The sequence below is a fragment of the Scomber scombrus genome, chromosome 14 (assembly GCF_963691925.1).
Source record: "Scomber scombrus chromosome 14, fScoSco1.1, whole genome shotgun sequence".
Classification (NCBI taxonomy): domain Eukaryota; kingdom Metazoa; phylum Chordata; class Actinopteri; order Scombriformes; family Scombridae; genus Scomber; species Scomber scombrus.
In genome coordinates, this window is record NC_084983.1 from 1,006,949 (window position 1) to 1,067,982 (window position 61,034).

The window sequence follows — 61,034 nt, forward strand, 5'->3', positions numbered from 1 at the left end:
GGGAATCCTCTTTCGTGGTGGACACACGGATTCCCCGGTTCATTCTAATAACAGCCTATAAAACTATTGATTATATTATTATTCATGTGGTAAAATGCTAAAAGAGGACAGTATTTCCCTTTTTAATAACGTAAAGGTAAAGTCCAGCAGTAATAAATATAATAACTACCTCATTACACCAAAATGACAGTTATAACATACACAACCTGTTTTTTAGAAAACAAAAAATCATATTTAATGCACTATAATAAATTCAGTTAAATGACTTTTAAAAATAACGATTAAATAAAATATTTATAGATTTAAAAAACAGTCCGCTTCATTACGTTGTTGAACCGGGGAATCCGTGTGTCCACCACGAAAGAGGATTCCCATTGATTTTACATTGGTATTGTTTCCTTGATGGGGACACGTTAATTTGACAAATTACATGTCCCCATTACGAAATTCAGTGTTAAGAAGTCGTGCCCCCGTCACATATTTCTGAGAGATCAGGCTCAACTGGACTTGTCTAAAAAGTCTTCATGTTAAATCCCCCAAAAAGTTTTTGTTAAAGTTATTTTACACAAGATAAAAAAATCTTTTCTTTATTTTATGGCTTACATTACAACAACAGCTCTTTACTACAGTTACTTTGAGATGTTATAAAATGATTGTAAATGAAGGAGAGCATCATAGTGTACCTCCCTCTACATAGAGGCTGGATACTGGAGGAAGGTGCTGTTCTTGTTCACAAAGCAAGAGCCTTCACAGTGAACGGATGTCTATTGTCTTCAGTATAGCAGAAGAGAAAATAAACGGAGGTAAATTCCAGGGGTTGAGGACAAATAGTAACATCCTATTTATAACAGAAATGATAAGAAGTGTGGTCTTCATTTGTAGAAACAGAAACTAACAGAGTTTGTATGTTTTGTTTGTACTTATCACATAAGATTTAGAAAATAATTTGACATTTATATATAAAGATATAAGCTCTAGATTGAATTCAACCAATAGATTCATTTGCCAGTATAAAGAATTTTCTAGTTTATTTACTTTCCCGTTGGAAATGAAGAATTGAAGGAAGCTGTAATCTGTGTGTGTGTATTTGTGTTGATATTTGTTGGACTGTGCAGCTGTGTGTCACAGTCCATACTGTCATTGTGTGTGTGTGTGTGTGTGTGTGTGTGTGTGTGTGTGCGTGTTTGTGTGGCTTCCTTTCATAACCAGTGTCATAGTTCACACAGCTTGTGTTGGTAGGAGAACAGACAAATGGAGACATTGTCCAGCTGATCTGTGAACCAATCCCAGTGTCATGAACTGCTGCTGCCAGAATGATCAGCTTCTCACAGTGTGTCTGTGTCTCTGAGAGCAGTGCTTCATGTCAGAGACGTTTGGTCTTTTTTTATTACAGTTCCCCTCTTTGGCCTCTCTTTTATCTTTAGTCACCTCGCTTTAAGCCTTTTGATGACGCTGTGATTGATTGTGAGCTACAGTCCTGCTCCAGGCTACGTGGTGGTACATAATACATATAGAACCCTCAATGCAGGCATTAGAGCACCATGCCCTCCAATTTAGCACTGAGTGAGTGTGTGTCTGTGCTGAAATGTTTAGCAGTCGCTGATAGTGGGGCACAGACTCTAGGATGACCATGGTGCTGGTAGAGCTTGGTTTGGAGAATTTGTTTTGTTTTATAAATGCCCCTAATATCAAACCCAGATGTCAGTCAGGATGTGCACGTTAAGGTTTCTAACTATTTACTGCAACAATATGCATTTTAGATTGACAGTGTGGATCTGCTCATGCTATGGAACACATCTGATATAAAGTGTCACTGAGCTTACATGGAAGATTAGATAACTTGTGATAAACACTACAGTGCAGTTTGGTTGAGAACCTTTAAAAGATCAATGGCCTGATTTACTAAGACCCCAAATAGTGGGTACTAAATTATGTGCACAGTGCAATAGTTTGCGTGTTTAGTTTGTGTGCGTTTTGCAGGTGATCTACTAAGAAAAAGTGTAAATGAAAACAGGTGCAACAGGTGCAGACAGCAGTATTTAAATGAGGGTTTTGTGTCTTTATGGAGAGTTTGGAATGAAATGTGATCAGGTTCTAGTGGAAGAGGTTAACTAATATATTGAGTTATAACAAAAACTAATATTACCAGAAAAAACAACATATGGGAGAGTATTAGTGACGAAGTCAATGCTGTTAGTAAAACCACAAATATTCCACTCTAAAAATATTAACAGGTGTAAAAACTGTGTCCTGTGTGTATTCTGTCATTGTGCCTCCGTCTCCTCCTCTCTACAGTAACAGAAGTCATCTGAGCACAGTGCAGCAGGTTAATACCTGTCCTTCAAAGGATACAGGAACATATTCATTATGGTAAACATATTAAATGGACAGAGTGTATTATCTTACACTGTTGTAAGATGCAAACCTCAGCGTGCTGCGTTAGTAGATCCGCTTGCACATTTTTTGCGGGTGATGTCAAGTCTGCACACGTTTCTACACACACAGACCTTTAGTAAATAAGGCCCCAAGAGTGTCACCTCTGTCAAGAGTGTAAACATACACATATTTCTCGACTAATAGAATGTCAGGATGTTCACAATAGGGTGGCTCCAGTGAAAGCAGTTAGACTGAAACATAGATCTGAAACATGGATAAACACTGACATAGTAAAGGCCATCCTAACCCTAACAATGTGGTTATTATTGTAGTCATGATGTCCAATGTAGTAATCATTTTAATCAAAAATACAACGTGTGCCTTGAACGGTTTTTGAAGGCACAAAGACTCGTGTGATGCATTGTAACAAATTAAGGCTTGAATTCTCTCCACTCATTCTTACCTGAGTGGATTGTATTGCAAAACTGTGATCATGACTGTGAATCTGCAGTCACATAATCAACCCCCTCTGTTCCCCTTTATGGTATTAAACCCTTACCCATAAATCTGATCCCATAGTAGAATTCAGTGGAAAGAGATTTCCAAGAAGTCAGGAAAAAAAGAGAGTGAGAGAGAAAAACTGGAGCTGGAATAAAAGGCTGATAAACAAAGAGCAACAGAGGGAAGTAAAACATTGAAAGAATGACAGAGAAAAAAAGCAGAGTGGAGGGATAGGGGGCGTTGTACTTGGCAAACTTAACTTGTTTACAGCAGAAATACACACACACACACACACACACACACACACACACACACACACACACACACACACACACACACACACACACACACACACACACACACGTGTAATGCTATACTTTATTAAGTATAGTCAAACCTAAAACACCCCTTTAAAGAAGTGAGGACTGGTCAAAATGTCCTAATTTTTCAACTATACTATACTACCTAATACTAATACTAATAATAAAAATAATAATAATATCTACCTTTAATTATGATTTTTTACAGATAGATTCAAATGCATTTTTGAGATGCTGGAAGTACTCAAAAACTCACAAAACTTTGCGCAAGCATCAGAAGTGGTGAAACTGGGCAACTCATTTGGATCTTGGGCTTGGGTGTCGCAAGTTGGTTCAATAGTGCCCCCTAAGAATTTTCAAAGTTAAAGCCCCCACCTTTAATTTTGACGTAGATGAACAAAATGTGGTAGGTAGATGTAACACCAGGTGTAACACAAAAAAGCCTCTTGGAGCCCTACCATAAGTCCAACATTTACTGTGTGTGTGCAAACTTGACATCACCAGCCAACAAATGTGCAAGCTGATCTAGTAACACGGTGCACTGAGGCTTGCATCTTTCAAATGTGTAAGATAATACATGCTGTCCATTTAGTACATTTACCATAATGATGTAATATGAGGTGTTTTAACCCCAGTGTGCAAAATTAATGGAGGAGAAAATGTTAATATGTTATTTAGCACACACATTGTGATTTACCAAACCTGAAGGTATTTTTGTTGATGGTAACTGTAATGGTAAATGGTAAATGGACTGTACTTATATAGTGCTTTTCTAGTCGTTACGACCACTCAAAGCGCTTTTACATTACATGTCATTCATCCATTCACACACATTCATACACTGATGGCAGGAGGTACCACACAGGGTGCCAACCTGCTCATCAGGAGGAGACTAACCATTCATACACATTCACACACCGTTGGTTTAAGTGTCTTGCCCAAGGACACATCGACATGTGGAGGAGGAGCCGGGAATCGAACCGCCAATCGGAGGACGACCGCTCTACCTCCTGAGCCACAGCCGTGTGTCTGTAAACCGTAGAGAGGAGGAGAAGGAGGCACAATGACAGAATACACAGAGAACAAGTTTTTTCCACCTGTGTTATTATTTTTTTCTGGAAATAGTTTTTTGCTATAATTCAATATGTTTGTTAACCTCTTCCACTAGAACCTCTAATTCCATGGGATCACATTTCATTTTGCACTGGCGGGATTTCTGCTCATCCAAAATTCTCTTCAAACGCTAACCAAACGTTCACTCTGTTGCACTGCATGCACAATTTAGTACCCTTTATTTGGGATCTTAGCAAATTCATTCCAAATCTCATTGTAAAAGTACACACACACACACACACACACACACACACACACACACACACGCACACGCACACACACACACACAAGCTTTTGCAGGAAGTGAATTGGTTCCTCCATTTCCTGTTGTTTTGGTTGCTGTTGGTCACAGTCTGCCTCTCTAGCAGGCCAAAGGAAAGATTCAGAGAAAGACAAAATAGCAGGAGAGTGGTGCAACTAAACATTTGGAAGAAGCCTAATATGCACTGGGTACATGTGAACAAAAACAGAAATGCACACACACACACACACACACACACACACACACACACACACACACACACACACACACACACACACACACACACACACACACACACACACACACACACACACACACACACACAAACATTCTCCCATTGAACTCTAGTGAACCTAGACTCTCCTTGGACACCCCCCCCCTCCCCTATTTTTTTCTCCTCTTTCACATGCTGTAGACCACAAAAACACACTCACATTGGCTCCACCCACCTCCATGACTGTTTCCAAACACTCGAGGCTGTCACAGAACAAAGTCGGAGGAGGAATTTTGGAATTATGTAGTCACACATTACTCCGGTCATACCTGATCTTTTACTCGACAACACTGTTTGGCAGTGGGACATCTGAAGTGTGTGCTGGAACCGCGTGAGTGGAGTCATAGTGTGGATAGACTGATGCAAAATAGAGAACCTTCTGCAAAAAGTGATGGATTTCTGCTGCTTTAAATCAGGATGTTCCTTGGATATGTGATCTGAAGAAATGAATCTACATTTTGTGAGATCCAGCAGCACATCATGGACAACCCAGTGTATTCCTCAGCTTGATGACAGCTCAAAACATCACTTACGCTAAGATTGAGGATCTATCATTGGACTTGTTTGGAATTTATTTACTTTAAGAAGTGTATGTCTGTACAAAGTCTGTTTGGGATATGTGTTGTCTAAGAGAGGATAACTGAAGATGTTCATTTCCAAGTTTTTGCATTAAGAGAAAACATTTGGGGTTTGTGTGTATTTGGATGAAATCTCTGACCTGACAGACATTTGAAGATAATCATTTGGTGCTCTCAGGCCTGCTGCTGCTGCTGCGTCCCATCAGGCACTATTTGAGTGTGTGACAGAAGTTTGTTTGTGTATGGGGAGTGGTGACCTGAATCACTGCTTTTCACACATGGAAACAAAATGAAGGAAGGGAAGCTGGATGCAAATACAACAAGTTGTCACAAGGACAGACTGATGAGAAAAGAAAAAAGGCAGATAAAAAGAAGACAGAGAATGGCGGTGCAGAGTGAGAGTTTATCAGCCCAGGACTCAGAGACTGAAACAAACTGGGAGCCTGACCAGGAGCAGCCAGCCCAGTGGCAGCAGTGGGACTGGGACTCAGAGCAGGTCCCCGCTGTAAGTCACATTATCTGCATAGTGGACCACAAAACAGCAATGGGAATCTGATTTATAAATCAGAAGTGTGGCTAAAAAGACAAGATTATTTGATGAAAGTTGGTTTAAAACTTGAGAGAGTGGAGTTAAATGTGGCCAAATGTTTGGTTTAGTGACTATTGGAAAAAATGACAGCTCTTTACTTCAACTTATATCCATTGGTATACACATCTCAGAGCAGCCTGGACTCAGCTGAGATTGTATCAACAACCTGTAGTCTAAAATGTTTGTGAATCATACTCAGCTCTGTTTCACATTTAGAATAGAATGTGCAGTTTTGTATATGTCAGCCTGCAGCTATGACAACCTGTTTGGCTCTCTATGTGCCCCCTGGTCCTCTCCTCACAGATAAGTACAGTTATCTGTCAGACAGAGCAGGTTTGGACTTGGCTTTGACCAGACTTGTTGAGAAAATGCATTTTCAGACATTGTTGAAAAGTCACAAAGGAGAACAGTAAAAAAGTAAAGAGGTCTTTTAGAATGTGAGTGAAATGTGAAGATTTCTTGACTTCATAGTTACAGTTAACCTGTTAAGACTGTATATAGCCAGTCCCCTAGAACTGACTTTCATATGCCACTGAATTACAATTACAACAGCAAATAGGTTTCACAAGAAATGTAATGCTGGCATGTTAACATTTACATACATACAAAGCAGCACTACATTAAGTATACCTGAGGCTGATGGGAATACCACTGATTTAGCAGGACATAAATAAAAGTATTGGATACTTTGAAATGATGGATAATGGCACTACAGGAAAATTAAAAGGATCATACAAGTTCACCAAGGTTATAAACCAAACAACTGTTGAAACATTTCACTCTGAAATGACCATCTGGAGGAGAGAAGTCCAAAGTCAGCTAAATATGTCCTCTGGGACCATCAGTGTCTGCACAAAAGACAGTCCACCTAACAGTTACTGAGATATTTCTGTCTGGACCAGAGTTGTGGGCTGATGAATATTATCCTCCTCAGACTTAAAAAATACATGTTGGTTACATCATTTCTGTTCTTTTGAAAGAAACATTTATATTTGCAAAGTCTCTCTGGCTAGCATGAAAAATTAGTGATTGTTAATGTGTGTTTTGTAAGCAGTGTCCATTATGTCCATACCTATGATTATTGTCATTGTGTGTCCACTGCAGGTTTTGAGTCCCACCTACAAGCAGCGCAACGAGGACTTCAGGAAGCTTTTCAAGCAGCTGCCAGATACTGAGCGCCTAATTGTGGGTGAGTCACACACACTGATACACACACACTCATCTTTAGTGTGAACATGTTTTAATGGCTGAACAAACATGAAACGTAATGCATTTATCTTTCCACATGATCTATTTTGGAAATAACATTGTCTCTCTCACTGTGGACCTGTGACAGCACAATTTTATACTATTTCCAAACAAAGTTGTCATTCTTGACCTTTGACCTTTAACTTCTTCCAGACTATTCCTGTGCCCTGCAGCGGGACATCCTCCTGCAGGGACGTCTCTACCTCTCAGAGAACTGGATTTGTTTCTATAGCAACATCTTCCGATGGGAAACCCTGGTGAGGACAGCGATCTAACTGCAAAATGACCATACTGCACTGTAGTGGTTAGGGGTGCTGACTAGTTGACTTTGTGACTGAGTTTATTTATCCCACACTTGAGCACTTTAAATGTTATCATCAACCTTTGTCTGGTCTGCTTGTCTGTTTCAAGCTAATGGTTCGATTAAAGGACATCTGCTCCATGACCAAGGAAAAGACGGCCCGCCTCATCCCCAACGCCATCCAGCTGTGCACTGATAATGAGAAAGTAAATAAATCACATATACAGACAAACCTTTCATATACAGTACACTACTGTACAATGTATTTACTTTTAATATTATTATACAGAACCACAAACTGCTTTTGATGATGACAACAATGCAGTCTATCTCTCCAACTGGAAGATAAAAAACTCTTTTTGACTCATGAATCCATCCAACTGTGTTCATCTCTTAGCATTTCTTCACCTCATTTGGGGCGAGGGACCGGACGTACATGATGATGTTCAGACTGTGGCAGAACGCTCTCCTAGAAAAGGTGAGACTGACTGCACTGACATTGTATAACCATTGAGCTGATGATCATTATATTGACTTTAACAGAATTGTGTTAGATGTGCCATTATCTGGCTTGCTGCTCAACTGATACTCAAATGAAATAAGCTATTAGATATGAGAAATATATTAACTGTTTTTTTAAGGTCTTTTAAGTGAGAGACTTTATGGAACACCATAGTTTTTAAAAATTTAAATATACATAAAAAACTAATTTTCCCCTCCGAATCACCACCTCAAACAGACTAACACTTGACAACCTCAACTGTAGAACCAGATGTGTACATTCCAGTTCCACCACAAGAATCAAGCTGAACCCTTACAAAGGTTGTATAACTAGTTTGCATAACAAACAATAAACCCACCTTGTTTGTGAGCAGGCTTACAATGTATTTTAATTAAATGAGTCAGTTGAGGTTCATCTCTCTAAGTAAATAATAATATATAAATGTAATATTCCTAATGCCATTTACCTCTTTCAACATTTGCTCATAGCATGCGTCACCTGTCAGGAAATGCAGGTCGTTCTCATCCTCATCCTCTACAATACGTTGGACAATGACATATAAGAATTCTTCTTCTATACATTATTCTTATGTCATTGTCTGACAGGTGACACACACTATGGGCCTGATTTACTAAGATCCCAAATAGTGGGTACTAAATTATGTGCACATAAGTAAAACCACAAATATTCCACTCTAAAAATATTAACACAGGTGTAAAAACTGTGTCCTGTGTGTATTCTGTCATTGTGCCTCCGTCTCCTCCTCTCTACAGTAACAGAAGTCATCTGAGCACAGTGCAGCAGGTTAATACCTGTCCTTCAAAGGATACAGGAACATATTCATTATGGTAAACATACTAGATGGACAGAGTGTATTATCTTACACTGTTGTAAGATGCAAACCTCAGTGCGCTGCGTTAGTAGATCAGCTTGCACATTCTTTGCGGGTGATGTCAAGTTTGCACACGTTTATACACACGCAGACCTTTAGTAAATCAGACCCTATGTGCATTAACTGAAGGTGCTCATCAATTAGTCAGGTTGATCTTTCTAGTCCTGTCATTGGATGATTGAGGCAGCTCTTGTGTGTATATATGGAAGTGTTGTGATGCCGCCCATGATATGCCTGATGAAGGTTGGATAGACTGAAATGTTGTGACTCAATAAAACAAACAACAGTGAGTGAGACAGTGTGTGGGAGTGTTTTTCATTTTTTGAATGGAGAGTTTCAAAAAAGTATTTTTTGAAATAAGGAGACTCTACTGGGGGCTATAGAAATAGCACACAGATATAGGGGGGAAGGGGATATATGGTTTGATATAATCTTAAACATATGATTTACCCTGTCTGACTGATGACATCTGTTTCACTCTTACATTTAGCAGGATATCAATCTCCTTGCTTGCTGACCGGTTTCCATGGCAACCACTTGTTTACTCCAATGAGGGTTAGGCTAACGATTTACTTTGGTAGCTTTTCTAGCTTACAAACATAACACAATACACTGACCAAAAAAAACAAAACCTTCTTACAATTTACCAGATATATTAATATTACCAATGAGGATTGTTTGATATTTCTTCTTGTTTTCATGTTAACTTTTTTTATTTTGTCCTTGTAATGTTGGTAACAGTGGATGTGTCCGAAATCACTTCCTTATTTACTCATTCACTACTTCCAATAATAGACACTAAATAGTGAGCAGCAACTCCACATTTCAGATACCAACTAATCATTTAATCACTCTGCTTTTCTTTCTCCACTGACTTAGCCATTGTGTCCAAAAGAGCTGTGGCACTTTGTCCATCAGTGTTACGGTAATGAACTTGGCCTGACCAGTGATGATGAGGACTACGTCCCTCCTGATGAGGACTTTAACACCATGGGGTGAGTTTCCCACTCAAGATGAATTCATCATGTGTTCCATTTCACAACACACTTTCCTTACTTACGGAGGGAAAATGTCTTTAATGTGCACATTGTTTTTGTTCGTGTACCATTTTAGTGTCTCTATGTCTGGCATGATGGCTTTCTTCCTTACTTTCACCTCAACACTTATACAATATAATCAATGAAGTTATCGTCAACTTTATATATCAACATTTAAATGGTGATATAAATGAAAAGTGATGGTAGTAAGTTAAAGAACAAAAGTGCTGCTTAATAATACAAGTGAATTATTTCTTCTTTTAAATTCTTAATAAAGTTCAAACTACAAGCTCATAATGAAATAAAGCTTTATAACTTTACCTAATGAAAATGAATAATAGAGTCAAAGGTTATGTGGGTTTGTACTGTGTGTGTGTGTGTGTGTGTTGGGGGGGGGGGGGGCTATTAAAACATTATATAAGGAGAGATTTCAACATTAAAGAGTCAAAGTGATGCAGAGGTAGGTTGGGTATTTATCAGGGATCAAAATATTCAGTGTCCATCTTACATGAAAATCAGTGATGGAAAAAACAGAAATGTTTAAAATTGCAGCCAGGACTCCCAGTATCATGACCACCACCTCCATCACACCCATGCACATGCATGTGTGTAGCCCAGTGTGGGCAGTGTGCAGCAAGCTGGTAACCTTGACCTACAGCTGCTGTCCGTCTCCATGGTGCAGGTACTGTGAAGAGTTGCCCGTTGAGGACAGCAACGAGCACAACAATGACACCAGCAACACTCTTGCCAAGAACACTGAGGCCAAGCCGGACATCAGCCCTGTGCTGCCCCACAAAGCCTTCCCGAACAACGCTCTGCCAGAGGTAACCAGCACCGACTCTCCAGTCCCTGTGAGTAGGCTGAACAACGACTGAACTGCAGGAGTTAGCACACATTGTCATGTTACGAAGTCCTATAGTTCAAACCACATGCTGCCATGAAGAACTGATACTGAACACATACATTACACATACAGCTCAACAATGATAAGCTAACATAAACCTACAGTAACCAGGGATGCGCAGAGGATGTGAGAAGGACAGGGGCCCAAATTCATGAAATGAAGTAATTAAATAAATATATTAGTGGAATGACTACATTTGAGGGACTGTTAAAGGGATACTAAAATGTATGTATTTAACACTGCTACAATCCCTCGTATCATGTCATAATACTGAGGCTTGATAAACATCATGCACACAAGCCAGGCTTCTTAAAAACAACACATAAGCTTTACATGTATTAGACACTGGTTGTTTTTTTTATTGATTCATGATTTCATTTTTCACAGCTGACATTCCTTCATCACCCCCCCCTCCCTCCCTCCCTCTCTCCCTCTCTCCCTCCCTCCCTCCCTCCCTCCAAAATATACTGAAGAAATACTTTAAAAGAAAAGGGCCTGAACTTAATTATTTGCCTCAATATATAATACCACTGACTAAACAGTTAACATTCAACACTCATGTAAATGTAAATACATTCATTGTACTTACAGTATGTTGAACCTGTAGAGTAAGCATAATGCATAAAATGCAAACAAAGGAAATATGTATGCTTACTTTAACGCTTGACATTCATAACACAAGCACAGTTCATTATTATATATATCTATCAATGAAAGGACGACACATATACAGAATCTACTTTATATACAGGTAAACTTGTTATGTATCCTGTATATACTGTATATACAGGGTTGTTGACTGGTTTGGTACTGAGTTATATCTTTCTGTCTCATTGGAGTAGAAATCAGCAATAAGAAATGATAATGGGAAAAGCTTGTTGTCTTCTGGAGACAAACTCCAATCCCCAGGGGGTCCCTTCCCACCTTACACACCAAAACAAATACAGTCTTGTAAAACAGGTATTTTATCAGAAGGTGTCATGTGAGCTTCTCACAGTGCACAAGGGATCCTGTAAATTGTAACGTGTTCTTCATAATCTGCACCATGGTGACTGCTAAGGTGAGCAATTACAAGAACTTTTATTTTCCACTGAAACACTTTTGCTGCTGCGCTAACAGACACATTGTTAATACTACATGAACATCTATTGAAAGCTCTTGTCTGTGACTTACTAAACTCCTGTTATATAATGGGAAATTTATGTAATCCAAAATCCATATGGAACGATGTAATGCCTTAATCTGACAGTTCAACTTTTGTCCCAATAACTGGTAAAAGATTAAATATGTTGGCTTCAAAGTGAAACTCATTTAAACATGTGGACCAGTTTACTTGTCATGATGACTAGTTCTATGTCTGAGAAGAAAAGAAATAAAGGAAAATGGAGGAAAAAAAGAAAGAAGAAGAAAATAGTAAATATATTATATGCACATTTTTCTAATATAAATAAGGTTTTGTCAACTGTAAAAAATGCCCATCTGTGTTTGAATATTTGTGCACGACAAACTGAATACAATTGTACATGTCTGTGCAGAACTGGTTTTGTAAGAACTGATTATGGTTTGTGCATGTTAGACTTCTGACAGATCTGCTTTGCACTGTTTTTGTGTGAAAAATGAGCATGTTTATGCACACATTTCTGTTTCTGACAAACAAGAAATCCAACACATCAGAGTAAGACATTGTCACAATCAGTAAGCAGTGATGTTTTATTCTTAACTGTTCAGTTAAACAAGTGCTGGTGGAGCGGGGATGAACAGCAGGGGCTGCTGGTGAATGTCATGGTTAATATGCAAGTGGGATTCTCTTTATGCATCCATGGTATCAACAGATAAAATGGACAAATGTGCAAATCAAGATCTTTACAACATGGTTTCTACTTGAGACATCCCGCTGTGTGAATTTGTGCAAAGACATATACAAATGTAAAGTGAGTTTGTGCACACAAAGTCAAGTTTAGGGTTACAAATATTTTTTCACTTATAAAAATCTTACATGTAAATAATATGTGCGTCATTTTTTCTCCATGTTTGTGTTACAAATTTGAAACAAGAAGGGTTTGAGGGACAGGTTCACAAGTTTTCAAAATTGTTTTTAAAGAGTCAGGTGATCATATGAACAGTAAAGAGGTTTTCCTCTCTGTAATCATTCCTCCTGTTCATACTGACTATTAAAAGATCTCCTTCAAATGTGCTTTCAATGGAAGTGATGGAGGACTAAATGTGTGTCCATACAGTCATTTAAAAGTAGATGATCCGTAATGATTTGACTCATTTGGACGGTTGAAGCTTCATATTAGCTTCAGATCAATTTTAAATCCATGTTTACACAGAAGGAGGACTGTGTATTAATGGTCCTTGATTACAGCAGAAAAAGCAAGTTTCAATGGTCATTTGGACTCCTGGCTGATGTTTTAAGACTTGTGAACCCATCCTTTATTGATAAGATGCAATGGTCTGCATTATGGGGAATGCAGCACCTGGTGTTTTTGGAGCTTGAGTCATACCACGGACTAAAAGTCAGGATATCTCTACTCTGCTGCTTATCATTAACCCAACTCTGTTGCTTGTTTCCCAACTTCATGGGAGTGGAATACTGAATCTCTGGAGCAATGGAGATCCTTGTTTTGACTATCCAGTGTTTTTTCTTCCTGCTCCATCAGTATGACCTGCCCCCTGTAGAGGATGTATCCAGCCTTCTCCCTGACACAGACCTCCTGACCGTCCCCATGCCTGAGAGCCACAGCAGCCACAACCTTTCACCTTCACTGGACCTCAACGACAACGAGGATCTGCCCACCGAGCTCAGTGACTCATCGGAGACACATGACGAAGGTGTGTGTGGTCCTCTCAATAGAACCTAAAGTGTACATGATGATTGCTGTTGTTTTTTGGTTTTGTTTATCTGTTCAGTTTTGACCCCTCAACACATACTCACACACAGAAATACTCTTTTGTGCAGGAGAGGTGGAGGCTTTCCACCAGGACCTGTGTGGCAGGCAATACATTAATGGGGTGTACAAGTTCAGTGTGGACAAGATGTATGACTTACTCTTCACTGAGTCTGAGTTCATGAGGGACTTTCGGGAGCAGAGGCGGTTTTCAGGTAAACTCATTATAATACATTTGACTCCTTTTTAAATGTATTTATAGCAACAAATCACAGCATAACCAGGAGCTGGTCTAAGGCAAGCCTGGCCGGCCCTAACTATAAGCTTTATCAAGAAGGAAAGTTTGAAGCCTACTCTTAAACATAGAGAGGGTGTCTGTCTACTGGACCCTGATTAGAAGATGGGGGAGAGGAGCCTGATAACTGAAAGCTCTGCCTCACATTCTACTTTTAGAGATACTAGGAACCACAAGTAGGCCTGCGTACTGGGAGTGCCATGCTCTAGTGGGGTAATAGGTACTATGAGCTCTTTAAGATATGATGGAACCTGACCATTAAGAGCTTTGAAAGTAATGAGAAGGATTTTAAATTCTATTCTTGATTTTACAGGAAGCCAATGCAGTGAAGCTAAAATAGGAGTAATATGATCTCTCTTTCTAGTTTTTGTCAGAACGTGTGCAGCTGCATTCTGGACCAGTTGGAGAGTCTTTAGAGACTTGTTGGGACAGCCTGATAATAATGAATTTCAATGTTCCAGACTACAAGTAACAAATGAGTGAGGCTAGTTTTTATGCATTTCTTTGAAACTTTTCCTTACAGTAATACTGGAGGCCAGAGTAATGCCATCCAGAGTAGTTATATCATTAGATAATGTGTTTCTGTTTGGGGCCAAGCACAATAACTTCAGTTATTTGTAATTTAAGTAGAAGGAACATTACCGCACATTATCCAGGCCTTTATGTCCTTAAGGCATCTGATAGATATAATTGTGTATCATCTCAAAAATAACATTTTGTTTCCAAATAATGAAAGGAAGCCTATTTAAGGTAAATGATATTGGACCAAGCACTGAACCTTGTAGAATCCTGTGTAATGCTCAATGGTGTTAAATGCAGCAGTAAAATCTTACAAGTAGAGATAAGTCCTTTGATTGGTGCAATTAGGAGGTCATTTGTAACTTTCAGCAGTGCTGTCTCTGTCTCTGTGCTCTAAATCATAACTGAAAATCCTCAAATAAACTATTGTTATGTAGAAAGTCACTCAGCTGATTGTTGACTGCTTTCTCAAGGATTTTGGAGATAAGAAGGAGGTTAGATATAAGTGTTTGTTTGGTTAAAACACCCAGAGCAGGCTTTTTAAGACATGGTTTAATTACAGCTACCATAAAGGACTGTGGTACATATCCTGTTACTAAAGACTGATTGATCATATCTAGTAATGATGTACTGACTGAGGGGAGTTTGGAAGGGGTCTAATATGTGAGGAGTAAAAGTAATGAAGTAAAAGAGACTTAAAAAGGTGGGTTATGAAGAAGAACTAATAAAATAGAATAAAACAGAATAGTCCAAGTTGTAAAACAGGCTAAAATATAAAATAAAAGACGATTCATAAATAAATAAAATTCAATTGAATGCCAAATTAAAAAGGTAGGTTTTAAGTTTGCTTTTACAAATATAAACACTCTCTGCTGCCTTCAGGTCTTCAGTAAGGCTGTTCCAGAGATGAGGACCATAGTAATAAAAATGCCTCTCTGTGGGTTTTTAAAAATTGTGTTTAGTCTCATGCAATATGTATTTTGAAGCATTTGAGGTGCAAAAGATGTGAATGAATGAACTCCACAGACTACCTTTAAGTTTCTTTTCATGTTTTGTCTTGTAGATGTGGTGTATCAACCATGGAAGAAAGAGCAGGATGGAAACCAGACCAGAGAGATCATGTACACCATTGCTCTGAATAATCCTCTGGCACCCAAGTCAGCCACAGTCACTGAAACACAGGTCGGTGGATATTTCATGCCATTAGATCATTTCTTACTTATTTCTTGAAATCTGTGTATTTGAATATGTAAAGGAGCCCACTATTCCTTAAAGTTCTCACTTGAATCATTTTTAGCATAAATTGTATGTGTCTGCATGTTGTTGTGTTCAGACTCTGTATAAGGCCAGCCAGGAGAATGAGTGCTACATTATCGATGCAGAGGTGATCGCCCATGACGTGCCCTACCACGACTATTTCTACACTCTCAACCGCTACATGCTCACCAGAGTGGCCAAGAGCAAATGTCGCCTGAGGTAAGGGGGTAATATCTCACTCCCTTTATAACTAGAATAAAGAGTACTAAAAAGAAGTGTACCTCTATATGTGAACTGTGTGAAAACGAAACCCAAGCTCTTAAATCTTCAGACTCTATGGGCCTGATTTACTAAAGGTCTGTGTGTGTAGAAACGTGTGCAGACTTGACATCACCCGCAAAAAATGTGCAAGCTGATCTACTAACACAGCGCACTGAGGTTTGCGTCTCACAACAGTGTATATATATATATATATATATATATATATATATATATGTATATATATATATATGTATACACTGTTGTATATATATATATATATATATATATATATATATATATATGTAATATGAGGCGTTTTAACCCCAGTGTGAAAAATACAGGGAGGAGAAAATGCACCCAAACGGGACGCGCAATCTATTGCACTGTGCACGCAATTTAGTACCCACTATTTGGGGTCTTAGTAAATCAGGCCCTAAGCCTTCTCAGTGAGCACTTGGCAACAAAGATGGAATGAAAACAGCAAGAGTGAGGTTGATCAGTTCAAACATATATTCAGAAAAAGAAGGAAACACTGAATGAATTCAACGTAACTCTGTCACAGGAGCATACTGATTTGAAACAAATTCCTGTGTTGGTCTCTTTCATTCCAAACATTCTGCATCCTCCCTCTCTGAGTACTTCACAAAACAGCATCACATGAACCATCACAATAGTCACTGCAAAGTCACAAGGCTTTCACTAAAGACCAGATCTAGATTGAATGAAACAGACATGGATTTATTAAACCTTTAAAATACCTTTAAATGAGAAATGAAAACTTTATGTTGATCTTCAGCTGGTCTCTCAGAAACATGGAATTGGTGACATTTACAAAATGTGTCATTGATGTGCAAGTGTACATTCAATACAGCCAAATAGTATTTGAAGGGGACTTATTATATTTTTCATTATGTTCAGTCATATAATGTTACAATGTTTCATGTCAAAAGTCAGTGTGTGGAATAATGAGGTCCAACAGTATTTTCTGCTCTCAGCTCAAACTGACATTGGTTCATGACTGATTTCTTTACATGGACATCTGCTGCATGCAAGTTCTCTGCTCTGCTCGCTAACGTTATGGCATTTTTCTATTGTTTTGGGGTAGTCTGGAACAGCAAAGTAAAATAAATTGTTTACACGTTGGAGGTGTGCTGGTCATCTGCAGCTCTTCATCAAACATCATCATCATCACTGTGGCTGTTTCTGCTTGTAATCTCCACGTTGTTATTTCAACTAGTATTTAGTTATGCTTAAAAAAAGCTCTACTAATTCAGTGAGGAACACATTCCTTCCCGTCATTATTTAAAAGCTTTTATTTGAAGCAATAAAGCAGGAAATGTTGGGTTTGCATTAGCGGTATCTTATTAGGACTGCATAAAGGCACCAGCATAACATAAATACGTTTTTTGAACTGTGAATCATATAAATCTACTGTAGTGGAATCTCAATTACAAAACATAGAGCTGGAAATGAGCATAACAGGTCCCCTTTAAATGTATCATGAACGTCACTGAGTGGTTTATTTGTGTATGTGTTCTACAGGGTGTCAACAGAGCTTCGCTACAGGAAGCAGCCATGGGGGATTGTGAAGGGCTTCATTGAGAGGAACTTTTGGAGTGGCTTGGACGAGTACTTCAGACACTTAGGTTAGCACTAAAACACAAAAACGTGCGTGACACAGTGTAACCATGAAGAACTGTGCTAACCCTTCTTCAAAGATGGCCATAAAAATCCACTATCCACTTTGCATTATTCTGAATTAACTTAACTGGACTATATTACACATTCCAGTATTTTTCAACCTGGGTCCTATTTTCACAAGTGTCTGACTCAGAGAGCAGCCTATTAGGAGATTTATGTACTATTAAAGTTTATTTGGACAGTTATTCCAGGCTCTGCTGCTTGCCCCAATATATACAGTGTTTTGGCATGACCCATAGTCAGGATGGTGACAATTACGAGAATAACACAAAGGTTGATCCTTAAAGTTTTAGCAAGATTTCAACTTCTGTATGTCTCTGTAAACTTTTACAGAGTAGTTTTGCTGTCACTGGAAAAGTGGTCATCTATGATACACAGTAAATAATAAATACAAAGTTATCACTCACTCTGAAGTCTTAATTTCATGTGAATAAAAGAGAAACCAAAGAAACCAAACAGGGTGACCGACTCTCACTGCGACCTCTCACTTGTCAAAGCTCTCAGTGCTCTCTCTCTGGTTTCATCCTGTTTAGAGTTGGAGCTGACTAAATTGGATGAGGTGCTGATGGAGCCCCACAGACAGTCACCCAAAACCAAGGCTCTAAAGAGGAGAAAAAGGATGCTGGTCCATCACCTGATGCCGACAGAGAACATAGATGAAGCCTTGAGCCCTGTTACCACACCTGAGGATGAGGAGGATATTCATCACATCAAACATGTGGCGGGTGAGCCAAATACTGGTGGCTGTGGTCTGCCAAATAGAGTAACATTCACTGTAACTTTGAGAAAGACAATAATCAGCAGTAAAATCATTGTTGAGATTGTGTCTCAGATTCTTCTTTCTATTTCTTGCATTTCTGCAGGTTCCACACAGACCAGACACATCCCAGATGCTCCAACAGGTCTTGCACTTTACAACTTCTCCAAACTGCTGCTTCTCATCAGCCTTGTGTGAGTAATGGGATCACTTGTAGACTGTCATTATTCTGTTACTGCTACTGCTACAGCCACTGCATCCTCACTCAACTTTTAACATCAGCTAAAATACTTTTCTCTGTTCACTGAAATCTAGCTCCTCTGACCTGCTATGTTCTTACCATCAATGTACTCAATCAAATCTGAGAGTTTTTTTCAATTAGAAAATGTTTTTGTTTTATACCATCGATATTTTCAAGTATCCAAGGAAACATCCTCATATATCTTGCTTTAGTTAATGATGATATAAAACAGAGAAAAGCTACAAATCCAAATGATCGACAAGCTGAAAAAGTAGAATGTTTAACATTTTTGATTTGATAAATGACCTCAATGATTTATTGATTATCTGAATTGCTCCATTGAGATACTGTTTGAATAATCTTTCTTCCAATAAGATAAAGTCAGTTCTTCTGATATTTTTATATCAGAACCTGCAGTCATCTGTTTTAGTTGTTTTGCTTGTATTACTAACACATCTCATATAGTTTCATACATTATTTGGATGTTCTCTTAATTCTGTCTGTGTTCTTTTGTGTTTCCGTTGTTGTAATCTACCTGTTTTTCTCTGTCCTCATCTTCAATTGCATCCAATAGGATCTGTATAAGGTATTCTCATTTCAGCCATGACCGTGATTCATTTCAGTAAATGGTATTAAGTGACGTGCTGTTGAACAGTTTCTCTCTGTTTTCTCTCCTTCTCTCTCTGCAGCCTGGTTCTGCTGGTATTTCTCAATGTGATGCTGTTCTACAAGCTGTGGATGCTGGAGTACGCCACACAGACTCTCACTGCAGCACAGACATTACGACCACAAGAAAGGTAATCACATGTTTGGACGTGGAGGCAAGAGAAAGGAAATCTGTTTGTATATTTACTTTGTTATTCATGTTCTCCAAGTTTCAATTTTAAGTAAACAGTGAGTGAGTGAAGTCCCTCCTCTCCTGTGTGTGTGTCGATTGGTGTGCTTTTTATTTAAATCTGTATGACTGTGTCTCATCAGCAAAATTCCTGAGACCCAGCTGGAGTGGGTGCAGCTCCTGGACTCCCAGCAGCGTTACCATGACGACGAGCTACAGAAGTGGAAGGAGATGATCAAATCATCAGTGCTACTGCTCGATGAGGTGAGACATCAGGTCAAACACAGGTAGTGTGCAGACAGCAGAAACCTTTTTATTTTCTTCTTTTATTTTAGTTTTATAAAGTTCTCTCTTTCTTTACGTAAAAAATAGTATTTTAAGGAGCTATTAAACAAATCATCAATAATAAAAGAATTTAGTGGCAATGTCTCCTTCACAATAACAGTATCCACTATTCAAAACACACAAGCAGTGGAGTGGTTTGATGAGCAAGAGAATGATGTAAACAGTGTCACTGTTTGAGTCACCACATCTCAGAGCAGTTGTACATTTATGGTGTGGAAGACTGTAGGACTGTTTCCAACAATAAATACAACATCAAAAGGAAGTTATTTCCCCTGGGCGTATGGTGTCTTTTCCCTCCATTAAATCTCTGCACACTAACAATGTTTAGATAAAGTATTTAACACTTTACTTACACACTAACTGACATGGTGACATCATCGCCACACACACACACACCAGAGGGTCAGTTAAGGACATAGGGAGGCCTGTTTGGTCATTGTGCTTACTTACTAAATTAAAATAAAAAAGTTCTTTGTAACAGTCAGGTGGTGGAAACACTCAGATTTATTGTTTAATTTTATTGTCCAGAGTGACACAATTGGCATTTATTTTTGGGCAGAAAACCAACTGTGTGTTGACTGAGGTCATACAGTGTTTAATGAAAAATCTCTTGCCACAGTCAGTTTTGTGCACATTAGGATGTTACTGAATATTGATATGTTGGGATTGTACCAGACAGCTTTACTTGTAATGCAGTGGGTGTCTCAAACAGAGTAGTCACTGACACATCAGTTCACAGGTTGTGATGTATGGTGTGAGGTATGGATACTGGTGGGAACATGTTGTAACAGTAGTCAAATGTATAGTAATGTACTCAGTCTCAATAAGTGAGTGTTATTCATTTTCTGATACTCTTGTAATGTATTGGAAATATTTTTCTCCTGACTTTCCATCCAGCTAAGAGACTCCCTTCTTGACCTCCATAAAAGCATCGGCCTCAGGGACTACAACTCTGAGTCAGAGGAAGAGAGAAACCAGTATCAATGATTGATAATCTCAAGGCATACAGACATGATGTGCAATATTCAACCTACCTTTTTTGAGCCTGTGGAAAGAATGTGGCCTTTTGAAGGCGGAGAGAAGAGGATGGAGTTCAGTCAGAGAGCTTTTCTAAGAAAGCAACTCCTGACCTCATCGACCTGCAGTGGGTGAGAGTACAGAAACACACCACAACACATCCTACAGAGAGACTAAAGCAGTGGTGAGGCTCATTTGTAGCTTTTACTGCTGTGTTATACATCTACCTGCCCCAGCTTCACATTCCTCCTCTCCACACAATGCTGCATCGCTGTCTTTTTTTTTTGGTTTGATTTTGTTTTTTTTGTCTCTTACTGACTGACCCAAAGCATGCAACTTCTCCTGACTCCTGCTGTTTTTCCAAGTACAAATTCATATTGGAATTATACGTGCTTTCACTCTCAGAGGTGCAAAAGTGAATTCAAAGACTAGCAGAATTTCTTTCCCTTTGAAAAACAGCTGTTGTGTCTCTCTGTTTCTACCATGGAAACTGGGGAAGATGATAAGTGACTCTAATAAATCTACAATTTGCAGTATTTAAATATTGTTCAACAGAACACTGAGGAATCTAAATGTAATATACATATGTGTGTGTGTGTGTAAGTGTGTGTGTGTGTGTGTGTGTGTGTGTGTGTGTGTGTGTGTGTGTGTGTGTGTGTGTGTGTGTGTGTGTGTTTGTGTGTGTGTGTCTCATGTGGTTTTTAAGATGGCAGTCAGGGCTATTTTTACCAGGCATATTCATCGGATCAGGGCTGGTTTCCTTGACAGTTTATGCCACACTGTTTGTGATTCTTATGTTTTCTATGGCATAACATATTGTGAACTGGCCGGAGCATTGCTCTGCAGTTTTGATTTAGTGACATGTTGATAAGGAGGGTTTAATTTGCAAGCAGAGAGAATGTATGGAAAGAAAACAGGAATGCTTAGTTGAAGATGGCCCATCTCCAAGTTTCCTAAAGTGTTGCCAAGGGAATATAAAAATGCTTTGTTCACAGCCAAGCATTAATGTCATTCCACTGTTTTAATGATTTTCTCTGATTTTCTGCTTCATCGCTGCCAAGGCTCACATATCAACAACTCTATCCTTTTTTGGATACTCAACCTTATTTAAACCATTTCTGTGCATTGCATCAATTCATGTGTGGTTGTCATGTTAAAGATGTTTATATTGTGTGTACTGTGTACCAGTAGTCCAGCCATTAAGTTGGCTAAATGTCAGATGCAGTGAACATGAATGTGTGCAACATTTCTGAAGTGGTACTGTATGTTCTTCAGATATCAATCATGTTTGTTGCTTTTATTTTACACAAGCGTTTCTCAGTGGCAGAGATACAATCGCAGTGGTTTGAGTTGGAGCTCGGTTGGCAGAGACACAGTCAGAGGTTACTATAGTTCATAGTAAAAAAAAAAAAACTGACACTGACTTCATGCTAATGATATTCATGAGTTGGGAAAGTCAACAGTTAGTCACATGTGGTTCTGTTACTTTGTGATGAGAAAAAACTTCTGAAAACAAACATTTGAAATGATGTAATCCACCACTGTCAAAGCTCCAACCCCAGGTTTCCAACAACAATCCACCAGTTCTTTAAATCTTCATTAAACTATATTTTTTATACATTAAAATGGATGAAATGGATGTGTGTAATGTGCATGGTGTTACTGACTAACCCACGCAGATGAATCGCCAAATTCTGCAGAGATTCTTAAACTTTTTTTTTTTTTTTGAACAATATCTTTATTGACTTTTTCCATATACATTGACATTACGCAATATTTGTGACAGGGAAAATACAGAGATTGTCAAAGCCCTCCCTCCCAAACCAACCCCTGCCTGTCTTCAGAGATTCTTAAACTTTTTTATCTCATTGTTTTGGATGAGCAATCACAAACTCTGCTTACTCACATCAAACTGATTTTAGTATCAGCAGCAGGTTTGTCCATTTGAAAAAAAGCTCTGTTCTCTCTCTACATACATGTTTAAGTATATATGTTCTTTTTTTATATTTGAATGTTTTTATTGGATTTTACTTCACACATACAGCTGCACATACAGCACAAGAACATCTTGAAATTCAGAAACATCTAGAAACACCAATGCTTCACACACACACACACACACACACACACACACACACACACACACACACACACACACACACACACACACACACACACACCATAAGATCCATAAAAAAATATTATAATGAAAATAAACAAAATTAAATTAATACAAATATTAGCGATAATGACAATAAACACAATAAACAGACATACCGACAAAGAGCAAAAATAGCTGCACAAACAATGCAAATGGGCTACACACAACCGACAAATAGATTAACAGAAATAAATAAAATAAAAAAACATCAATAATACATTTTTTATAGAAAAAAAATAAAAATGTATAAATAAATAAACAAACAAACAAAAAAATATTAAAAATCAAAAAAATAAATACATTCACAGGGCCATTGCAATTATTTATTCGACAGGGAGCCTCTCAACATATGGTAGGAACGGTTGCCAAAGCTTTTTGAACTTTCTTTCCGAGCCCTTGGTTATAAATCTTAATTGTTCCACTCTGAGATGAGCCACCATGTCCATCACCCATCGCCTATGAGAAGGGGGTACCGACCTTTTCCATTTAAGCAGGATAATCCGCCGTGCCAGAAGTGTGGCGAAGGCCACTGCTGTGGCATGTGTGGCTGAAATCCAAATAAAGCTGTGACAGGGTTCGGTTGAATTGTTCTTTCCCACACTGCAGTGATTGTGTCAAAAACCCCTTCCCAAAAGTCTTTTAGCCTTGGGCAGCCCTAAAACATATGGCTAAGGGTGCCCGGGTCACATTTACACCTAGGACAGTTTTCACTGGTTCCTGGAAACATTTTGGCAAGCTTGCTATTTGATAGGTGAAGTCTGTGTAGGACTTTAAATTGGAGGAGTCCATGCCTGATACAAATAGATGAGTTATGCACCCAACCAACTGCCCTCCTCCATTCTGATACAGAAAGACCAAAGCCTAGTTCTGTCTCCCACTGCTGTTTAATACGGTCCAAAGAGGGAGATGCTGCCCCCTGCAAAAGCTCATATATAACAGACACACATCCTCTTTGCAGAGGCTCAGCTGTCAAGCATTCTTCCAACCAGCTGCTCTGAAGATTTTGAAGAGAAGGAGAAAAGTGTTTTTTGATAAAACTTTGGACCTGCAGATATCTGAAAAAATGTGATTGTGGAATATTAAGTTTTGTTTTTAACTGCTGAAATGACATGAAATTGCCTTCTTTAAAGAAATCCCTGACCAAGCCTACACCTTTTCTTGTCCAGAGCTGAAACGTTGTGTCAATCAGAGATGGTGGGAAGAGGGCGTTTGATGAGATGGGAGCTAAAGGGAAGCCCTGTTTGCACCCAAAATGGATTCTTAACTGTTTCCATATCTTAAGTGATCCTTGTGTCACCGGGTTGTGCCCAAGTGGTCTTTTACTCATTGGCAGTGGAGCACAGATTAAGGAGCTCAGTCCTATTGGGCTGTAGGAACGCTGTTCCATAAGTAAGTTCCATTTTTTCATTTTCAGGAGGCCACATCAGAATGTTCAGAGTGTTAGCTGCCCAGTAGTAATGCATGTAATTTGGCATGGCTAACCCTCCTTCCTCCATCTGCCTTTCTAAGCACTCCTTTCTGATACGTGGTATCTTCTTATTCCATATATACAACGAAGTCACCCTGTCCAGTTCTTTAAAAAATGACTTTTCTATGAATAATGGAATAGCTTGGAAGAGAAATAAGAATTTCGGCATTATTACCATCTTTACTGAATTTATGCGTCCTGCCATTGACAGAGGAAGTGTTGACCATCGTTCCATGTCTTTTTTTGCCTGTATTAGAGCTGGTTTGAAATTATGTTTGAACAAGTCCCTATAATGTTTGGTCACCAACACTCCCAAATAGATAAATTTATCTTTACTTATTTTAAATGAATAAGTCTCCAATTGCATTTGGCTAGCTTTATCATTGACTGGGAAGATTAGGCTTTTTGTCATATTTATTTTGTATCCTGAAATTAATCAAAAATCAGTGAATGGTTTTCAGAGCACTTGGGATGGCGTTCCTGGGGTCAGACAAAAAAAGAAGGAGGTCATCGGCATATAACGAAAGTTAAAGTATGTGACCACCTCTGCTAATACCTGTCAGAGTGTTGTCGCATCTCAGTGAAACAGCCAAGGGCTCAATGGCAACATCAAAGAGCAGAGGGGATAGGGGACACCTCTGTCTAGTTCCTCTAAATAAGGAGAAATATCTCGACATATTGTTGTTAGTCCTCACTGCCTGTGCCTGTGGGCAGGTGTACAACAAATTCACCCAAGAGCAAAAAGAAGGTCCAAATCCAACATTTTTGAGGGCCGAAAGCAAATATCTGTGCTCGATTCTGTCAAATGCTTTATGAGCGTCCAATGCAATAATAACCTCAGGGACATTATCATTCCCCGGAAGATACATTACATTGTATATTCGACGCAGATTACTGTATAGCTGTCTACCCCTTATAAACCCTGTTTGATCGCAGTGAATGATTTTGTCTAGCACTCGCTCTAATCTGTCTGCTAATACTCTAGTCAATATTTTATAGTCACAGCAAAGCAAGCTCACTGGACAATAAGATTCACATTGCACTGGGTCTTTATCCTTTTTGAGAAGCACTGAGATGGTCGCCTGTGTCATTGTCGGAGGAAGGGATTGGACCCTGAAGGCTTCATCATAAACTTTACATAAAAAAGGGAGGAGTTTCAGTGAAAAAGTTCGATAGAATTCTATTGGAAATCCATCCGGCCCTGGGGATTTCCCCGGCTTCATTTTCCTAACTGCCTGTTCTATTTCCATTAGCTGTACTCCACCTGTCTGCATCTTCTAACACTGGAACCCTGATCTTCTTAAAGAAATCTTCCACTAGCCCTTCTTCACACTGTTCAGAGGTGTATAACTCCTCATGAAATGTCTGAAATTGGTTGTTAATCCCCACTTGATCTGTGACAATATTACCGTCCTTATCCTTAACTGCTGATATGTAGTTTGTTTCAGCTGATGACTTAACAACTTACTGGCCCTTTCTCCATGTTCAAAATATTGCTGTCGTGATTTCAAATGCATGTCTATGGCCCTTTTATTCATCAAGAGGTCATATTCAGCTTGGAGTAATGATCTTTCCCTCAAAAGATCTGCAGATGGTGAGGCTGATTGACACTGATCAATTAATTTGAGTCTGTCACTTAATGTCTGACAAACGTTTCAATTTTCTTTTAGAGCGACTTGCACTATAGGAAATGATTTGCCCCCTTATAAAGGCCTTAAATGACTCCCATAGGAGGGTGTAACTTATATCTGGTGAACTGTTCGTCTCAAGAAAAAAATCTATTTGTGTGTTGATGAACTGCACAAATTCCTCATCTGCCAAAAGACTTGTGTTGAGCCGCCATAGTGGCCTGGGAGGTACTATGTCTGGGAATCTGAGATTTAAGATTACAGGGCTGTAGTCTGATATTACTATTGTTTCATAGTCTGTCGAAATTAAGAAGGGGAGAAGTCTATATGTTCTTTTTTTAAACTGCAAATCACTTAAATCATTATTATTGGGTGTAATAATGATTTAAGTAAAATGTTTGATCTTTATTTTGCCACATGCGTGTTGTCCATATACAACTGGACACCCTAAATATATATTTTTAATTAATGTAAAATTAAAGAAACTAAATTAATAGTAAGAATGAGGAATAAGGAAATCCAAAACAAGTTAACAATGAGCTAGCTCCAAGCTAAAAGGAGAAGACTTATATTCACCAGGTGGATGCAAACAACGATGTGGAAATAAGTAGCTGCAGATATTTTGATGATGTGTTCTCAGCTTGTGCTTTAAAGGACCACTGTGTAGGATTTAGTGGCATCTAGCAGTGAGATTGCAGACTGCAACCAACTGAATACACACCACACACACAGACACACAAACACACACTTCCAAGTCTGTATGGGAACCTATGGGGGCAGCAAATCGTACATAAATCACCAAAAAAGGCCATCTCTAGAGCCAGTGTTTGGTTTGTCTGTTTTGGGCTACTGTAGAACATGGTGGTACAACATGGTGGGCTCTGTGGAGGAGGACCTGCTCCCTGTTTAGAGAAGATCTCATTCTACAGTGACAAAAACATGATTATATGCTCAATTATTATAAATATATTCCATTTCTGCCAAGTCCGTTCCACTAGATGACACTAAATCTTACACACTGCATCTTTAAAAGCTTGCAGTTACCGCTGCTGATATGCCATCATGCACTTTTAGCACCAGTTGTCCCCACAAAAAACAGCCTTTTAAAATATGTTTGGCCACACAGAGCAGTAGCTGGCTAATTAAAGTACTTAATTGACTTTCAGTAGTTAGAGTAGCAGGCTTTATAATATAAGTCCTCTCCACTGTGTGACTTTGGGTTCAGTTAGTTTTCAGGGACTTTTTGGCGTAGTTGAAGTGTACCTTCCTGTGGTTCCTGCCTACGAGGAATGTTTGTCTAACCAAACTCTACACTGCTCACTGTTCACAGAATTTCTGTTCAAGCTTTTACATTTAAGAAAGTTTTACTGTTATTCAGTGTTTATGTCATTATTCAGAAAATGTGTACATGCCCCGTCTTAGTTTCTATCAGCGTGGCAGAAATGGAATCACTCAGTCTCGGGTGGTGGCGAAGCTATAAGAACTTGTCTGTGGATAATTTCATGAGTCTGTTCATATTTCACAACTGTTAGGGATCAGGGTGATACATATGTCATACAGAAATCCTGTATTGCTATGGTTACCTGTTTTCTGATAATTGTTCAAATTGTAAACATATTTTTGACATGACGATGAAAGTCAAACTATTGAAAAGTTTACATTTTAAAGATAACAAATGGAAAACATCTTGAAACATGGACTTTTTTGGAGATACACTGTTAGGGGATTGGCTTTGGTGACAAGTTTCATTTCAGGTTTCATTCACAGAAAAAAATCTTCTATTAAGTCCTTTTTGAGAAAATAAATACATACCAAGGAAGCATTACACCCAGAGTCCTCAGCTGCAAATGTCTTGCAGTGAGTACTCTGAAATACTGTGAATTGCATGTAAAAAAATGAAAAGGCAGATGTTATATTTTATTATTTGTATGGTGTAAGAAAGAAGATATTTAGAAAGGTGAAAGGTGTCAGTGGCTGATGTTGAGTTGACATTACTAAGTTCACATGTTTGATTTCCATGAGTGTGCAGCTGTAACTGTCTTCTCAATCATAATCCACATTTATAGAGAGGAACATTTACTATGATTCCAAACACAAAAAGGTCAAATGTCACACAGTTCAGACACTAAGCTGTCTTTGAAAAAAAAGTGTGTAGTAGGTCTTGTGTGTGCAGAAATAATTTGGCATTATAAAGTGCAACACAACTTCACTTTAACTTTGCACATTATTAATGGGATATATATGAAGAGAAAAATCATCATCTTTATTAAATTTATAAATGTAAAAAAAAATTCACTTCATTTCAAATCTGTATCTGAATATATGCAAAACAAACCCAATTCACATTTGTATAATTTACTCTCCTCTCAAGTACAAAACTAGTTCGAGGTAAAATTTTGATTTATGCATTTGTCATCCTGTTGATGGATGGAGCATGAGGAGCCCACTGTTCATCCCCACTCCACCAGCACATGTCTACAATGAACTGTCAAAGGTTAAATGTCTGATTGCTTTTTACAGTTTCTCGCTTTTGAAAACATGTGATTGGTCGATACAGATGTTTTTTTCTCTTTCCCACAGTGTTAGTATCAACAGGTGACGCTGACAAATACACAAAACAAAATCATCAAATGAGCAAATGATCTGTACTCACAACACCGGATTTGTACTTGACAGATGAATTTGTGCACAGTAATGTATGAATGTAAGTTTGGGTTGTTGCACACAAATGTTCACATTCAAATGTACAAAATGTTCGACCATTTTACCAAACTGATGATTTATGCACTGTTTTCTTTCCATAGATTTGTTGTCCAATCAGAGTGTTTACGGTGCTATTCTGACCTGATATCATAAATGACTCAAAAGCCATTTTAAAACACTTCAGTTGAGATGATTAACTTTTACCTTTTTTTTTCATGACTTTTTTCTTCAGTGGAATCTCTTGTATAATAAGATAAGATAATAAGCCATGTGGCTCCTCTACTGTATATGAAATGCATGGCTGTCCAATTAATGCTAGTGATAAGAATCACGTCAAACTTCATGCATCTATTATATAAGTTTTATTTTAATGCATGAGTTTGAAAATACTGTAGATGAACCCCAAAAAGACCCTGGAGTTCAGCTCAATACAGAAATGAAGATTTACCAGCTGACCCCTAAATGAAACTGCTGCTTAAAAAAGAAGAGGTTACTTTGAAAGGGATTCATCATTTAAAGAAAAAAAGATGTGGAGGTTTTACTTATTGTCAAGTTTCCATGACAATCCCCAAAATGTTCCTTCAGCTTCAACTCTCAGCACTCAATCTATACACACACACACACTCACACACGCACACACACACACACACACACGCACACACACACACACACACACACACGCACCCACACACTCACACGCACACACACACGCACACACACACACACACACGCACGCACGCACGCACACACACACGCATGCACGCACGCACGCACGCACGCACACACACACACACACACACACACACACACACACACACAGTATTTTCATCTTACTCTCATCCAGCTCACTTGGTGGTGCAGCATTGTATACTCCTGTATGTGCTTACAGTAACTGACCTGTGTTTGGAAACTTATTTTGATCTGCATATATGAATCCAAACTATTTATACAGACATGGTAATGTAATGTATATTGTTGTGTAAACTTATAGTACAGATTCTAACCCTCAAACCACGCTGGCAGTGGATTGAGGCAGAAAAAAGTGCTTAAAAGGAACATTTTGTTTTCAGAGGTCTGTAAGTCAAGACCAAAGAATGAATAAAAAGAAAAAACATTATGACACATCTTTTTGAATTTGCATCATCTGTTTACATCCACAGTCACTCTATGGTGTTTATCATTGGGATAACAGAGGTTTGGGCAAGTCCAACCCTAATGCATTTTTCTTCATTGTTCTAATAATTATAAACCATACAGAGCAAATGCATTGGGAAACATGCATTTCACAAATATATCTCCAGAAATAGACAGACACACAGACATAGATACATAGTAAACAGAAAAAAAGGCAAATAGTATCTAGTAAGAAAAAGACAAAACATGCAGAGAATATAAAGACTAAAAGAAAGACCTTAATCTTTAACTCTACTATGTACCGAATATATAGTGCAATGATAGTGCCCTGTAATATACTGTATATTTGTAATGAAGGTCAGTAGATAGTGCTGTACATGATTAAATCTAAAAAAAAAAATATACAGTTAGTGCAAAGATACTTTGAATGGCCATACAGTATTCTGAGCACAGTTTGAAAATGTATGTTTTCAAAATGATAAAGATATTATTTAAATAATATCTAAGTGAAAAACTTTTTGAAATACAATATATAATATATTTACATGAGTAAATGTATTTGTTATACTCTCAGCAATAACGTTTACAGTATGTCCATATTACAGTGTTAAACCACAGGGTGGCGCCCTCAGCTTTAAATCTACACAACATGAAAGTTTCCCCCTTTGCCTGTGGAACTTTCCATTTGTTGTTTAACATTACTGTGCACATCCCTGCTCTTTTACCACAGTTTGCTAAAGGCGCATTATTGGTCAGTGTAGCCTGTACCACACAGTAAATGCATCACCTACTATAGGAGTGACACTGTATATGTGTTTGTACAGCATGTACCTATGTATCTACACTATGTTCTGAATGCACAGTACTCATCACAGTTCATACTGTAGGCCTGCGCATCTACGTGAGTGTGAAGGCAGTGACCACATGTGCACTGTTAACATCAAATGATCCAAAAATATTTAGTTTTGATTTTTTAATAGTTTTAATGAATCACAACAAAGAAAGTTAAGACCTCACTAATGATCACCACAATCACACCAGTGTGTACCCTCACATAGCCTAACATTATATATTCTATCATTATTTCATGACATTAATCCATGTTATTTATTCGGTTTGGCTTTTTGATACTTTGATTAAGTTTGTTATACATTTATTGTAGTGAATCTGTTGAGGGTTCGGTAGATTTTGGGTGTCTGGCAGGGCCAACAAAAGGCTGCATGCCTTCATAGGCTCCACCAACAGCTGTCCAAGTGAGGCAGCACAGCAGAGCGCAGGATAGAGGAGGGGAATGGGTCCGAGTCCGACAGCGGTGAGTTCAGTAGCTGAAGCCTCCATCCGATGCCGCCTCATTGTGGGTATCCTGAGAATAAGACGAGTCTGTCGAACCACAAACGGATTGATTTATCCTCCCTTTGTAGGGGAACAGTGAAGAAGAGAAGTGGAGGGTAGGATGTCTTTGCAAGAGCTCGGCTCTTTTGGAGTCATGTTCCCTGCGTTCTCTCTGCCCATGAAAGCTGAGCGCAGTCGGAATAAGGAGCGGCTAGAGGCCAGCCTGGCCGGCTTGTGTGAGCTGGAGCTGCTCAAACAGAGGCAGGAATGCCGGGTGCTGAACGCTCTCTGCCTCGGAGACTCTCCGGTTCCCGGGCACCAGGCATGGGGAGCTCTACGGACACGTTGCGCCCCAGACGCACCAAACGGCGACGCATCGGATGACTACGGCCTCAGGCTCCAAACTGTAAGTTCTATTTCTAAAGGTTATTTCTTGTTGAAGGGGATATAATCTAGCAGCTGGCTTTGCAGATGTAAATCACAGTGTATAGTGCAGTATAATTTTGGCTTAAGTGTAGTGTCGCGTGCCATGTGATCTGTTTCCAAAACTTTGCATTTAAAGGGGGCCCGAAATGTGATCCTTGTTGGATAACAGAACCCCAGCCTGATATGATTTGATCCTATCAGAACTATTTTTGTTGTCAGATGTTGTGTTCAGTGGGGGAAATGGCAGCGCTGGATCAATTCCATACATTAACTTTATATGCTGACTTCTACAGAGCAAAACGTGAACTGGCTTTGAAACATTGTTTCTCTCAGCTCTTGGAACACTGGAGCTCCTGGACCATCATGTGGTAACTACTGGGTTAGGTTACCAAACACCGAATCTATGTGAAAAATAAAACAAATGAAAATCCTCTAAGCCTGTCATTAACCTCAGTGTGCAGTTCTGAAAATGCCAAGTCAGGAGGGCCCTTAAAGGCACACATTACCATTTAAGGGCAAATTTGGGGAGACTTAGAGCTTCATTACCTTATCCATTATCCAGACATTTCTGTCCCTAGTTTGGATAAATTATCCCTTAAATGGGATAAATAATAAGATATAGGCTGAGGTGATTGTTTTTTGTAAAGACTGACTCACCCATTCAGATTGCACATAACCATTTGAAGTGGATTCCAAAGTCAACATCAGTATTTTCATATGAATAATTTTTTTATGGCAGCTACATAATCTAAAGGGCCTGTTTTCGATCTGCTTAATGTCCTGAGCAGATGATGCTTCACATAAAGACTTGAAGATACAGCAGCTTGGATTCTTTGGCAAATACCAAATATTTAGCTTGTAATGGAAATGTAAACATTAGGGGTGTGCATCTCTCCAATATATGACGATTCAATACATATCTGGATACATGGGGTACGATACGATACAGGAACGATACATTTTAAAATGGAACGATTCGGTTCGATTCAGTAGGATTTCAATACGATACGATTTGATACAGTACGGTTCAGTTTGATGGAGTATTATTACAATATGATAGTTCCTTGTTTAAAGTAGACATCATTTTACATTATGAATACACATAAGTTAATACTATAAATGTGGCATTGCTTGCCTTCAAATAGATTTATGAAAGACTAGACAACAAATATATTTGTTAGAATAGAATAGAATATCCTTTATTGTCATTGTACAACAGGTGTCACAACGAGATTGGTACGGGGTCTCTTCCCGTGTTGCAAAAAAAGTCAAAATAAATATAAATATTATACATAAAAACAATGAAATACTTTAAAAGCTATTTACACACACACACACACACACACACACACACACACACACACACACACACACACACACACACACACACACACACAACACAAACACACATGCACAGTCTATTGAACATATTGCACATATGCCTATGTAACCTGAGGTAGGCTTACTTTTGACATGTAATGTTTATTAGTGTAACATATTGCACTGTATGAACTCTACAAAGCCTCTATGACAATGAAAAACAAACAATATTTAAGTTCACTATTGGTACAAAATAGAGACAAAGAAACAACTAAACACGTTTTTATCAAGTTATTATTTTGTCCCGAAAGCCCTCATTCTCCACAACATAGGATGGTCTTAAATCTTTAACAATGAACCAGGCTATTGAAGCCGTTATTACCTTAGCTCTAGCCCAGTTGTGTCTGAGTTTTGGCTGGAAGAAGTCTTGTATGTCTGTCTTTGTGCTAGCGGAGCTGTTTCCCCATGCCGTCTCACCAAGCGTTGAGATTTGTTGTACTACCGTAATACTTTAGTGCCATTTTACACTCTTTTTATTTACCTGGTTTCTGCTGGTGCTGCACAGCCCCAAGCTGGAACTAACAGTCTTATTTGCTTACAGAAATCATGCAAATTATTGATTTTTGAAACAACTGTAAGCAGGTTATAAAACTGTGTTGGTAAAAATGAAGGTATATTAAGAACTTGTGTATTTAATGGGGAAAAACTTTGTCTGAAATCATAATGTGAACATTTATTTTCCATTTTAAAGAGCAATAAGCATTAGATAATGCAGAGTCTGAAGTGTCTGCATCAGCTCTGTGCAGAGACAAATGTGCAAAGAGATGCACTGGATACAAAGATGAACTGACCCCTCCCCACTAACTGAACAATGTGAGCAATGTGAGACTGTCCACATGAAACAAGATGGATTTCTTCGGATTCTTGACAAAGAAATATTTGGAGTATCACGAGTGCGGCATAATGCTGAGATTTGGCCATGAACCAGCACTCTGATTGGCCAGTTGAGGCTGAAGTGTTCCAAAACACAGAAAGTATAGAATCAACATTAATACAGAGGCTTTCTGTAGAGAAAAACATGAGTCTAATTCTGTGTTATCATTGGGAAAACAGTTTAATCTTATGACTACATAGAGAATTTGGAACATTCCCCGAACTCAAAGTTTATGTAGGACTACAATGCAGAAAAAGAATGTATAAAGTGCTGTACAGTAAAGTATGAACGATGTGCAGCTAGAGATGACACTGTAAGACCAAGATTCAAATGCTGTGTTGTTCGTGTTATATTTGAGTCTTTAGTCTGCTTTTCCCCACCCTAATTCCTAAACCATGACACCAGATATCTAATTCAGTGGCATTGAGACGGTCTTAACGGCTGCAGGACTCTTCGCTGTGGACTGATGGATGCTTGAAATGGCAGCAATTCCTTTTGAATTCCTTCTGTGAAGACTTGAGGACACCACCAGTGTTTGGAAAAAAATGTAATCTGATAAAAGCTTTCAATTACAGCATATTTCATGGACATCAAGTCTGAGAAACCACTAACAAATCGAAAAGACATATTGCAATTTGACAACACAAAGCAACTAAACCATATGACTGAGCTCTAATCATCAACTGAATATTTGTTTAGTAGAACAGTTTATAACTAAAAACACATAAACCTTTAGATTTGATTGATCAAATGTGGCTTTATAATCTCTTATAATCACTGATTTCATACTGCAACCTTTATTTATTTCATTTAGGCAGTCTTGCTTGAGATCAGGAAATATGAGAATGAAGAAAACATTCAGTTTTTAAATACAGCCAAACAAGCATCATGCAAGAAAGAATGACGAGTCCCACAAGACATCATCTAAAATAAATCTCCAAAAGAAAAAAATCTAGCTTGATAGTTGTTTACAGTTCATTTTAAAGGTTGCACAGTGTTTGAATCACGGTTAAGCATGTCTACATGAAGGAGTTTGGAAGTTAAAGGATCACTCTGGGATATTTTGATATGGTCTTTAGTTAACAATGAACTCATACTACATACAGGTGTTGTGTCTAAAATTGTAAGATGGCAATACAGCTTTAGGGCTTAGGTTCACACTTTTTCACTGTACTCATATAACTGTGTCTTATATGTGCATAAAGTGTAAAATATTTACTGTAATCATTCTTCCTGTCCATAATGACCCATAAGAGATCCATTCCTACAATGATTGCAGTATAAGTGATGGGGAACAAAATCCACAGTCCTCTTTTTGTGTAAAAATGAATTCTGAAGTTCAGCTGAAGCTATCATGAGGCTTCAGCAGTTTGAGTTAAACAAATAGTTACAGTGTTTACTCCACTCTATTTGTTCAAAAATACATAAACTTCTAAATCTCACTGATTAACCAAGCTTAGGAGTTAGGTGCTGGAAGTCTGTCTTAGCCAACTGTGAGTCAATGTGAAGTTCAGGCAAGCAGCCTGAACAGGAAGTCATTGCACTCTGATAAAATCCTTCAGACTTTTAAAAAACTTGAAGCTGCCAAATCTCTTCTCCTTGTAGGAATAAAAGTTGGAGGTAGCCACAGTCAGACAGTCTGGAACAGGATCTGACTGGTCATCATGGTGTTACGATCCCTCTGAGACTTCTCTGTGGTTTCCAAGGCCAGCTTCAAATTCCCAGCCATGACTGCAGAGCCTGAAACATTTCACTTCCAAGTTTTGACTTGTTGAAGTATATATAAAGGTGAAGGTGTAAAAAGAATGATTAATTCATCATTGTCTTTTCTTTCCAAAAGCTTCATACTGTATACTCATCTGTTCTGGAAGAGTTACTTGGTTTTTTCTACATACTTCATTTCAGTCTGCTTTAAATATGTCTGAGTCAACAACCTTTCCATTCTTATAATTATTTTGGCCATCAACCTCATCACTATGTTGTTGTGGAGGTATGTTGACTCCCAAGAACTCTCCATCATCACAGGATTATGACAAAATAATCAGATTCTTTTGGAAAACATTTTTGGCATGTATGTGGTATGTGGTCAGTGTGTGTGTGTGTGTGTGTGTGTGTGTGTGTGTGTGTGTGTGTGTGTGTGTGTGTGTGTGTGTTGTGTGTGTGTGTGTGTGTGTGTGTGTGCTGTATGGATACACCCCTGGATCATTTTGTCCCTTTGTTGATGTTGCTGCATATGGTCTGTGCTTACTAACAGTAACCAAAGACCATATGCTGCTGGAAGGTTTTACATGGGTCATGCCTTTCAGACCGTTTGAGACCTCCAAGGGTTTGTATTTGTTAATATATTCTTCATTCAGTAGTACTTCCTCTGAACTTGTGTAAGTCTGTTGATGTGTTGATGTGTTTCTGTTGTGTGCACATGCAATGAAAAAAGAGGTGCAAGGACTGGAGAAACAGAGCAGGCAGTGAAAGAATGCACGCATGTATGTATGTGTGTGTGTGTGTGTGTGAGAGAGAGAGAGAGAGAGAGAGAGAGAGAGAGAGAGAGAGAGAGAGAGAGAGAGAGAGAGAGAGAGAGAGAGAGAGAGAGAGAGAGAGAGAGAGAGAGAGAGTATTTATTCCTCAGCAGGAGCTGCTGACAGCCATGTGACAGTTGACAGCAGCTGGGGAAGCAGTACAACCTTCACTGTGGCCTCCTGTATGAGACTAATGAGAGGACACAGAGAAATGTGGACTTGATGAGTGTGTGTGTGTGTGTGTGTGTGTGTGTGTGTGTGTGTGTGTGTGTGTGTGTGTGTGTGTGTGTGTGTGTGTGTGTGTGTGAGAGAGAGTGAGTGTTTGTGTGTGTACGTGCATAGCATAGTAAAATAACAAGAATGATAATCATATCAGTTATAGTTTATGCTTATCAAGTAATTGCAGTATGTACTGTAACAGCATGCAGTTAGAATGAATGACATTGGTAGTAAAGTGATAATGGAGGATTAGTGTAGAGGATTATAACTTCTTTAAACAGCAGAGCAGCTGATGAAACATGATTAGGAAAGTGAACAGTAACACTCTCCATTTCCTAAACAGCTGCTGTTAAGTTGCCTTTGAGCAAGGCACTGATCTGTTTAGCATCCAGCAGTGGAACACAGTAGCTTTCCTGGGCTGACTGCATGTGTACATTTGGTATGGTGATATATGTGTTACAGTGTGTTTACAGTGTGTTTGTGCTGTCACCCGGCACACTGTAAGTCTCCAGTAGAGACCTTTGCAGCTGTGTGGCCAACTTGTCACAGAGGCCAAACACAAACATTCTGAACTGTAATGGATGTGTTTTGCTTTCGTTTCACACCTCACTGTGTTGTGCAAACACAGTAGCACGTCTGTAGCTGCTGTTTAAGCTCCTGCTGGGGTAGAGTGATGGAACAGGGGGGCTTCATTGATCTGACTGCTTACTTGTGAGGTCTCCAAAACGACAAAAAAACACCACTTGGTTGCTCTTAGTCACAGCTGTGCATCCTCTGGGGTGTCAAGGAACAGAAAAATGTACTCATTACTGCAAGCCAGGACACAATGGTCACAGAGTTTATCTTATCATTCGAGTATGTCCACACTAAGCTGATTACACTTGTAAATGTGTATTTTTATCTATCCAGGACTAGCACTGCGTTTGCTCCAGAGTGTCCATTTTAAACGCCACCTTGGTGTTTAACTGTGTGTGGAACTTTTGCAAGATGATGAAGTAAGCTGGCCAGTGAGAGTCAGGGACTGTGTAGCAGTGTTAAGAAGTTTGGCTTTCTGTCTCAAACTTTGTCTGTGATTGGTCAATTTAAATGATCATATAGCTGAACACACATCATGGCTGTTGTCATTAAATTGTATTCATATTGATTTTGACAACAGCGTGACCATAGAACAATGATTTAGTCAACGGGGCTGTGTGACGATCAGATTCTGGTAGTGATGCACAGTTCAGTTGTTTCAGAGATTCAGCCATTTTCCAACTGGTCAGGTGTTTCACTGTGGGCAGAGGTCTCTACAATTCAACCTGAAAATAGAAGGCCAGTATTAGTCTAAATGCAGTTTGCAATTTTCATAAGGCGCAAGTTTACTTCATCGTTTCTGGGCACCAAAGGGGCATACTGGCATCGACGTCAGAGTAGAGGCTGTAGTTATGCAGTTTCGGCAGCACAGTACAACTTTGGTGTTCATTTTGGCCTGAACTTGTGTTTGCAATAAAAGCTGCTCAGACCACCTCTTATTGCACATGCAGAGCAGTTTTCATGGCTTCAGTTGGCAGAGGCACATGCACACAGGCATCTTCAAAATCCCAAAAACATCTCTCATTTATGTTACGTTTTGCCCCTTTCAGTTTACTGCATGTTTTTTGACCTACTGCAGATTGACGTGGGAATCAATCAACACTATTTTATTGTTAAGGAATATTCTTAATAATATCATCCACATGAGTATGATGAGGAATTATGTTCTGTCAGATTCAGTTTGACTTTTTACCATGTTAATTGAACAGTCATCACACAGCAGCAGCAATGAGAGAGGGCCTGTGTGTCAGTTCAAGTGTGCGTGGCCCAGCAGAGCAAATTTCATTAATTATTTAAATGAATTATTTTGAATGTGGCAACAGGGTTGGTCAGGATCTACAGTAATTCATGTTATGCTTTTTCTAAGCATCCAACTGGAAAGCTCAAAAAGGTTATTTGGAAAGTTCAACAGTAAAATCATTGGAAGTGGATCGGTCCTAAGCTCCATCATATTTGATCACACTTGAATTGGGTGTAGCAAATCAAAATATATTTTCTAGCACATCTTGAGAATCGTCATTTAAATATTTCAACAAAACAATGAAGGTGTCTCATGTAGCACATTTCCAAACTGATATCTTCTTATGTTTGTTTATTTAGGATATGTATTGATATGATATGGTATTGACTGGTTTCAAATATGCAGAGCATTAGAACTGCAGAGTTTAAACCTATAAGTTATCCTATATGAACTGTATAAAACATGCAGTAGCACCTTTATGCCAACAGGAAGGAGGGAGCTTGTGTGATTCGTCATTATTGAAGCCTGCTCTGACTCCACCTGCTCATAATGTAATGTTACTAATAATGTTTTCACTCTCTCCTCCACATTGCGTCTGGCTGAGCCCAGAGTGCACTAGTACTGATGCTCGGGAAGATTGTAGAAATATGTTTGTCACACCCACATGTGCCATGTGCCAGGAACTAAGACGTTGATCTATGCCTGTGCCCAGTTTGTGGAAAATGGGAAAATTGATGTTTTTACACAAAGCCTTTAGAAAGTTAGTATATTGTGGACATGTCTTAATGAAATACAAACTTTTATAAGCTTTTATCGCAAGACATTGTCGTATTGCTGTTTGAGGTTTAAAGTCCCCCTCCACTTAAAAATAGGTTTGAGCTTCACTGTGCAGAGTGATGGATGTGCAGAGTTAGACACTAGTAGGCTGTTTCATATTCAACTGCTAAAAGGGAAAGTTTGTCTCTGTTAATTAAAAATAGGATTTGAGGTGGTGGACCCATGAGCATGATTTGTGATTTCCCAACTAGTTTGTAAGCCAATCATGGTCCGTTAGACATTTTCACACCTGTAGTTTGTTTGCTTTGATCCGAATCAGTGGATAAGTTGCTACTATATTGCATATTGCCTTTGGGTCAGTTTAGTCTCACACAGGCAAAATTTCAAGCGAACTGAAATGTGTAGCTGTAAATGTAAAGCCGTGTGGGAGCTGTCACTCCATTCATTGGTCAGAAATGTGGCGGGCAGAGTAGGTAGTTTGTTTTTCCTCTGGGATAGCTCTCCTAAATGGACTGGCAGAATCACCAACTCTGTATAGTTGCAGTCATCATTTGAGCCATATACCAAGCCACAGTATGTGAACAAAGTGACACATTTGAATGCACCTCAAGGAAACGTCTCACAGACAATGTGTTTGTTCACCTTATGCAAAGACATGCTGCCTTCCGTCGGCTGACGAGGAGAAGACAACGTATTTCATCACTGCACTGGATGAGCCCTCCATTCATGTTAACAATATGAAGCCCTTCTTTACTACGCTAATAGACAGCACAGCTGGCTACGGGAGCTGGTTAAGTCCAAAATGCGCAATGTTTCCTGCAGTTGTTTCAGATCGAGGTTGGATCTCATTCATACCACAAACAAAACAAACCAGAGTTGTTCCTCTTCTGGTTGTTTTGGTCCTCACCAGAGTGTGAGTGCTGCTTTCACACCTGCCCTAATAAACTGCACCAGAGTCTGGTTTAATTGAACTAAACACAGCAGGTGTAAAAATGGGTCCTACTCTGCTATGGAGACTAAACAGTCTATGATGGAGACACAACAGCCGAGAGGACCAAGTGAGAGGACGTTCCTGTAAAGGTCCTGCCTCCAGAAATGGGGCTCATGTCTGTGGTCTAGAACTATTTTTGTGTCCTACATTTGCAATGACTGCAAAGCAGCATAAAAAATATGGCAAATATTGGCACTTTTTTCCATAACTTAAGTTGAAGTTGTTCTCTTATTTTGCACAGACAGTGCTTACATTTGGAAAGCCATGTTGCATTTATGTATGCATCCAGTGGGGCATCAATCAATCAATCAATCAATCAATCAATCAATCAATCAATCAATCAATCAATCTTTATTTGTATAGCGCCAAATCACAACAAAGTCATCTCTAGGCACTTTACACATAGAGCAGGTTCTAAACCGAACTCTTCAGGATTTAATTTGAAAGACCCAACATTCCCACATGAGCAAGCACTTAGTGAAAGTGGCAAGAACCACCTACCTCAGGCAGAACCAGGCTCAAATTGGGCGGCCATCTGCCTCGACCGGCATCACAATAAAATTAGGCATAATGTGTTGATTCCAAAATAGGAGATATGTTATGTTGTTACCTAACAGTTTTGGTTTAAAAAGCCTGCATATATCGGTATTGGGTGATATCGGTATCAGAAAATAAGAGTTGGAAAATATCGGAAAATCGGATATCGGCAGAAAAGTCAATATCGAGGATCCCTATAATTATACTTTCTGTCTGGACTGGCCGCAGACCAGCTGTAAAACCCCAAATGTCTGTCATTGACTGACTTACTGACTCACTGAGTACTGAGTACAGACACACACATACAGTAGGAGGCTCCAGCAAGGATTCATCTGAACACACCAGACCACTGAACTCTCTGACCAGTGGTAGCTATGTGTGACATGGGCAGTGCTTGATTTTTCCTTTACATACATATACATGAACTTTCTCATTTTATACTTTAACAGTAAATTAAAGTATGTATCACAAAACATTTTAAAAGGGCAATGCAATAACAGAATCTTGATTCATATCTAATCAGCACTGTCTAGTTTGATAGTTTGATCTTATTTTTGTGCGCTGGTTGCATTGCATTGGACGAACTCATTTGAGGATGACTCATGATTATTCAAATTCAGATACACCGACATGTCTGTCAACTTGCTGCGCTACATCCATCATGCACCGCGTGGCCAGATGTCCTGCTCTTCATAGAAAATGAATGGACTTGACATCCATCAATGGATTTGGTGTGTCTGGACTTTGAGTGATGAAGTTGGCCCCATTCAAAATGAATTTGTGTGATTTTGATTGTTGCAATAGAGTCCTGAGTGCTGACATAAGTCTTAAAAACACACATATACTAACTGATGCGTCTCACATGGCGGCTGTGACACTGACAGGAACCAACCTGCAGATAAAAAGAGACACAATGGATCAACTTTACCAGCCTGCATGGTGGCTAGCAGCTAGATAGCATGTTTAGCATCATTACAATAGCTGTACTATGCATAACCCATAGACTGTGTTACAAAAAAAAAAAGGTGTTTCAGTGTTTCCAGTTTAACAGCACTGTGCAGGGCAAGTGTGTTTATGGCCTTTGTGTATTCTGGATATACAGACTGTTAAAGTCTGTGTTAAGTAAGAATAAATATGTGTTCTGAGTTTGACATACCACAGAAAAGTGTGTTGTTAACCACCCTGCCAAATTTGAATGATTAAAATAATCGCCAAATATATGAAATTAGGCTTCAAAGTTGTGTAAAAACCAGCATCTTTCTCTGCACCCAAACGCTGTGGGATTGCCCGCCGAGTCCGTTGAAACCACGCCCCCTACCAAGTGTCACCTGTCAATCAAAGTCACCACCTCTACCAGAAACATGGACGCTAGGCCTGAGAGCTTTCTGCTGCTATCTCAGCTGCTAGCTCGGCGGCTAACTCGGCGGCTAGCTCTGCGGCTAAGTCAGCTAACTGGCTAACTGTACACTATAGTAGTAGTAATGTGCGCTGAATGTATTTATACCTCTATAGCAGTAGGGGCAGGTTTATGCTAAACACCGTGGGGTTACGTAACGCGGATGTGATTTTCAGACCCGCCCATTAAATCCAGACACAGAAATGTTGAAACACAGTTTGTGAAGCCTAGCTCCACAATTCAAATCTAAATGGTTGAAATGCTTTTTACACCTTTTTTAGAAATACATTTATGACCTATTTAATGTGTTTAGAAGAAAATGTCTGAATTCACTTTACACAGTCTTTAACCTATTATGCTAATTCTATATAAACATATGGATGAGACCATATGTTTGCAGACATTTGCAGATAGAAACCGTTCAAAGCAAAGAAAGTTTTGTATGTCTTAATAGCTGTTTGGAGGGGATTCTTAAGTAAAATAAAAGACTGCAACCCCCCTGTCACAATACACAATTAAAACTGTGGGAGATAAAAATTTAAAAAAATGCTTTTTTCCCACAGTAGACTATTCCTTGTTGGAAAGGGGAGAGGGTAAGATGAGAGAGACCCTCATGAGCAAACCCTGGTTTGAGCAGTAATTCATTCTTCTTGTCAACACCTTGCTATGGCGTTCTAAGAAGAATGTAAAGAAACGTTCCACTCAAAAACTTAGAATAATAGACATTTATAATGGAACCGTGGCTTAGACTGCATGGCAAATGGGTCAGCACACACCATTGCCAGGGGTTAAACAGAAATATCAATATTATTGCCCAGCCACATTAATTATTGACTACAGTTTATCTTGAAACATGTGAAATATGTAAAGCATCTTTAAGTCAAACTAGTTAATGCGTAGGAATAACCACCTGACCCTCACACTGTAAAACAGCCAATCTTACAGAGTGTGTGGCAGTAAATCTACACTGCAAACTAACAAAAAGTGAGACCAAAGAGGGAAAAACACAGATTTCTATTCTGTTGTGTAACTGAGGTGAAATGGTCACAGGATCAGTTCATTATATATAGTGTTCACTGTCTGGCTTTAATCAGCTGATTGTAATTGACCATGATCTATCCATACTGAAGGAGATTTCCTGTGGTTATCGATATATTTTTCCAAGAAGAGATCCACTCATTTCAGTGGATGGTGGAAGAGTTATGCCTTAAACAGCTCCATCTGACTCTGATCAACTCATAGCAATCAGTTGTAAAACATTGTCACAGAATGGATCTTGGGCTTCAGCTGGCTGCCTGGCAGCAGATGCCAGTCCTCCATAGCCAGATGTCTTCTCTTAGCTGATCAAACTCCTCCAAAGTTCTCTCACACTGCCGCAGTAGTTCCACTTCAAATGTATTTCACTGTATAGAACACACAACAGCTGCAAACTGCCTTTTTAATCTTGGTGTGAAACCTTAGCTGGACCCATGGATGTTTAATTTCATGGTTATTTCTTAGCTGAAGATGTAATACCAAGATCATTAGTCGATTTGCTGCAGGCTACCTACACAGCTGAACAGGGAACCATATTTGGTTCATAGTTACAGTGCCTTCACATCTGGTTACACAAGCTGTACTGGCCTCTAGTCCATGGCAAATGTGCTAAGGTAACTTTAAAAATGAGCTTCAACCATCCAAAGTAACAAGAGAAACCTGAGTCAGGTAATGAGCTGTCTTTCTGCCAGCATGTTTACATGGACAACAGCACCATAGTCATGGCATCATATGTCACTTTTTAATTATAACCAGACAAACACAACAGTTCTTCTTAATGTCTATTGCCACAGCCATAAAAATACTTAACACAAGTTACCTAGCTTTGTAAGGTCATAATTGGAGTAAGAGGTTTATTAACAGCGTTCCGTTTGTAGTTAACGTGGCAGGTTGCACAGCTTGAGTTAAAGGAACAGTGTTTTGTTTTTTATTTTTTTATTTTTGTCCGTGTGTGTGCATGAGATATTCACTTCTGGTTGTCAAAAATACATGGTACCTGCAGACAAAAACCTAACATGGTAAACATCATCTGTTTGCTGCTGTTGCTGTTTGTTGTTATACAATTAGTTCTAGTAGTCTATAACTACTGCACATCCTTCTACATTAACCATCATGCAACTCATATAAACTTGGGTTATTGGGGAAATCATGCTGCTGTGAACAATGGAGGGACTCCAATCACTCTATTATCTTAATCTCTACTTTCACATGAATCAAGTCCAGGTAAACTGTGTGTGCCTGGTGTTTTTATAGTAACAGGATTAGGTAATGGTTTGAATTATTGATTACAGGAAATAAAGACTGAAAGCTCTCAGTGGGGGCTTCAGAGGGGCTCTTTGTTTTCACTCAGTCTCTGTTTGTTTTTACTCTTTTGAAACATTACCCCCATTACTTCGTGTTTCCTGTCTCTGTCCCCCACATGTGTTTTCCTCCTCTTTTTCTCTTTCTCTAATCCCCTTATTTTTAACAGAAAGTCTGTTCTCTCTTTTTAGCCCAATCTTTACTGGCCCATCCATTACCCCTGTGTTGTCATAGTGACAGCAGTTGCTTTCAAACATTTCTTAAATAGTATTATTTTTGGAGTCTAATGTTCAAGGCGCCTGCTTATCAGCACAAACACAAATACATAGACTGCATAACTGCAAGTCCACTGTGATATGACCTTTCATTGCAATGCCCTTCTCAGAAAGCATTCCTACCAAAACACCCAACAACCCACTAACACAAATACACACACACACACACACGCACGCACTCACGCACGCACTCACGCACGCAGTCACGCACGCACACACACACACAAATAGACTTACATTCATTTCCTAACCAGACTTAACCTAACCATAACCACTTGCCTAAACCCAGACCTAATCTTAACCACTGACCCATAAATCAGCATTTTAACAGTTTGTGGACACGACTTGTCCCCAACTGCACAAGTTGTCCCCAATTGTCTGATGTTAAGTCTGGGTTGTGTCCGAGAAAGTGGCTTAAGTCAGAAACACACACACAGTTTATCTATTTTTTTTGTGCTCATGTTTCAGAATTTGACATTTAAATGTGTATAGTTCAGTTGTGCACAGCCATGTCTTCATTCTTCTCCATGCAAGAGAATATGTATGTGTCTCATACAGAATAATGAAGATGCTTTTGCAAGATCATTACACCCTGACATTCTTAATAGAAATAGTCTGTATCAACTCCAACTTTCACTGCTAAATTCATTCGTAATGTGTGTTTATCTTTGCAAGGCTAGTTTCAACATGAAATCTCGCAATTGTGCATAAACAGACTTTACCATGCAGAGAAAGCTGCCAACTAATAAGTACACTGATGTCAAATGCATTCCTCTGGAAAGAGAGAGCTTGTGTTTGTGGGATGCACATTGTATTCAGTCTTTGTGTGAAGCGGGTCATAGTTTAGGTGTCATTAGTCAGCAATGTCAATGTAATGAACACTTGTCTGTCAGAGTGTTGTTGTTTCAGGCCTCATTATTGCAGGAGGCAGAATGAATATTATTCTGGTCAACTCCAAGGACTGACTTAGAGAAAGGAGGATACATAAAATATTGCCATGTTTATATGCTTCCTTGCCAAGTCTGACTTTGTTCAAATTCATGTAGCCAATGAGCTTAAATCAGAAAGACTATACGAAGTGTTAAATGTCTGAGACGCAGTGGTGCCAAGTGCTTTAGAGTTTGACCCTCGTAGAACCACTGAAGGGCTGACTGTCGGTTTTACAGCTAAAGGCTTTAATAGGACTGAAGTTGTGTATGTGTGTGCATGAAAAAATTAGTTCATTCATGCATTACTGTGTCTGCGTTTGTGTGTGTGTGTGTGTGTGTATATATGGTCTGTTATAGACCACTTTTGATTTAGGGCCAGCTAATTTTTGTGTAGGGTTAGGTTAAGGTTAAGGTTAGAGTTAGGCAAGTAGTGTGTGTGTGTGTGTGTGTGTGTGTGTGTGTGTGTGTGTGTGTGTGTGTGTGTACACTCACATGGGCAAAACAAGCATCCATTGAGCCAGTGTGGTCTCACATAAGTAGCTGCTTAAACCCAAACATAGACCCTTTTATTCAGTGCATGCCTGACATAAGCCCAGCTAAAACTTTGCATGCACACCCATGTAAATACACACAGACACACACACACACACACATACACAGTCTGAATACTATGCCTTCATGTGTTATAGTCTAGAGTCTTGTGATGTACAGGCTAACTTTAGATCTTTAAGGAGAGAGGGCATAATGAACTCTTCTAATTGCTTTAACTTTCCTTTAAGTGAACTTTACAGCAACATAAAAAGACAGCTTCATTACATGTATTAGATTCCTAGCTAAAACCTCCTCATGATCCATTATTTTCAGATGCACAGATGTTGGAGGCATGATGATCATGGGTTTTTTCCAAAGTCATCATATTCCTGGAAATAAGGACAGCATTGATTCACTTCAAGGTGGAGTTTGTATGCTCTGTGATATTTATTACAATCACCATTTTTCAGCTCTGATGTTGATGATGTAACTTTTAGATGAACCACAGGTGCAAGCTCTCCAACTCAATTTATTATGTGCTGTCTGAATGTTGCAAATGAATAAAGCACATATTTGGAGACTCGCCCTTTGTTGAACTCACTCATTAAAATGAGCCATGCATCTCTGTAGCAGACTGCTGGCTAACACAGAGTGTAGACCCTTACATTATAATACAGAAATGAAAATACATACATTTTTACAATTTTGACCAAACAGGACTGGACTGGAGTCAGACTAAACTCACATACATGAAGATTTGGGCTTTGACCTGGACTAGACTGCTGTAAGACAATCTGATGTCAAGTCTCAAGTTTTGACCTGGAGCAATAAATACAATAATAGTCATTCATTGGGCCTCTGTCCTCAATTGTCTATACAGAAATCTGTGTGTCTTTTTTAAAATTGTGTTTTAAATGCCTCTCCTGACCAGTTACCTCTCACCTTTTCATATTCCCAGTATTAGTCCAGAGGTGTTTTCCACTGAGGTTCCCAGGCTGTGGAGCAGTTTACCTTCACCCATCTATTGCTACTTATAAATCCTGTCTATTAGAGCCATATTTTAAACACTGCATTCCATTCATTAAATACATTAAAAACAGCATTGAGGTACCCTTAATTATTGATTTGACTACATGATTACGTCAGTTGTCTTTTACAGTTATTTACCTATTTATTTACATTTTAATTATTTAATTGTATTTAAAACTTAGAAAGCTTTCAACATACAGTCAATACGCTCTGTTATCTTGACTCGAGTGGACTTGACATGTTTGAGAGTAAAATGCTGCTGTGTCAGTCAGAGGACTGAGAGAACTACATCTCATCTTGGAATTTGCTGTTGGTTAAAGTACAGGGCTGTTACAGATTTCCTGTCTAAAGCTGCTGAAAAACGGGGGTTTACCCTACAAAAATATTCAGCCTATCAAAGGGGCCTACATACAGAGAAATAATCCCTGTTAATTAGGAAAACTAGAGCTACTATTATTACCCCACCGATAACTTTCTGTATTGAGTCCTGTCCTCTAGCAGGCAGAGTCAACAAATTGGAATGTCCTCATGAGTGAGCCATCTCTAAGTAATGGCTCTCTAAGACCAAGTTTGTGTGTTGTTTTTAATTTTTAATTTTGTTTGTTTTAATCTAAATCTTTTTAAATTGCTATCTTTTATTTTTATTACATTATTATTTGCACTGTCAGAAGCTGGTGAGAAACAACATTTGGTTTCAGCCTGTGTATTTTTTGTAAATACCATGCTAACTGACAATAAAGACATTATGATAAGTTTAAACATTGCTGCAATCTGAGAGACAGACTGGTTCATTCTTACACTGTCTCGTGGCTGACCAATCAACCTACAGGCTTGTTCCACTGTGGCATCTGTGTACAACATTCTAACTCGTCAGACACTAAATACTTTACACATCAACATACTGGTAAAAAATACGTAATTAAATCCTTCATTAACTGCAGCATCACACATGTTGTCTATATGCTGAAATATTCCTGCGGTCTGAACAGAAGATGGATTATCCTATTGTTCAACATCATGCACGGGTTAACCACAGCTCTGCAACATCATTTATATTTTGGGGAATAAAAAAACATTTCACCCTCTACTAGAGGAGGTGATGTCATCAACTCACTGCTCTGCAGAGAGGCATGTTGAATTCACACAGTGGAGCCTTTTGTCATAAGTGAAGAACTCAATTTGTCATGTTTCCTCTGAGTTGTGTTACAGATGTCAAGAGATGTGTGTTCTTTTGTTTATGACATTCCTGTTAGCCCTGAGGCATCAATACATTATAATTGAATTAGTCACATTTGACAGATATTTGTAACTTTAATTTTAACTTCTGACATGGTCTTGGGGGGGGGGGGGGTTGGACACTGGCAACTCCCACCCTTGAAATCATTATCCAATAGATTTTAGACCCTGCTCAACTGATTATCTAATGCCAGCTGCACACTTTATTTGCCTCATGTCTTTGTCCACTTTGACACTGATGTTGGTCTTTTGGCACAAACCACTGCACCATGGTGGCAGTACTCAGACCAAAAACATGCAGGTTAGCTTAAATGGCGACTTTAAATTGCCAATAGGTGTGAATGTGTGTGAATGGTTGTATGTCTCTATACTATATGTTAGCCCTGTGATGGACTGGCGAGCTGTCCAGGGTTTACCCCGCCTCTTGCCCAATATCAGCTGAGATTGGTTCCAGCTCACTTTAACCCTAGAGAATAAGCAGTATAGAATATGAATGGATGGATGGATGGATGGATGGATTGAGAACCCTTTTTCAACTTGACTTGAGACTACTTCACAGACATGGAACTTGATCTTGACTTAAAAAACATATTTACTGTGCTGTACAGTCTCTCATCAAGCACCACTTCATCTGCACGGCAAAAGGAAAAATAGAAGCTGCTGCAGTGCATCAAAACATTATTTCATGGACGTCCTGCCAGTCCAAATATTATTAAAGGTATTATTTTCTCACACTGTAGATAATGCTGAGGACTCATCATATATCAGCTAGAATTGAACCCCAGAGCCAGCGATATTCCAGGAACACTAACTGACTTACAGTACTTATGTATCTAATTGTCCAGGCATTCCACTTGCTTCTGTCAAACAGCTTCTCTTCTGATTTCAGAGTTGATAGAAAATGGAATTGTATTTAATGTTTGAGGCGGTTTCTTAGCCACCACAATTTACTGAAACTTTCCAACAGCAACAGCTATTCACTTTCTGAAGTGAATAGGCAGATGTGAAAATGTACTGTAGGAAACATTAAGTAATTTCAAGACATCCATGCACATGGTCTTCTTCTGCAGCGCATCCAGTGATAAATCATGCAGACTGTTGTTCTGTGATACTTGTCGGGTCAGTGTGGAACTGCTGCAATCTGCACAAAATTCATTATGTGAAACAAACTGCGTAAGTCTGTGCAGACACAGTCCAAACTCTGTTTTTGTAAGGCAGCTAATGTGTGATATTTGATTTTCTTGGTCCAGCTAGTGTATTTTCCTCCCTGAAGATGTTATGTCTTATATTACATTACAGTACAAAAGCAACCTTAGAAAAACAAATCTGGAGCTCCCATATCTCGACTCAGTGCCGGTGCAAAGCTTTCCAGTAACTTCACAGTGAGTGGGTGGTATTGTCTCTCTCTGTGTCTTTCTCACAGTCTGATGATGATGATGATGATGATGTAACAATTAGTCAAAGATGAGATAACCATGTGATGCCACACTAGCAAAATCCTGAATATCCATCATAATTACTGTGTCTGTAAAATGTGTCACTATTTATGAATTGAGTCATTATGCACAAGAGAAAACAGACATATTGGTTTAAAAAAATATACTGAATATAAAAGTTTTGTCAAAAGGAAAAGTTCATCCCAAAAATGAAAAATCAGTTGGTGATTTACCCTCACCTCCCATAGAGAAATATTTACAACACACACATAGCACCCACAGGCCCAGAGGATGTGGAAACTGTGACATATGCTGTTTGAGATACTTTTATTGCCTTTTTGGAAATCTTAAGTACTAGTCATTTGTTAGAGGTAAGGCTACTTACACAAACAGCAGCAGTCTGTGTTTTAAAACAAAAATTACAATTGTGGTGAAGAGAATTTTGGGTGAACTGTTCCTGTAAGGTGGGAACATAAAATGATAAAGTAATCATTTTTCCAGTGTTAGATGTCAGATGTATCAGAAAACAATGGAAAGTGAGGAATAATTAAAAGAAAAAACAGCTCCTAATTCATTCCAGCTGCTTTTCCTCTTGTCTTGGCGCACAGTTGTTGTCCTGTAAGTATGTGTCATCTGAGGGGAAAAGGAACTCCTCACACTGTCTCCATGTTTGGGCACCTAAGCTGCTCTGGTTTGCATAACAGAGTTTTATAGACGTGCTCTCCATTGAAAAGCTAAGCACAACAGACACTAATACTGTATAGTCTTTGCTTTATGATCATTTTTATCTCCTACATTTTTACTACATGGTTACCTGAGGTGTGACATTTTTGACAAATAGTAGCTATAAAACAAAGTAGAACTGTATAGTTGTACAGTGTCATTCTATTGTTCATTACTGCTTTACAACAGTACTTTTATCTAAAGAGTGTGCCATAAAACAGACCGTATTCATATCTCAGAGGCTGATGTTTGATGGATTTTCTGCCCTAAGCAGGTTTTGGAATTTGTGCATCTCAAATGTGAAACATGTGGGTTTGGTTAAACATGTGAGGACTTCTATAGAAATCAGCTGACCAACTGCTGAGTCCCAGGGGTTATCTGAGACCTCTCTGTTTTTGAATGACTGTTGACAGAAGTTGTTTTTTTATTAATGGAAGGTAAGCTTTAATGTCTCCATGCAGTTTAAAGTATAGTGAATGGTAGTGGTCTCATGGTATTTCTTTTTCTCTTACTGTTTGTGATGTAGCTTTTCTTTCTTGTTAGCTTTCAGTGTGTCTCTGCTCTGTTTAGACAGCTTCAACTGGGGTGTGGGTGTGGGTGGGGGAGGGGATTTTTTTTTGGGGGGGGGGGCTGGGTTGGGAGAATGGTGTGTTATTGTTACAGTGTTTTGATAATAAGTGCTTGTGGTCATAGCTGTCTGTGAATGTGAAGGCTGTTGCTCTCAGTGTCTCTACCTCTTATCCTGTGAGATGAACAAAGAAATGATATGTGCACTCCAAATGAGTGACCATCGTGTATTTCAAGTGTATTTGTGTAATTGTCCCTTTGCAGTTTGTGGTGTGGGTATTAAGTTGTTCTTTTAAGTAAAATATAACAAAATCATTTTAGTGTTATTTGCTGTTAGTTATTGGGTTTTTTGGGGCGACTTCATGGGTGTTTTTACTCTCTCAAATGTAAATTAAATGGGTCAAATTTGACCCTGAACAGTATGTAAGGGTTAATATGAATGCCAAAATCATTCATGGGTCAATCACATTAAGCCTACACCATTATTAGTGATAATGGTGTAGTCTAATCAACAGTAGTTACATGATCTTGTTATAGTTATCTTAAAAGGGCAAAAGTCATATTTGACCAACCCTGTTACTTTTGTATAGGAAGTAAAATGTATATGTGAGAAGATGGTAAAAGAGAGTGGACATTAAATAGCTACAACAACACAGCACATACAACCGTGTGTGTCTCTTCTGTGTGCATGTTCAGTGAGGGTGTTCTGATCATGTTGTTGAGAGGGATTTCCCATCTAAGTGCATTCTCTTGACTTTCGCTCTCTCTCATTGTTTTTTCAGAGCAGTCTCCAGTGTACTCCCTGGGGTATAATGGCATCTTTAGAGCAGCAGGTGGCACAGCTGAAGGTCACCACTGAGGTCAAATCAGCAGATTCTCCTGCCAATCTGGACGACAGTCGACTCAGTTCAGGTAAAATCTCTGCCTCCTCCAAACAGCCAATGGTTTTAGTGCTCTGAACTGCATAAACAGCTATGTGTAAGTGTGTATATATACATATATATATACCATCTGTTGCAGGGCTACTTGTTCTTGTTGCTGAAGATAGTTCTTTATGACTGGCTGTATGTTTGGGGTTGGTGTCATGCTGCAGAATAAATGTGGGACCAATCAGATGCCTCCCTGATGGTGATGCATTGTAGATAAGAATCTAAACATCTAAAGTTCCTAACACTTTTGCACAGTACTGTAGATGAATCTCAATTTGCTCTACAGAGAACAACTTCTCCTTCAGTACTTTAATGAATTTATTCCTTACTTTTATACTCGCTAATACTGACCTCCATGCTACATAACAGGAGCAATAGTCACTGTGTGTTCTAGTTGCACTAAAACATAGTGCACCATGTAACTCGGTCATTCTCTAGAGCAATAATTCGTTCTCCTGCTGTAGTTACTGAGGTCATCAAGAATGCAGTTTAATGTCTGGCAGACAAACATCAAGCAGACAAATCTATTACACACCCTTAGTTGCTAAGCATTCTCCATCACTGAAGTCTCACCACATCTCAGCCCATACTTCATGTTTGTAAAGCATTTGAAACACAAATCTGAATACACTGGGATTTCAAAAGACAAACAATTCTGTCTTTTGCACTACAGAGGCAGTAACCTCATAGTGCTGGCTACATATGACTATAATTAAACTACACTTGTGTGTGGTATGACCACAAATGGCTTGAAATGACTGTTGAATGTTTGTGTGTTTCTTACACTGTAAGAAAATGAATGGCTCTTATGTAGCAAGTGACTAATTTTGGGAAATGATGTGCATAACATAACTAAAATGGTATTTAGCAAACTGGCTGACTGTTGACATGTCTTTGTATGTTTAAGTTGATATGTTGATACCTACACAATACAATTTGTAACTGTTTATGACTGTAAAAAAAAAAGGCCCTAAACCTACTTTTGAGGTGCTTAAGTCAAAGTCAGCACTTTCCCTGCTCCAAATTCAAGTCTGAAGCATTATTCTACATTCTATGCAAGAACACGTGTGCTTAAGTAATACTAAGAGCATAATTCAAAATAACAGTCATATTTTTATTTAAGTGGTAAAAGCAACAGTGTGTCAAAAACTCATTAAATTCTCCTCCTTGCTTGGTCTGTATAAATGTAATTGCAATTAGGATATAGGGAAACAGTTTCAGTGCTTAAATCTAACCAATAACACATCACATGTGATAGTGCCACCCTGATTCCAATTAGGAAAAAAATGAACATGCGTTTTATGTTGAAGCCTCGTGGCAGCTTTGGTCTTATTTCATGTTGTGCTCTGTTTATTAGGAGATGTCCTGGTAGCCAAGAAAGATGGATCCCCTGAATCAAACTACAACACAGTGGTCCCTTGTTCCCCCTCAGCCCTTGAAGGGACAGTGGAGACAGAGACAGGAGAAACATGGCTGTCAGTTCCCACAAGACGGTCCACGGTTACTGACGCTTTGGTGGAGATGAGAGATGTTGACCCCAGTCAAGATGATCATCAACAATCCCAAAAGGTAGAGACTTATATATTTGGATTGATCCAGCGCAGAGCCCTACCATCACGCCCCTCAAAGCCCCGCACCAGCCTGGCACATGATACCCGAGCTGTTAGTGTGGTGAGGCAGAGTAGCTTATGCCGCAAAGAGGACACACATTCAACAAAGCAAGTGTCAGTTCAAGAAATCTCTACTCTGTCCCAGTGCTCAGAGGGAACTGCTCCACAGGCTTGCCATAACCTGGATCAGGAGCGTTACACAGGGACAGGGTTTCCTGAAGATGCCCCACCTCCCTACCACCACCACCTCCAGCAAAGTGTCCAGCATCAACCAGGGCTGTACCACAAACCCAGGCAGGCCTCCATGATTAACAGCTCTCGTTCAACCTCACTAGACTATCAATCTAGCAGAGTTCTGCAAGCCCAACCAGACTCCAGCAGTAGCGAGCCTGATTCACCCCAACATTTCGCCAACTACCCTTCCCCTGCAGGTCTGTCAAAGCCTCACCAACCTTCACCTGATGAGCAGCTGGTCAATGCAGAGTATATACCAGCCCAGCCATGCCGAGCCTCCACCAGAGCTTATGCTCATCACCATTCCAATCCCCACAAGGGCTCCGGGGCACCCAAGCCCAACCGAAGTACATATTCTCCAGAGAGAGGCCATCACCATCAAGAGCAGCAACCTACTTCATCTCAGATCCAACCCTCCAGATCTCGAGGGGGGGCCAAGAAATGCCGCTCCAATGAAGACAAAAATGGTGCTAGTAAGAAGCAGGGTAGGAAGGCATGTAGGTCTCAATCAGAGAATAGCTTGCAAAGGGTTCCAGAGCGCAAGTATAATACAGTGGAGAGAGATGGTGGAGGAAGTGGAAGTGGTGGAAGGGGAAGCCGCAGTAGTCAATCCAGGAGCAAGAAACAACAGCAAGGAAGTGGAAGCTACCGGCGCTGGCAGTCCACCCTGGAGCTCAGCCAAGACGAGGCTGACCAGCCACCCACACAGGCACCCGTTCACAGCTCTTCAGCTTCAAACCATAGGGACCATTGTGCAAGGCGCGTACGCAAATCTCGCCCTACACACACATCATATGCCTACCCGCACCCCAACCTTAACCATCACCACACCCACCATCATCAGCACATGGAATACCAGCTGGAGAGGGACCAAGTGCCAATGTGTCAGACTAGTGAGGACTACCCTCACCCAGGTCAAGTAGAGTCTGAGACCAGCATGAGCGAAGCTGACTCTCCAGATTCCAGCTCTTTGTCCAGTGACTCAGATGAAAGTGGAGGTCTGGTTTGGCCCCAGCAGCTACCCCCACAACTTTCCCTCCCATCACCCCCTGCCCCACCTGGAGCACCGCTGCAGCCTAAGGCATTTGTCAAGATCAAGGCCTCACATGCCCTTAAGAAGAAGATCCTGCGCTTCCGCACTGGTTCACTGAAAGTGATGACCACTGTATAAAGTGGAATATCGGTCAAACTGAACCCAACAGAATTGGATAGTATCAGTTGGTGGCCGCAGTTAAACCTTTTTGTTTAGGCTTTCTTGGGAGGAATATCAGCTGCATTGAACTATGGACCTCAAAATACAGTGAATACAAATGAATGTGTACATAAAAGTACTATAATCTTGACTGACTGAACTGACTGGATGGTCAGTTCAGCTTTAACAAGCAATGAAGCAAGCAGCTGTCACCAAACCAGCATTTTGAATTCAAAAATGAGAGGAAAAATTATACCAAAAGTGTTCTGTTGTACTTAAAGTCTTACGTGGATTACTCATGTTTTGTCTAAGGGTACTGTAAATTGGCCACATTGGCCCTTAAATACCCACACATGCACACATCCACTGATAGAGTATACCATAGTTCATGCTGAAATTGCCTTTCAAGTCACACACATTACCAATTCAGTATTCAAGTGAATGGGAAGGTGTGTCCAAACTTTGACCGGTACTGTGGCTCTTTTTTCTACTACCGGAACTTAACAACAATTAACCTTGATTGACCTTCCCATAACCTGACCTTGTAAGAATACCTACAATCTAGGTTCTTGGTTCTTTCTTGTTTTCTGCTGTGCTTTACAAACCAGAATATTTTATGTCAAAAGGTACCAGTGTCACACATGGTTATAATTTCTTTTTGGTAAGCAAATGTGGCAAGTGCTGTTCTATTGTGGGACAGATACATTTAGTGGTGCTAATGTATTAACATTTACATATTATGACTTAAATGTCAGTATTATTAATTTAATAGACTAGCCCCACTTTAAGTAGGGGGTCAACAGTACTGGTACCAAACCAGTTCCCACATGCTGACTAGCTCTCCAGTGCCAGTCTGGGACACGCCTGGTCCCTTAAGGACACTGGCAGATGCTGGTCCTGCTCTGTCTGTGGTCCATACCATCAAAAGCCCTCCTGCTCCTCTATTCTCTCCTGATTCAAAAGACAGGGAGGTGATGCTAGAAATCTGGTGAAGAAAATTGGAGAAAATATAGGGATGTAGCATTTGGTCATGCTGTACCACTGAGTTCCTGTACTCAGTGTAAACAATGAATGTCACATGATTTTAAAATTACCAAAACTACCTGAATTATGGGGAAATGTAGTTAAACTATTGACATGCTCCCCAATACTGTGCACTAAATCTATTCTTTACATAAACATTTGTATGAAATTGGGTATTCTGAATCAGAGTATATTGAGACAAGCTTCCTTGCAGTGATAATTTTAACACATGCCCTTTATTATTAATTGCTGTGTTTGTAGCAAACCAGCTGTTGCATTCCTTCCCCCTGAAAGTACCTGGAACTTGGATAGATCACCTCCTCCTTAGGAGATCCAAAATGTAGGCTCAGGAACTCACCCCCAAAGTGGGGGAGTACAGTGGAAACAAAGCAGAACAACTGAAAATAACTACTATAAGCTGTAGGTCATTACAGTCCTGTAGTGGAAAAGTCCTAACAATGAGCTCCAATTCATCTGTTTGAGTTCTGATTAATCTCCAACATATCTGCCTTTGTGTTAAAACTGATCTTTTTTTATCGAATAGTCCTTCACTTAACATCATACGCATGTGTTTAGGAATGCAGTATGACTGTACACTAAGGCATACTTGTGTCACTAATGACTTTATTCATGATTAAATTAAATATTTTAATGTTTTACAGATCAATAAAAATCAGCCTAATATGTACTTTTAAAAGTATGTTTAGTTTGCAGAGTTGCCATGCCACACTCTAAAGAAGGACCCCTTTGCCTCGAAACTTACCATGTTGGTTTCTCTCCTATTTAAAACATTCTTCAATACTCTGCACATTGGGAACTTATTGTTGAAAAAAGTAGCTTACAATGCTGAGACAAGCCACAGCTTCCTTCCACAGTTTCCAGTCCTATTTGGACTGTGAAACTCACTTGTGTTGTTGAAATGGTGCATAGTTATCATTATGTAATGTTAAGTCATACTGTAATTAAATGGGGAGAATAACTTAAAGCAAACAACCTAACAGTAATACTTGCTACATGTTTTTGTGTTGTCAGTATAAGTGAATATATCTGTCAGACATGGGGAACGTGACCACAGTAAATACAATGAGTAGTTGTTAAGGACTGGATTGTTGGTGCAGTACAAAGTGCTTGTGAGACTTTTTTCCCCTTAAATGTGTGGTTGAGATACTAAATCTCACTAGAAAAACAACTGACTTTCAACAGAAAAGAAGTCTGTAAATCTTTGAGCTGCAAATGCAATCCAGCAACATACAGTAGTGGCATGATTTATACCATATTTTAAAAGCTTTGGTGAGATCGAGTGTCTCATTCACAAAGAGTGTTCTTGAAATACTTGTATAAAATGTTAAGTAGCAAATTACAGTGTCTACTATTGGGTAAAGTTGATAGTAGACTACTTGCAGACTAATAAAAATGTGCCTGCCAGATAATGTTATTAATGTTACAATGTCACTTTGAGTATTTGACAGTATTATCATTTAAGGTGCACTAGTCAACTCACTATTAGCTTCTTTTTGTATGAAATGTGTTTGACAAAATGCAGTGTAAGAAATTAAAGTGTTTGTTTTAAAAATGCTAAAACGATACTGTTTCTTTAAGCTTCCAACAAAGATAAATTAACATTAATTTCCTCAGTAGAGGCTTGTTCAATACATTATCCTACGTGTCACCAAATGGCTATTTAAATGTCCACAGGCAGACCACACACAGTGATTCAGGTAGAGAAAACACACACACACACACACACACACACACACACACACACACACACACACACCACTCAGCAGGGCTAGTGTTAGTGATGTAGTGTTGAGTGACTGAAAAGTAAGGGAGTCGGGGGAGGTAACAGAGAGAGGGGGGATTAAAGTGGAACGCTAAGGGCTCCAGGAGAACACTGGCTTGTTAAAGGGTAATGACGCCAATATTCTGCTTTTCAATGTCACCACCAACGATACAGAAGAGCAGAGGACTGGGCTGTAGTGAAAGTTCCTGGTCATCTGGATTTCATGATCCATGAGACTTTATTGTATACTTGTACAATTACTGCTGCAACTACTTTGATTACTACTACAACAACTACTACTTATACTAATAATAATGCTGGTGGTTATTTTACTACAACTAAAAATACTGCTAATGTTACTCAAACTGTTGCTATTACTGCTACAACAACTGCTTCTTTGACTATGAACTTACAGTAATATTACTACAAGTGCTATTAGTAATACTTACTATTTCTAATACAACTTTTACTTATGTAAACACCATGATTACTGCTACTAATGGTACTGTTTATATAACCCCAGTAAACTGCATTGCCAGTTTAAATCTTTCTCTGTCTTTAAATGCAATTGGTCCACCCTGGCTGACACACACACACACACACACACACACACACACACACACACACACACACACACACACACACACACACACACACACACACACACACACACACACACACACACACACACACACATATATATAAATATATATATACAGTACAAACACACATACAGTACCAGTCAAAAGTTTGGACACACTTTCTCATTCAAGTGAGTGGGAAGGTATGTCCTCATTTTTGACTGGTACACTTTCTCAGTACACACATTCACAGAGTATTCATTCATCATACTCAAGCCCACTCTCATGTAGAAAGTTATTCACTGTTTCTATTAAGAGCCCTACAGAGTGGGTGAAGAGGGGACGCATGTGTGTGTCCGTGCATGCATGTGTGTGTGTGTGTGTGTGTGTGTAATGCACCACAGAATAGGAGAGTTCAAGGGGATTTCTATGGGTTGGGCTGTTTTATGACTTTAGGATTCAGTTCCAGCTGCCTCAGTTTATTAAAGTAGAAAACAGGGATAGAGAGGATAGGAGAGGAGAGGAGAGGGAGGAAAAGAGGACAGGAAAGATGGGATGGATGAGCTCATAAACACCACTAAGGCTCTGAAGGGAAAGAGCAAAACCTCTCACTTCTGCAACATTTTAAGCTCTTTATCATCTCACAATCTATCTCAGTATTGCTGACATTTTCCCAGCCGCCATCCTTATACTCTCATATCCTTCCCTTCCCTCCTTCATCCCTCCATCTGTTAGTGGTTAGAAGAAACATGCTCCCTTCAGGGCCAGGAACCTGGAGTATTTCCTGCTCTGCCAGAGAGCAAGGGGGAGAGAGGCAAGAGAGGAGGAGGGGGAGGAGGAGAAGGAGGAGATGAAGGGGGGAACAGAGAGGCACTGAGCCTGAGGAGGAAACAGAGGAGGGAAGAGAAACAGAGCGCCAGAGTGGGAGAGGGAGGGAGAGGGAAAAGAGGAGGAGGCTGAATGAAGGCCTCGTGCACATACATCTGGCTTTGATTAGCCAGACAGAGAGGGTGATGGTGAGAGAGGAGAGACAGAGGGGCTTTTATTTTTGGCACTGTTGGGGATACAGAGTAACTGACCTATTTTTTTTCCTCCTCAATCCCTTTTGATTTTTCCGTTCTTCTACCCACTTCATTCACATTTCACATTTCTGGAGCCAGCTTTTGTTTTAGTCTGATGTCTCTATGGACAAAGCAGCAAGAAGACACTATTAGCTTAACACTCATTTTGCTCCAGTCCTCTCAGCTACATTCACACACTGATTGGCATATATACAGAAACCTATATTAATGCTGCAAACTTCCAGCTCACATACGGTCTGGCAGTGCCAAACTTTTCAATGTCTTTATCCAGTGTTTAATAAGTATAGAAATTATCACTTCAAAATGTGTTGTCTTGCATGACTTTACCTTATTTTCAAAACTCCTCTTCCCCTAAAATCAATGATGATCAGAGTATATGAGTGTAAAGTAAAGCATTTATCAAGAAGACAGTAGGACATACATTATCTTCCTCTAACATTGTGGTTTCTAGAGATCTAAAATCAATTATTTGTTAATTTAAAAATAATTCAAATTACCATAAGCTAGGCAGCATCAATCTGTTACCTAGCAACAGAAGGTGAATAAACTCATTTGGTTTGATAGTCTAAATGGCTGCCATCAACTAATTGCCTTGAGAATGTGTGACAGTTTCCACTCAGTGATCAGCAGACTTGATGTCTCAGTATGTCTGCCAGGGCTTTTCAGAGATAATGAAGAGGAACCAAAACAGAATTTTCTTCTAAATGACTGATTTCATGATATTTCTCTAAAGTCACAATAATAACTTTATTTATAGAGCATTTTCCAAATCTGAGAAAAAATCAAAACATGGCAACATTAAAGACAATAGCAAGCATTAATAAATGAAACAACCCTAACCCTAAACACATACAAAGATCAAGCTCTAAGTGAAAGAAAATAAAACTCTTAATGAAAGAAAATAAAACTCAATGAAAGAAAATAAAACTCAATGAAAAGGTACCAAGGAAAACAGCTGAACCAACAGCTGGTGACCACTCAAGTGTTATCAATCAGCTCTGAGAAAATGCTATTCTGTAGAAGTACATGGCAGTGAGTCAGCTGATGATGCTCAATGGAAGGCTATTCCAGAGCTGAGGAGCCAGAGCTGCAAAGGCTTGATCATGATTTTATTTTAAACCTGGACTCTGGAATAGTTAAAAGACCCAGACTGGCAGACCTGA

The 61,034-nt window shown here is 39.2% G+C and overlaps 2 protein-coding genes across 4 annotated transcripts; both read left to right on the plus strand.

The window, feature by feature from the left end:
- Window positions 1-5,046: 5,046 nt before the first annotated feature.
- LOC133993730 (protein Aster-B-like) lies at window positions 5,047-21,575 on the plus strand. 3 transcript variants are annotated; one of them, XM_062432766.1, is made up of 17 exons: window positions 5,047-5,177; window positions 7,118-7,202; window positions 7,415-7,518; window positions 7,673-7,768; window positions 7,960-8,040; window positions 9,836-9,951; window positions 10,676-10,844; window positions 13,561-13,732; window positions 13,860-14,003; window positions 15,666-15,784; window positions 15,936-16,078; window positions 17,663-17,766; window positions 18,355-18,546; window positions 18,685-18,772; window positions 19,509-19,616; window positions 19,798-19,918; window positions 20,897-21,575. In XM_062432766.1, the coding sequence occupies exons 4-17, from the start codon at window positions 7,676-7,678 to the stop codon at window positions 20,984-20,986; spliced, it is 1,740 nt and encodes a 579-aa protein (XP_062288750.1). In that variant the 5' UTR covers window positions 5,047-5,177; window positions 7,118-7,202; window positions 7,415-7,518; window positions 7,673-7,675; the 3' UTR covers window positions 20,987-21,575. The 3 variants fall into 3 exon arrangements, with proteins under 3 accessions (XP_062288750.1, XP_062288748.1, XP_062288749.1); XM_062432764.1 differs by lacking the exon at window positions 5,047-5,177 and adding an exon at window positions 5,658-5,929; XM_062432765.1 differs by lacking the exon at window positions 5,047-5,177 and adding an exon at window positions 5,658-5,929 and having other exon boundaries at window positions 10,676-10,817.
- A 9,552-nt stretch (window positions 21,576-31,127) lies between these two features.
- LOC133993990 (dapper homolog 3-like) lies at window positions 31,128-57,962 on the plus strand. Its single transcript, XM_062433143.1, has 3 exons — window positions 31,128-31,848; window positions 52,220-52,349; window positions 53,724-57,962. Exons 1-3 carry the CDS (start codon window positions 31,564-31,566, stop codon window positions 55,379-55,381), a joined length of 2,073 nt encoding a protein of 690 aa, XP_062289127.1. The 5' UTR covers window positions 31,128-31,563; the 3' UTR covers window positions 55,382-57,962.
- The last annotated feature ends 3,072 nt before the right edge of the window (window positions 57,963-61,034 follow it).

What these genes read in the sequence shown, in the direction of transcription:
- LOC133993730 (XM_062432764.1), top strand. Translation starts at nt 5,714, where the DNA reads ATGAAGGAAGGGAAGCTGGATGCAAATACAACAAGTTGTCACAAGGAC. An exon ending in AGAACGCTCTCCTAGAAAAG is followed by an intron (nt 8,041 to 9,835) that starts GTGAGACTGACT and finishes CCACTGACTTAG; the next exon opens with CCATTGTGTCCAAAAGAGCT. An exon ending in CCACAGTCACTGAAACACAG is followed by an intron (nt 15,785 to 15,935) that starts GTCGGTGGATAT and finishes TGTTGTGTTCAG; the next exon opens with ACTCTGTATAAGGCCAGCCA.
- LOC133993990 (XM_062433143.1), top strand. Translation starts at nt 31,564, where the DNA reads ATGTCTTTGCAAGAGCTCGGCTCTTTTGGAGTCATGTTCCCTGCGTTC. An exon ending in ACGGCCTCAGGCTCCAAACT is followed by an intron (nt 31,849 to 52,219) that starts GTAAGTTCTATT and finishes TTGTTTTTTCAG; the next exon opens with AGCAGTCTCCAGTGTACTCC. An exon ending in CGACAGTCGACTCAGTTCAG is followed by an intron (nt 52,350 to 53,723) that starts GTAAAATCTCTG and finishes TCTGTTTATTAG; the next exon opens with GAGATGTCCTGGTAGCCAAG.